A 60,948-nucleotide genomic window follows, 5' to 3' on the forward strand; every position below is an offset into this window, starting at 1 on the left:
GTCTGTTGTAAATAAATTTTAATTTGACCGCGCCCTTATTATCTGCGTTAAACGAAATGCAAGTAAATAATTGAATTCGGGATTGTTTTGGGCCGCACATTCGAGAAATAAGAGGCGTTATGCTGAAAATGTGTTTAAAATTGAATTATGAGAGTGTTGCTTCAAATGCGGCGTTTTAAGTTACTTTGCCTGTTAACGTGTTTGTCATTGCTTCTGTTATCTTTCATGTCGTTGATGAAATGTCTTGAGAAAGCAACTTAATTTCCACCCGCTTAAATTCATGCAAAATTGTACATTGTACTGGAAAAACCCTTGTTACTTAAATTTGTTCAATTTTAATCATAAAACTCGAGCACTCCATTAGAAATTTTATTTGATTGCACTTTTGCAAATAAAAGAAAAATATACTTACTTAAACGCGCGTTGCTTAATGTTATTAATGGTATGTTAAAAGTTTAATTGTTGCTGCGACAAAATGCGTCATAAAGCACTTAAGTACTTACTTATATTTTTTACACATTATTTTATCTTTAATTTTTGCAACCACAAGTAAACTTATCTTAACTCCATTATTAACATTCGCATTTTCTTTTACTGCTGCACTTACTATGAATCCTTATCCGCTGACATCCACGCTGTAATCCCAGCATACATCTCAATGCACCCTTAAACCTGCCATAATCCAACGTTATCATCTTCATCCATTACATTTTACTTCGCGAAATCTCTCGCTTTATAAAAATTGTTCTCGTAAAATCTCGACCAAGTCGTTTTTATACAGCACTAGTAGATATGCTGCGGCTGTACTTATGTTGTTTTTTTAGTTGTTGGAAATAGTAGCCTCTTTCCTAGGAGTCTAGTATCTTTTGAAGTAAAAGACGGAAAATCTATGTAGTCTATAAGCTAAGCTACTCTTAATAACATTACATATTATAATTTTATTATCTACCAGTAAAAGGTTTCTTAAAATTGTTACATTTCTTTTTAAGATTAGCTGGAACAGATATATTTTTAATTGAGTCAATTCCTATGTGAATTAAAATAACATGTGTTTATACAAACCGACAGTTCAGTTATATTTATTTGTATCTAACATTTTACCTGAGCTACAATATTATCGCGAAAGCATTTTGTTATCTGAAGGCGTAGCAGTGACAGTAATCTAATAATTAATTAAATCCAGACTCGTTGTCTTATGAATAGTAATAAGGCACGGTTAAGCCGGCTGCGGGCTTAGTGCCAGCGGTGAACGAATTATGACTAACTACTGGAATTCGCTGGAATAACTAAAGGATTTATAGACTAAAGGCTACGTGAAATAGGAATAGTTTAACTAATTAATTGTTTCAAGTTTTACTGGACTTTGCGGCGCAGGTAACTCTGGTTGTGATCGTAAGCCAGTGACATACATATACTAGGAAACTTTAGAATGGGCTAAATATAAAAGTTGGTGAAGAAACTTTATTTATATAGGAACCTACATAATTATACTCTTAACTATTTCGTACAGTGATAATTTATAAATGAGTTAATTTTGGAGAAACAGAAAAGACAAAATTTAATTTCCGTATCGTGTCCGAACGATGTCATGTCCGAATTCCGAGTCGAGCAAGCTGTTGCTTCTGCTTCCTTTGTAATCTTATAATGCTCGCTATTTATTAATCCACGCCGTCACACACGCCCCAATCTCTCACAACACAGGAACAATATTACACACAGAATACAGTACACCTAATAATAATTAAAGTTTACATCTGCTGGTAAATACGCTCTTATACTGAGCAACTTTGCTTTAACGTTCTAATGAGTATAATGGTTGTTTAAACCTACGTATTTAATGCCTAATTTTATAAATATTTCCGAAACTAAAGTCTCTTTTCAATCTATCATTCCTATCAATGTCACCACAAAACTCCCATTACTGGTAGAGGTACTGAGTGGGTCGTGGATCCGATTCCTACAGAGATCAAATGCCAGTATTTAATGACCATAACTGTCTCCTTCATGTTCAAGACAAAATGCTATTGTATTCCTGCGATAAACCTATTCAAATGAATATTTTGATGATACCGCCCATCACCCCATCGCCCATCTTGAAGCTTGTGAATAGCGAGTAGGTACTGAGTGACTGTAGGTGTTATATTTAAGACAAAATGCTATTGAACTCCTGTGATAGACCGATTCAAAATAATGTATTTATGATGCTGCCCATCACCATCATCAAGCTTGTGAAGTGAAGCGGTATCGGTTAAAAATGACATAGAACCATGCAAGGAGTAGTAAGAGGGAGTAATAAAAAGCAGTGTAGGCATACTATATTATATACCATAGAGAACTAATATAGGAGCATTGAGTCCAATATACTACATAGGTACTTCCTGCCTACCACTTTACTAAATTACACTAAACACTTAAGATCACATGACATTTCGAGTCCAAGGTATTCATCCAATCAGCCGGAGTATCGTGTACGAATAAATAAAACTTTTCACAATATCCGTCAAGTTTATGTCTATACGTAATACTGTATTATCGTAAATATTACTAACACTAATAACTAAGATTGCGTTCCTGTGTACAGAGGCTCCAATCTAAGTAATAGTATTTGTCTTATGTCCTTGAATGATAGACGGATATATCAATAAGGCTGGAAGCCTAGTTCAAAAGAATAAATAAATATTGTGAAATATTTGGTAAATATTACAATCTGTGATAGCAGAATGGGATAAGTATACGCCTCCCACGAAAGTTTCAGTGATAGCATGAGGATTTATTATGTTTGTATTTGAAATAATGATCACTGGCTGTAACGGGGAAGAAAAGCATCGTGATGGAACCTCGAAAAATCAATCTTGGAACCTGCAACCACTTGCATGGCAGGTATCAAGTTATGCCACTCCGCTATCACTTCTCCGCATGTAATTAAGCAAAATTTTAAGGCCTTAAATGCATACTTATTATTTCAGAAATCAATGCTTTAGTAGAAATATGAATGGGGTTTTTTTAAGGAAATGCTGCACGCTCCGTTAATTTTCATAAACACCAGTTTTTTTTAAGAATTGCGTACCCGTTCAAAATTACATCCCGTATATTATTGTTTCATAGTGGTAGATATCGTCGCGTCGCAAATATAAATCAATTTAAAATGAACGCCGCGCGCCGCGCTCTAATCTTTAATTATAATCCTGTTATAACTTTCATTTACACTTCATTGTTATTTATATTGTTTACTTTGTTCTAGTAGAAGTGTTATGGTAAAGGTTAATTTTGTAAACTACACTCATATTACATCATAGGTACGTCCAATTCTTTATTATGTCACATATATTTATGGAAATCCTAAGCTAAAAAGTCGTTTAACTAGTCTAGTAAAGAAAGTACCACTTCTTAGTAAGTTTTCATTTGGATCATGTTCATGGTACACGTAAGCATTTATTAGACGTAGAGCAATGACAAAATTCATTATATCAAATAAGTATTATAAATATGTTTTTGAAAGAGTTAAATACAAATTAATATTTGAAACATTTATGCTACGTCATCATTCAGACCTGTTACATTAATTATTTCAAAGAATTTTACGCTACATTCCAGTCTGAATCCACCTAAAAACTAGCCACCGTGAGGTAGGGGCGAGTGGGACAAGTGGGGCGAATGGGACAAGCGGTACGAAACTCGCCCGCTGTGAAGCATTTAATATCATTTTATTTTCTTTGTCACTTGTTCGTCCAACAGACAATGATTATTATCATTATATTTTACGTTAACTTTGTTTCTAAATGTTCAAGTGTAAATAGAAAAGATAAAAGCTGTAGAAAACATTTCGTGTAATAACATTTAAGATTATTTCTGATGTTTTTGAAGTACAAAAGTGCCCTTCAAGTTGATACAAAAGACACGAGTTCAGATAGACACAAATAAAATACCTCTACTATATATGCTCTTGTCATTTCTATGAAAAAGAAGTTAATCTCTTTTCATAGCTTATCAAGTGAACCATTTGCTAAATGTTTACTAAATCGGTACCTTTGCTTAGCCATAAAACAATTGCAAGACAAATAAAACGTTCAATTAAAAATGTTAGCAGGAATCTTTAAGATTTATAGATGCTAACAACACATAACCTTATTTTATTCATGCAATCGTGAACTAAATTCAAGTTACCCATTAATCAACATACTGGAGAAACGGAACATAATTCTGGCCTCGTATCTCGGAGAACATGTTAATCTAAGAAAGCCGTCAGCCGGGTTGGTGTGGTATAAATTGTGACAATGCAATTACTGCAGCGCCGGCAGCCAGTTCCCGCACTGGTCAGATCAAACGGAATTAATTAAAGGAATACTACAACATTTGCATGCAGTCCACAACTTGACAGTTTCGATAACTAATGCTGATCAAATGTTGTGCAATTAATTATCGTATGTAACGATAGACTGTAAATACATAATGAGTATATTCGCAATGCTCGCTCGTTGTAGGTATGTCGCCCATTCAATCAATATTGGGATATACCGTAAAAAATACGAAAATATCCGTAAAACCAGCTCTTCTCAAAGATTTTAAAGGATTATTTAGTTAGTTTATTGTCCCTCTACACCCACAATAAAGTACTCTTTGGCCTGCATTTCGTTATTTTGTCCTTTCGCAACAAAAAGGCAAAACCAGTTTGGATAATATTAGGGCATGCATTAGATTATATTCCGGGGATGGCTATTTACAGCGGGCAAAGACACTGGCATAAGCTAGTAAGAAAATAAATCATCCAAAATAAGCACGCTCCCATTAATTTGAAAATTATCTCACCACAGCCAGTGAACTCTATCTCAAAATCACATTAAATATAATCACTCGGCATAATTATTTGACTGCCCAATTCCTTTGAAGCGAGACCAACATAAATTCGCTATCAACTAGAATGGGGTCACATTTACTTGAGTGTGGACTATTTGAACCGAATTCGAGTGTTAAACGGCTGGTCTGGAACATTCATCAGGTATAATATCTGTTAGTACTAGCGATGGAATGGACGCGCTAATGTTTCATTCCGCGAGAACATTTTATTTTAAAATACTCGTAATGATGGCGATAAAAGTTGCCTGTTATAAGTTTTCCACGGAGATGGTAGTGTTTTGTTTTATGTTAATACGAGTGTTATTCCAGTCATGTAGTTTTTGCAGCTCTGCTAGAAGTAGCATAATGACAACATAAGTACTTGATTATCTGGTTAGGTCTAAGGGTCGCTAGAGTCCATTGGATGCGGGCATCCCAGTACCGGGTGTTGTGGTACTTCATTGAGGAAGATATTATGTTCAGTGGAGGTCCTATCTTGGCCAACATAACGTTGTTGAGAGAAAAAAAAATTTCTATACTTAAGTAATTTTGAAACCTGTGTAAAATTAGAGCTAAAAAGTAATAAGAAAACGTATTATATTAAAATAAAAAAATCTTCTATTTACAGTAAATAAATCCGAAACCTATACGAAAATGTGATTGTTTAATTATGAAGCGAGCGTTCCATTGCGCGCCATTCCGCACACTCGGTGTACTAATGTTATCTGTTGACTTTTTACGTGACGTCACGTCCGTATCCGTTCGACTACGGTACCTTTTTTTGGACATCGTGATAATTAATGTGGGTTGGGTATTAAGGCTTTTGAGATCAAAGCAGATTTAATTTATTAATTAGCATATTTTACATAGATATCTTAATGACTTATATAGCAAAGGATGAGAACAATCATAGCGGTTGTTTTGTTACAAAGCTTTACCGTTTAATTTTCAGAGTATTCGTGAGAAAATCTCTACATCATAGAGCTGGGAATCAAACTAATACCTGAATAAGTATTTGTGCGGGGTATTCAGACATTTTGTGGTATTACGTGAAGGACTAAGAAACATCTATCCATTCTCACAAATTCAACGTTTGTAGGTAGGTACCTAGTAGAATTGTAATTTTTTATCTTGTAGTTGTTACCCAGGTTCTAGGTAGGTATATTAAAATCGTCTGTAGAAAAGCTACTTAACTTCAACTAGATTAAATTATGCATAAGTTGTGTTCAAAGTTCTGAACGGTGTAATATTCCGCTAGTTCAATGTAACGGGACGGAAACTTATTGAATCCCTGCATAATATGATTCGCTGAGAATCTAATACGCTTGAACATCGTCGCCAAACACTGCTCCACTGAAATTGATTCTCACTAGTTAGTTCTCTAACCCGATAGAATAATATAGCTACGTTACAAAAGAAGGGATATCGAAATTCCGTTTTCTCTAAAGTAAAGCTTCTTTTGTTTATTAATTTTTTAATTACGATTACACGACCACGTTATTATTATTTGATTTGGTGAAAATAAATGCATGTACGTTTCATTTTTAATTAAAACTGCCGATTAGAAGATGTAGAAATCAAGAAAGAGCTTTGTGGCTGGGATTTACATTAACACAGGCTCAAAAAAAGTATATTGCGTTGTGATGAGCGAACATCCTTACGTGGTGAAATAAATAAATCTATTTTTTATGATCCACTGGACCTGCTTCTTGCCAGGAACGTCATCATCAAGAATCACGAAAGTAGCTAGTGAATATTTTAAAATATTATTCCGGAATAGATTACAATCACTACAGAGTACGTAGCCAACTGTAGAAAGCTACTGCATAACAAAGAAGGCTCTACAGCCTTAAAACGGCAAGGCACACACGTTAAACATTTACAGTACAACTTTCAGTTTATATTAGGTATTTCTAGTACTGTTTTGTTCCACACCTGCCAACAATACCAACCTACGTTGAGTACAGTGCATGATTTGGAACCTTTCTTTATAGCTTGGCTTTAGACAATGCTTCACCTACTTTCCCGAGATTTGTTACGCTCACGTACCAACACATGCCAAAATGTCAACGATATTATGTAGACAAAGTATAAGTCCCTCATTCCCTACCCTACTTTGTTATAAGTAGTAGTAAGTACAGTCAGCTAGCAAAGTTGTTTATGAATTTAACCCATTAATGTCCCACTGCTGGGCAAGGATCTCCTCCCGTTATGAGGGAGGGGTTAAGCCTTGAGTCCACCATGCTGGGCAAGTGTGGGTTGGGGACTTTGCATACATTCAAGAACTGTTTTAGAACTCTCAGGCATGAAAGGATGCATCATCTTCACCGTTGGAACAAGTGATGAATCAATGCGTAAGGTTATTTCGATAGAACAATATACCTGCTTCATAATATAGGGTTTTGAAAGGTTGAATATGTTTAGCGACTTATGGACCGGACTGTACCTAGAGTTATGCATACTTCAGCAAAATGAAATTAAATTATATTATTTAACAAACATAGCACGATAAACAGCTTAATTCTGAAAGTGATGTGTTTAATTTACTCGAGAATTAATTTTCATCGTGTTTTGTTATTATGTAGTTGAAAATTATGCAGTTTAAGAGCGTCTGTAGAGACTAATGAGTAGCATAACACCACTACTGGGAGCAGAGTTATCATCATAAGCGTTAATAAACTTCGGAGTAGAGATAGCTAATTTTGTTCAGTTTTATACACACTGGCTCACTTACTTATTGAAGTGAAAATACCGAAATTCTTACTTAATAATTCCAACTGTAAGTAGAACGTAAATTAGGAACTGTTTATGTTAATCGAAGTATTCGTTCAGTCGTCGTTCTTGTTCATTCGCAGCTAGATGAGTAGGTAATTAACTATCACAGAGACATTTAAACTTAGACTAGTTCTATCCGGGAATGTAGCAAAAGTAGCGAGCACCGACTTCTATCTGCTGTACTTTACAATTCAGTTGTCATCGGCTCTCGGCTCGTTCTCGGTCTGAAGTGACGGCGCACCATAGACCGATAAATTATAATTTTAGCTACAATTATTGACAACGCTGATTTATTGATTGGGCGCATTTGAGTGGAGTTACAAGTGTCACATTACAATTACTACTTCCAGCTAGTGTACTATTACAAGGTCATATTTGATTAACTACGAGTGGCTGACCCAAGAATTGGTTAGATTTTTTTTTTAGTTAGCATATTTCTGTATGCCACTGCATCTCCCTTGGATTTCTAGTCCCTTCGGTAGTGCCCAAGTCGTACTGCCATCTCATGGGCATTCCCCGCCGCCGACCATCTTGTGGCACCCACTTCTAGTTTGTTAGCTTACATACATAATAACAGATTGTAGGGTGGTTAGATCAATAAAAGACCAAAAGTTGACTTGAAAAGATATTTATATTTTTCTTTCTGCGTAAGGAAATGTGTACCGTGTTTTTGCTTAATTTTTAATGAACTGGTTTAGCCAATTACAAGTTAAAGGTCATTTACATTGGCAATAACGCATTGTTTTGCCAAGAAATTTAAATACGCATAGGAATTTGCGTTTTTGATATACTTTGTCGTTTTTCAGCCGTTTTCAATAGTCTATCTTCGATAGACTTACTACAGGTTACTAACGACAGGTAAGCTACAAAGCCTACAAAATTGACAAAACGGTAGTAATTTTTGTGGAAGAAACTCAGCAAAATTACGGTTCACATTTCCTTAAACTTTGTTTACATAAAAACGTTGAAGTCCCAAACAATTTTATTAGATATTTTGATGGTATATCGTTCTGCGTCGTCAAATGCTCTTAATCTATGCGTCTACAGTCGCGGCACTGTTCTTATTATTATCTAGTGAGGTCAAGTAATTGCATTGTTTGTTGTATTCGGTTTATCAAAAATGCCTGAAGTTGAGCGTATACGTACACATGAACGTGCACGTATAACATTCAAAGGGTTGTAAAACACAGTTATACGTGTATTATATAATATCTAATATTACTTAGATTTGATTTGATTCTCTTATTTCAAGATATGCAATAATTACTGCTTTAATTTGAATAAGTCATTGTGTTTAAGCATTTTTGACAACACCGAATAATGTACTGAAAACTGTCAAAACATTAAAAACATATTATTATGTGTAGCGGATTTTAAGTCGCTACGTTACAACGTGGACACTATTGGTCTATAGGAGTTCTACAACAGTTCATTAACTAGGTATTAGTGGAAAATAATAGTACTCATGTTGACAACAAGAGCGAAACACGGTTAGAATATAAGCTTATAAGTTGTTTTGCAACTCCGAACAAACATTCAAGGAAATGCGGGGTAAAAAGATGTAACAACGTCAGTGTCATATCATTCGGTACGCTACACTCCTTCCTTATTTCTCTTGTATATAATATCCTTTTCTACGCAAAGAATTGTTGCTAGAGCGAGAAACACTTTAGCAAGAGTTCGAAGCAGAAATACAACCGTGATGTATTCTTTTAACAATTGATGTCTGAATGTAAAGTTACAAACGATTTATAAGCTTATATTATTACTATGTCCATTATTTTCCACATCATTTAAGAAGACAACTAACAGTCATATCGTAAAATAAAAGCTATATACATAGAGCTGTTCACAGGTCACACAGTGAAGAGGTTCGTGTCCACGTCATATTTGAGCACACAACATCAAGCACCCTGTCTGTGTATTAACTATATCGGCTTACAACGATCGACTAAAAGCACGCCACTGTGACATCTTCTACACAATGAGGGTAGTTGTATATAAATAGATTAAATGCATAGAATAAATGAAGTTCGAGGCGAAACGGAGCACAACAACTTGGCAATATTTAAATTCTAAACAATTTTTATTTTCAGCTTCAATTGAACGAAATATATTATTATTGACTATTTCTATTTATTGCTCATTTAAAAATTTCATCATTTATAATAGTAATATTAGTTTGGCCTTAACTGAATTTCAGCAAAATAGTATTTATTTAACAAGAAGTTTAATACTTTTCGAACTACTCAAACTCAAGACAAAACGACTTAAAATTTTTGCCTCAAACCAACTTTACAATACAAAAGTAAAAAAAAATGCAAACATATAAGACTACTTAATATTATAATTGTTTCATAGAAGATCCCACAGCGTCACCGACTTAGCACGCAAGCTTGCCCAGCAGCGGGAAGCCGTCCCACGATCCGAAGCCTAATACATATCTAAAATAATAATCTCCTAACATTATTTATATTTATTATTCTTCCTACACTCCTGCCTGTACGTAATCCTACTATTAAGGTTTTATATTTATTTTGTTGAGACGATAGCTCGATGGTATTTTATAGAAACTCTACTACTTACATCCCTTTGATAAAGCGAGATTGTACGGCAATAGAGATTCTCTTTTGCATATAAGCTAGACAATTTGTGATCTTTCTAGGTGCAGATGATAATTAGCCTGCTCTTCACAGATTTTAACTCTTTTTAACTAAAGAAAGGATCAAAAACTGGTTATCTTTTGTCCAATAAGGCCTACTTTAACGTCTCTATATAAGGCAAACATAGAGGGAACCAAGTTGAATTCTAGCTATAAACAACCTCTCATAGAAAAGCCTTATTTCATACTTTACGGAACCTGCCGTAAAAGCAAATATGTAGCAAGTAACTAGTATTTATGAAGCCTATAAAATACCATCGTCTATCGCGTTACACGCCTACACCGCTGTTGTTTCAGCAGCCGCATGTATGGTGAATCTAAGGAACCAGATTGAGCGGTGGCAGTGTATTTTAATACAAATTAATTAAAATATACTCTACGATCTTACAATTAACTCAGTCGAGTCTCTGATTCACCATTAGACATTTGATTTTAATTTTGCTAATATATTTTTTTATTTTTTTGGTGACGATTCTATTTATGTAAATCTCTTATATAGAAAAAGGATAGACATCTGCAGCAGCTGTTAGGTTTGATATGTAAAGTAAAGTAGATCTGTCAGTCCTGTGTCGGATACCGACACACTGGACTATGTGAGTGTTGGAATAAAGAGTGTACTAGTTTAGTTCGTAATAGTAGTTGCATTCTGCCGCTACAGGCAAATTCTCTCACGTTGGCTAGTGGCCACCAGGCCACCGCAGACGACAGTCAATCAAACAAAAAGCAGTTCTTAAAATCTTCTCTCCTTTTTCTATATCGATTGTTAGAAAGAGATGAATAAATAATTCCAACAGAACAGTCACCATATACTAAAACTCTTTAATTACTTAGTACAAAAACATTGGTTGGACAAAACAACAATATATTAGTGCTTACTCCACTACAATCAAATCAATGGCATATCGCTGTCTCAACATTTGTATAGTAAATAGAAAGAGATGGGACGATTTGATTTGATGTGGTGACGTAAGCGCTCGTCAATATGTAAAACTATCGCGTAAGCATACTGTAGCCGTTCTAAGCGAACACTTTTATAAATATTTGTATAATAAACGATGTATAAACTCAGATTAGTACTGTTGTCTCTTTCACTCATAGATAGCTTCATATGTGAGTGAAAGAGACGGATATAGGTTGTCTGATCCGTGTTTATATTTCGTTTATTACTTAGTCTTTATGTTATATCTACTGATTGTATGTTCAAAATGTCGTAATGTGAAATGTTGTAGTGTATTTACAATAATAATAAGTGTGCGTGTCTGTATTACAGTATTTTCAGGAAGTTATAAAATCTGAGTTCTATTAAAACATATCTGTCACAATATAAATTTTCACATGTCACTGGTTTAACTTGGAGATTTTTATATTTATTGCAAGGTAATTTTTGTATCGCACGTCATATTATTCGGCTTATAATTGTCATGGCACATTATACGCTAATATAATATGTTTTTCGATATACGATGTTAATGGTCATATTTAAGTGACAAGTAAAACGCATTATCGTTGTCATGCCATGACTTTAAGCGGATACGTATGTTACGGTATGTATGTTTAGTCTGTAACAAACTATTATATTAATAAAATGTTCAGTAGATATAACAGAAAGGCTTGCTCCGATATAGTCGGCAGTGGTCTCAGAACGGGCGGTAGGCGCTGGGGTACTTGATGGGCACGGCGCCGTGCGCCGCGGCGGCGAAGAACTGCCAGCCCAGCGCCGTGTAGGCCTCGATGAGGCGCTCCTCCACCTCCTTGGACGGACGCTCCTCCTGGATCTTGTTGAGCAGCTTGATGCCGCGGCCCCACTGCTTGAACGTGAAGCAGTGCCATACTGCGTAGTGCACCGCCTGGGGATACCATAGTAAGACATTAATGCTAGTGACTGGTGTTTTTTAGTGTTCACTGACTGCTTCCACTTTTAGTACAGTGCCTTAGTTTTACGCCAAGATCATGATTCTGATTGGTAACTGGCGATGAAGAATATAATTTAGTAAGTTATAATGGTTAATGGTGAATTTGGTACAGACAATGGCGATGATACGGAAGTCAGTATATGACGGTCATAAAGTCATAATACACAGTCATAATAAAAGTAATTATTCTTAGTTGATATGACACAGATTCAATAAATGATGACATTAATGAGCAGGAAGATGTTGATAACATTGATAATCTACTTTGATCACAACGTGGCATTAGGTGCCTTTACACACACGCTCTTTCGTGCGTGAAACAACAAAGAAAAGAGCGCGCGCCGCGCTCATCTGTCACATGGCGAGCTCTTCATTCACGTTTTCTTCGCGGGCGCGGAAAGCTCTTTTCTTTGTTTTTTCACGCGCGAAAGAGCGTGTGTGTAAAGGCACCTAATGGCGTAGTGCTCCCAACTCGGGGGTATTGTTATTCAATTTCGGGGATTTATTGATGACTGACTATGGTAGTAGTAGTGGTGTATGTGGTGGTGTACCTTGGCGTCGGTGAGGTCGGTGAACTTGAGCAGGTCGTGTATGTTGTTGGTGAGCGCCTCGGTGATCTTCTCCCGCGCCGAGCTGCTCTGTGCCAGCGCGCGCAGGCGACACAGCGCCGTGCCCTTGCGGCACAGCGCGTCGATCAGGTAGCCGCGCTGCTTCTCCTGCTCCCTGGGACAAATTAATATTATTGAACAACTGCTCACACATGGTCATTTGATTCCAAACTAAGCAAAGCTTAGTTAGTAGTTAGTAGTTAGTTATTTGGTTATTATAGTCTACTATGGTAACCAAATAACTGATAAACATACTTATCTACACAAATAAAATAAAATTGTAAAAATTGTTTGTTTGTTTGAACGCTCTACTCTCAGGAACTGCTGGTGCGAATTGAACAATACTTTTACTGTTGGATAGCCTGTTTATTGAGGAAGGTTATAGGCTATATAACATTACGCTACAAACATAACGAGCGGAGTAGCAACGAAAAATAACGACTTAGGCTTGCTACCAGTGGCGAAGGCTCCATACAACTCGATTCCTACCGGCTTCCCTTTCTGGACAGACTTAATATTAGTGTTAAATTAATTGTTTACTATTGCCAAATAATACACAATTAATAAATAATCACCAATATTTAAATAGAAATCTTTAACTAAAATCATTAATCTAATCGAAACAGTACGAAAACGCCTACCCTTCAAAAATTCCGCTCCGCTAAAAACGCAACGTGAAGTAATAATAATGAAATAAGCCATAGTGGCGAGCAAGCCGGAGGAAGAGCGGGTTGCCTCGCGCTACAGCGCTCGCGCCGCGGCGGACACATGATCTTACGCATGTTTCTGTCGCGGTGCGAGCCGCGTGCAAGAGCGAGATGGCGATAAATAAGCTAAGAATCCTGCATAAGTATTAGTGGAACGTTCTTCTCCAGTTTGACATTAGGATTAGGTCATGTTTGTTTACTGTTTACATCTTTCGCGCGCTCTATAACAAATTAGAATATATTTTGTATTTATCACAACATTATTCCTTTATAAATGTGTTTGTGCATAATTGTGAATGTATCAGTATATTAAACAGTAATTGTTTTGCATGTTTCTATTAGAGTAAATTTGCATTTTGTCAGATTTATAGGTTAAACTCATTACTATAAAAGTGTTGTGCGTTTATCCTATATATAATGTGTTTGATATTTTATTGTTGATGAATACATTCTAAATTGCTTGTATAATATGTTATTAAACAACCAGTGCGAGACAATCATCAATCGATCGATATACGTTATCTTAAATATGTGCTGTTGTGTTACCTACGTGTTACTACTGAAGACAGAGTAACTTAATACAAAACAAGCATGGTTAGGTAGCATGGTAAGTACCTATGTATTATTAGTCTGTAGAGAGAGAAATAAGAGACTGTAGTCTAATGTAGATAATACTCTCATATTGTTATTATGCAGTAATACGCTACTTTTACGTCGGCATTCTTACGATGCACATAATATGAAGGTCTGTACTATACCTAGACAATGACTTATAGCTCCGGCTTACCTTTTATAAAAAATGACCCTTCGCCACTGCTTGCTACACATATCCGGCACAAGCCGAACTAGAGTTGAGTTGATTTTGTTTTTCAATCAATATTGTCTTAATACGCTGGCGACACGTGGGGCGCCTGTACCGCGTGTGACCGCTGCTAGTGTTGTATGACGTGTGCTCTATCCTAGCTCACATTAAACTAAGTTTAAGTTCTGTACTTACTGCTTGATCTTATTAGCGTCGCTTCTCGTATCATTCTTCATGCCGAGGTACGCGAGCAACTTGTCTTGATCGATCGCCTTTATCACCTACGAAATGAAATCAAAATAATTTAATATACATACATGATAAATAGAGTATGTCTCTTTTCTAATATTCAGTTATATACCTTTTCAGAGATAGTGATCAGCTGTTCACACCACGCCATCGTCACGTCTGGCTCTTCGTTAGCATGAGGTAGTCTGTAAATAACAAATCTTTAGTCTTAAAAGCAGAAAAGGGTTCAAATAACATATAAACAAGATGCAACATGTCCAAATTTTCTGAAATACAAGAACATTGAAAAGAATTGAAAAAAATATTTTCAGGTTTTTGCTGTATCTAATTTCAATAAAACGCCGTAAAGATTGGATGATATTCATTTCATGATAACAAAGTCTCTCACCCCAGTAGAAATAAAGTAAAATTTTAATATGTAACGTACTTCTTGGCATCAGTAGGTGAATCTAGCGCGTGTAAGTACGCGATGTGTGCGCCGAGGTATCCGGGAAACTTCTCTTGTAGCTCCTCGTACACTTGCTCCAACTTGTCACCCTCTATCAAACACATACACACTCATTTATACACATTAGTAGTGAGACTAATATTTATACAAAGATATAATGTGTACGTGAGTTTAAGGCGACTATTGGTACAATTAAATTTAACTATCGACGATCATTAATCAGTTACTTGTACACGATAGTCTAAATACGACATAATATACTCTGTCTACGTAACTAGGCCTGTAACTATATACTAACTACGTGAACCAGATTTTTCGAATTTCATAACTATTTTATATAAGGTTTTACAGTTTCTATATAACATAAGAATACACTCTTGTTACAACTACGTAATCTGTTAAATAATGGAGTAAATACGATGATGCCTACCCTATACGTAATTTACAATTTGATAACTTTAAGTTAGGTGTATAAAATTTACTCATTCCACATTCAATGGCTCTTTCGATATCGCTTCGGTTTGAGTCTGACGATTGTCGACTTTGACAGTCCGCATTTAAGGTACCTGAATAATAATTGTCTCTTAAGTTTTAATTAAGGCTGACACTACGCGGTTTGCGCGAGTGGAGAGTGTAAGCTTCAGGGGCCGAAACAAATTCCAAGGTCGAAAATACTGATTTTACTGACCAAAAATTCAAAAATACTGACCATTTCAAAACCGTTTTTCGGGTGAATAACAAAAAATACAGTCAAACTGAGAGGTCAAAATCCTTTCTTGAAGTCGGTCAAAAAGCTTATTTTCGGTTATTGGCCTCCCCCATCCCAATAGTCAACCAGCACCGCCTTTTTATTGTGTTAATAAGCTTTTTCTATTGTTATTTCTTTAGTAATTGTTATTGTATTACGATGCGCTCATAGCCAGTTGTGCTCACCGGTCGGTAAACGATCTCCGGGTTAAGCAACCGTTAGCACAGTCATTCTATAGATGGGTGACCGCATAGTGGTATTGGAACTGAGCGTCTTCGTGCTCGGAGGGCACGTAAAAAGTCGGTCCCGGATGTTGTCGATTAGGATAAGAGTCATTAAGCCATGTCAAAGGACTTTCAGTCGGCTTGAACAACTTTGACACTAGGTTGACCACTAACCATACAAAAGATGCATAGATAGATTGTATTACAAGTGAGTCATGCGCATTCATGCAAAATTGACATACTCCAATAAACTCCAGAAACGCTAATAAACTTCACTAAACTTCAATAAACTCCAATCAACACCAAAAACTCTAATAAACTTCCCGTGTTACGAATTTTCAATCAGGTCTTACGAATTTTCGATCTAGACACGTGTCCTGACGCGAGTTTAGAAGTTTTTACCCATCCAAAAGAAAAGTGCGCAACGCCGCTAAAGAATTTTCACTTCAAAAATCCTGATTTCAATAATATAGAAAACTAGCTTTTACCCGCGACTTCGTCCGCCACCTGAATTTTCCCATGGGAATGCGTCATTTTCCCGGGGAACAAAAGTAGCCTATGTCCTTTCTCAGGTATCAAAATATCTCTATACCAAATTTCATGCATATTTGCTATTGGTTCAGTAGTTTAGGCGTGATTGAGTAGCAGACAGACAGACAGAGTTACTTTCGCATTTAATAATAAATGCGAAAGTAACTCTGTCTGTAGTATGGATTTAAATTTGCTATTCTATTGAAGTCATGTGATGCTTCAATATATACGTAGATCATCTACATAATATAGAGCATCCAAAGCAGCCCTCTGATATCATCACTGGGCAAATCAAGAATGTAAGATTGGCCAACAGCAGAGGAAAACCAAAAAAAAAATTGAATTCGGAAAAATACCGACAATACTGACCGATTTTCGAAAATACTGACTTTTACTGACCATGTCCGAAAATACTGACTTTTACTGACTTTACTGACCAGTTTCGGCCCCTGAAGCTTGTCGCGTGCACTTTTCACACACGAGCGTTCTTGTAACGTGCATGCGGCGTACACGCTTGAAGAACACACATACGTAATGTGGGGGAGGCCTAAATCGTACGACGCGCTAGGTTACATCTAATAGCGTGCTAGGTTTCAGACCTAAGTGTGCTGTGGTTCAGAAAGAAATGTTTAGTGTGGGCCTATCTTATATCTTGTTTAGTTTATTATAAATACAATAGTCCGTTTATTCGAGCATTTTATTTGAAATCGTTAAAGACGACACTGGGAAATGCATCAGTCTATTTAATTCTATCAAAAATCGGCGAAAATGCGAAAAGGAAAATAGCGAATAGAAACGCAAACATAATTAAGCACGTAGTTTTCTAGTTTGCAGCTTATTTAGTCGTGTATACGTACCAATTTTAGCGAGCCAGTTGGTAGTGAAATCCTTGAGCGCGTCCATGTAGTCATCATGCGGCGCGCGCTTCTCCTTGTCCCTGGGAGCAGCGCGGCGCGGCGCCTCCACGCACACGTGGTGCAGCGCGTAGCTGTCCACCTTGCGGCCCAGCTCGTCCTTGGCGAACGTCACCGTGCCCGACAGCGTCTGACCCACCGTCAGGCTCGACCGGGATATCCTGCACACACACATACGTAACTCAAACCAAAGTCTTCTAGAATTTACACCCTTATCGTCATTATGTCAGTCAGCTCGCGACCACTACCGGTGTAACACGGACGAAACGTCGCGTCGAGCAAAAAAAAAATTGGTGTCGTACATTTTCAATTTTCTACGGGCTTAAAACCCGCTATGCTTGAACTATACAAGCCACTAAACTTAAAAGCATAAAGTCAAGTTCTTTTCATAAACACTCGTTGAAGCATATAGATTTCGTAAACCCAATGAGATAGAAATTAAGGATAACAAACAAAGCAAGAAAATGGCAGCTGTGTAATTGATTCGAGCAGGAACCTGATTCCTTATGTAGAAGTCGCATTTACAAAAACTTAACTACTTACTACAACAAGTAAAGTAATATTATGAATCAAAATGCTCACATTCCTATGAACGAAAATCGTAATAGATCTTTATAAATGTACTTACTTTTCAGATGGCACCGATGTAAAGTATAGTGGTAGCAGTGTCCCGCTAGCTAATGACGTGGATGTGAATTTTTTACCTCCCGTTAACGCCTGAAAGTAAATTTTATTGTTAATGAATACTCAAATTTCTATATCATTTTGTATGTTTGCTACCTCATAACTTTTCACTAGATGGACCTTCTTTTATGATGTTTTCTTTGTTTGAAAGCGGGTACTTCCTATGTGGTCCCATTTAATTGAAATCTGACGAGTAGTTTTGATTTTTTCTTTTAAAACGCGATGATTTGTATACATCGACGATATCATGATTTCATCGTTTTGCGTTAAAGTCAGTTTTTATCAGCATTTTTGTTGGTGTGCTTACAATTTTTTCGTAATCTATCTTGTATCATCTAATAAAAAGTATCTAAAATGATATTTCATTGTTCTCACCTGTGGTTGTGAACAGTATACGTCTAGAGTGATAGGTTGTTGTAATCTCTGTTGTATAACGGCTGGTAACTCTTGTAACTTCTCTAACAAAGACTTGTTCTCGTGACGAATGTTCAACCGCAGTGTGTAGTCGCCTTTCTCTAGCTTCACTGAATACTGGGAACAAAATATACATTTTATTATAAAATTTTACGACGTTCTCTGGTCTCAGCCTACCTTTATGGGATGAAAGCGTGTATTTATGTGTGTATTCTACAACGACTTTTAAATTCAGATATACATTTTAAAATTAGTGTACATAAATTTCACACCCGCTAAATCAATAAATGGTAATCCAACATCAAGTATCTTCCAGAAAATATCACTGTCTAAACGATATAATAATTATTAAAAAATTATTTGAGCATCTTAACTGAACTGAATATGAAATTTAAAGACTATTAATATTAAAAAAAACTTACGCCAATATATCGTACAAATTTAACATAATATATTGTTATTTACTCAATAATTTAATAAGTCATATTTACCTTGGACGGATAAGCATCACCGACGGCCATGAGTTGTTTACAGCTGTTGTACAACATCCACATCTGAGACTCGAACTCCGACTCGTACAGCATGTCGCACAGCAACGAGATTATTGGCGACACCTGCAAACAAGAATAAAATCATTTGTCAATACATTTCTCACCAGTGCAGTGTGTAATTTAAGATAGTCAATTGGCGACATGTTAGTTAAGCTAATATCCATGTAGTACAGTTGCTAAAATACCCCTTTACAAATTTCTAATCACGTCTAAATTTTTAAACAAAATGAAATGTAATTTATAGTTCACTAGCTTCTGCCTGCGACTTCGTATGCGTCAAAAGATTGCGTACAAATATCCATCCATAATTACAAACTATCGTATTTATAATATTTTTTGGATTAGCGATTGCTAAATTTCAAACATCCAATGGATATTCAAAACAACTAGTTATGGAAAAATACATACTTTTTTAGAATGAACAATTTGAAAAGTAGAAAGTGGGAGAGTAATGATTTATTTGATTGTACTATACCTCTGTAGCTTTAGCGATGTGGAAGTTGTATGTGTTGATGAGCTGATAGATCTGTCTGCTCGGCGGGATCACGTCCCGGGATGTGAGCGGCGTTAACTTCGACTCTGCTGGCCTGCAAATAAGTATAAGTTGTCATTAGTAAATTATTTATAATGCTCTTAGAATAGTAACACAGCAACGCCACGTACATTTTGAATTTGATGTGGAATTATACGTTCAGTCAGCTTGCCCCAGCAAAAAATGCAACCTGTGCCGGAATGTCAAACTAACCAAGGTGATTCTTGTGAAAGTATTTAAAAAGCAGCCATTCATAGCAAAAAGTTTAAGTACAACAAATAAAATACACTGAAAAGTGATAACGCATTTTACTTCGTTTCATTATAACGCAAGATTTATCCTACAGTCGACTTGAAAAGGGTGTAATTACCTGAACACAGGCTCGGTATACTTGAGCTGCGCGGACGGCTGTACATCCTGCAGCCTCAGCGCCGACAGCAGCACGGCGCGCACCCCCTCCCCGGCGCCCAGCACCATGCGGGACCCGAAGTCCGGCTTGAGCCCGTGGAACTCCACGCTGTAGTCCACCGACAACTCGCCGATGTTCGCCCAGTATTTCGCTATTACTACTTCTAGTGTTACACCACCCTGGGGGAGAAAATTAAGGCGTGTTATTTACTATGCATAATATTTTAATGACAGTAAAAGCAAAATAATTACAACTACATAATGGGACAGAGATTCGAATTATTACGACTCAGTCCTATACACGTACGTATATTATATGAACGTATTAAAGTTGTATAATGAATAATGATGCACGTTATGCGCGCATTGAAAGATCGCCTTTGATGACCGAACGTCTTGTCACATTAAGGAAGATAGAAGGTAAGTGCCATATCGACTATCACTTTTAAATTAGCGTAGAGGGTGATGGCTTTACCTAAGAATCACATCGTGGAAACTACAAAGCCTATGTATAACTATAGAACAACAAGCGAACAAATATGTAGTTACTAGAGGTACTCACAACAACATGGAAGGGCAGCACGGTGGGCGCCTCGGCACACACGTTGAGCATCTTCTGCGTCTCGTGACAGCGACAGCTCTGGCGCGGCAGGAGCTGCATGGTGTGCACCAGGAACCGCCCTGTCTTCTCCGCGTCCGCCGTGGAGATGCGCAGCACGCCCCACGTGGCCTCCGGGGGCACTGGGACAAACATTACATGTTAGTGCTAATGCTTAATAATATCTCTACGTTATGTGCTCTTAGGCACATTCTACTAACGTCCACACTTCGAAAGTGTGTAAAAACCATCGCATTAATAAAAAAAAGAGGCGTCCATAGCCAGTTGCGTTCACCGGTCGGGAATTCCTTAGATGGGTAACCGTTAAGACCGTTAGGCCTTCGAATGGCTTGAACAGCTTTGACACTAGGTTGCCCACAAACCATATGATAAGAAGAAAAGTACAAAAACGCATATTTCGGTGAAAAATCAACCTTATGTTACCGAAACAATACATTACTGTGTGACGCGAGTGTTAATGTAAAAATAAGTAAAGGTTACCTATAACGAAGTGTCTGACGATGGTGGCGGGCTTGAAGGTAACCTGCGCGGCGCTGATGGCGGGCGCGGCGGGCGCCAGCGCCTGCGGCTGCAGCACGGTGACGGGCACGCGGAACACCGGGCCCTTCTATACATTACTGTGTGAAGCGAGTGTTTAGAGATAGTTACCTATAACGAAGTGTCTGACGATGGTGGCGGGCTTGAAGGTAACCTGCGCGGCGCTGATGGCGGGCGCGGCGGGCGCCAGCGCCTGCGGCTGCAGCACGGTGACGGGCACGCGGAACACCGGGCCCTTCTATACATTACTGTGTGAAGCGAGTGTTCAGAGATAAGTAAAGGTTACCTATAACGAAGTGTCTGACGATGGTGGCGGGCTTGAAGGTAACCTGCGCGGCGCTGATGGCGGGCGCGGCGGGCGCCAGCGCCTGCGGCTGCAGCACGGTGACGGGCACGCGGAACACCGGGCCCTTCTATACATTACTGTGTGAAGCGAGTGTTCAGAGATAAGTAAAGGTTACCTATAACGAAGTGTCTGACGATGGTGGCGGGCTTGAAGGTAACCTGCGCGGCGCTGATGGCGGGCGCGGCGGGCGCCAGCGCCTGCGGCTGCAGCACGGTGACGGGCACGCGGAACACCGGGCCCTTCTATACATTACTGTGTGAAGCGAGTGTTCAGAGATAAGTAAAGGTTACCTATAACGAAGTGTCTGACGATGGTGGCGGGCTTGAAGGTAACCTGCGCGGCGCTGATGGCGGGCGCGGCGGGCGCCAGCGCCTGCGGCTGCAGCACGGTGACGGGCACGCGGAACACCGGGCCCTTCTATACATTACTGTGTGAAGCGAGTGTTCAGAGATAAGTAAAGGTTACCTATAACGAAGTGTCTGACGATGGTGGCGGGCTTGAAGGTAACCTGCGCGGCGCTGATGGCGGGCGCGGCGGGCGCCAGCGCCTGCGGCTGCAGCACGGTGACGGGCACGCGGAACACCGGGCCCTTCTCCACGCATGATACGTCGTATGCGTTTATACTGCACACACATACATCATATTAAAATATAGAAAACTTTTGAACATTCAGTGAAACTCGTAACTTAATTAATAAGGCATTTCTGTATAGAAAGATAGCGATATAAGCCCTATATCGAAAGTTTGACATTTAAAATGTTCTACCAAAATAGTTCCTACGACGCCCGTAAGAGGCGCCAATCAGATTTAAAATGTCTAGATAGCTAGCCGGTTTTCATTAGTCGATAGTGTTAGAGAATCGAGCTACAGAAATACAATTGAATATTTTAAGTATAACCTCAATATTACGTTAATAAGATAACATTTTGTGTCTCAAACGTACCGGCAAAGAATGCCTTAAATTCTTGTTTCTTTTTTCTTTCTCAATACAAAATTATTTTACGACTAAAAGGTCACCATAAACACACTGCGGCACACTTACAGAAATGAGCACTTTCAATGTAGAAACAAATAAGTATATACCTAGTGAAGTGCGGTCCGGGCGGCAGGCCGTCGGTCCGTATCCGCACAGTGAGCGGTCGGGCCGCGTTCATCATGTCGAGGTGCTGCGGCGCCGACACCCAGTCCGCCGCGCCCGCCAGCGCCAGCCGCAGGCCGAACGCGATCTGACGCGGGATCACCGACTTGTCTGCAACAGGCACAACACTACATACATATATCTTATTTCACTATAACATTTAAAAATTGATTAATAAAATATTAAATTTTGCAAGAGATCAAACGTAATATTACACATTTCCATCTGATTTTGCTCGACGTTTCGGCACATTTCGTAAATGAATCATGATTTAGAAGTAAACCAAAGTTCGAATAAATAAACGTGTTGATTCCTTTCATATTATGTTATAGAATATTCTAGAAACTACTTTAAAATGAGTGACAACGTACCGCTATTGGCGTTAGAAACGGAATGATTTTCTTTTACTAACAAATTCTTGAGCATAGGGACTTTCGGGCCTACGGATTGAAAATAATACTTAATGTATTGAAATAATACCATCAGCGTAAGTATCGCCACCTATTCATTATGAAAGCATATTAAATATTTAGGGATAATACATAGGTAACCTAATAACATAAAGAGAGATAAATAATTTCTAATATGGGCACGCAGACGGCGACATAACTTCTTACATTCAAAACAAGTAAACATGTAATAATTAGCCATATTAATAAAATGAGGATTATTATGGTAGACTCACTCTCCATGTCGTGGTGGTCCTGCAGGAAGTGCGGCTCGATGGTGATGCCGATGTCCTTGGGCGGGTCCCCGTGGCGCGGCCGCAGCAGCACGCCCTTGGCGCCGCCCGACCCGCACTGTATGCTGAACGTCACGTCGCGCTCCGGCACGTCGTGGTATGTCGTCAGCAGCTCGAAGGCCTGACGCAAGAGAGAATTTATTAAACTTTCATGAATTTGATTTTTACTAACAAATATAAGTTTCTGGAATCTTAAGTACTACATGTCTGCGCACGAACTAAACGCAACAGGCAAGCAAGGGGCGCGTGCCACGTGCGGGGCGACTAAACCGATATATTGGCACTCTACACACCTTGGCACTACAGACACCCTTCTCTCCCCTATACTATTTCATGGCGCGCGGTCATTGTCCAAATAGATATATCGCGATAATTTTTATACAGTCTATTTCTCGCCTTTATTTGCCGCTGATCTTTTGCGGCTACACTACACTAACAGAAAACATAGTACATATTTTCTATGGTGTTAGTATGTTGTAGTCTGTGATACAAAAAGACTGCTACTACGACTTTAGACCTGAGCATACAAATTCAACAATAAAATCGTTGTGTTGAAGTTTACCTTTTCAATGTTGAGTAGCCCGCAGCCCTGCGCCCACGGCTCGACGTGTGATAAATACGTGGCGGAGTTTTCTAGCGCTCGCTTCACTGAGTACGGTGAATAAGGCAAGCTTTTCGCTTTTAGACCTGATATTAATGCAGCTGAAACATAAAACAAGTACGTCAGTACCACGTTGGGATGAATACCAATTATAAACATGATAGCAAGGTATTATATTAAGGTTTCTTGGGGAGATCAAATACACACAACAGCTTTTTTTGAAGAAATTTTGAAATGGGGACTAATTATGTCAGAATTTGGTACGAAGTATTTTTTGCAGTTATTCGCATTTCATTTTTATAAATGACGAAAAATTTCAGAGGGCAGCGATAATATCACTCACCTACGGCGCCAGCTACGTGCGGTGCTGCCATAGATGTGCCGTTCATAAGTTGACAATTTCTTAAAGTAAACCTGGAACAAAATAATTTGTGGTAAAATAAAATTCTTATTATGCTACATACGGATTGGACAGGATGTTCTTAACAAACAGTATAAGCATGTGTAGTACCTGGCCACAGCGGCCACGGCCCCGCCAGGCGCACACACAGACAGGCCGGCGGCGCCGTCGGCGGCGGGTCCGCGCGAGCTCCAGCTGAAGGCGCCGCCACACAGGCGCGCGCGCATGGAGTACGCCGCCGACATCATCTCCGGGGACACGTACGCGCCCACTCCTGCACACACACTATATTGTAAGCACTGCACTAATACAATGTGTCACTAGTTATGATTTCTTACAGTACAAACTGAGCAACGAAGTGCCACAATACCGTCAAATTAAATAATATTTATGGAATCTTCCAGCTCTGCGAGACGTATAGTGATTCAAACTTTTTGGCAATATCTTTTAACTGGTAGCTAAATGGCCAATTATTGCACTGAAACGTGACGTATGCAATATTATCGAGCAGTTGCGTCTACGGGAACGGCCACAACCAACAGGTTACAAAATAACAATAAATGTATATGACATAACACAATGCCTCAAATTGTATATCTCTTTAAAATTATACTGTTCAAATATCTACTTTATCTTGTGCCATGTAACTAGTCCCTAGACACACGATCATATTAATATGAAATAACAGTAAACTTACCAATAAGTATAGGTTGTGCGATATCGGGCGGTGCGCCGACAGTGCAGAGCGCAGGCCCGTGGTTACCGGCTGAGACCACCCACGACACGTTGTAGCGGTTCACCACCTCGCAGATTATATCTCCTATACGTCTACGGACAAAATATATTTTACAGGTAAGTAAACTAAGCTAAGACAAAGGTAGAGTAACCCCCGGTTTCTGAGTACATTTAGCGGTAGTTTATCTATTCAATAGCGTTTTTCTTGTATGAGTTTTAACGCTATATATAGAATAGATAAACTACCGCTAAATGTTCCTCAGAAACCGGGAGTAAGGCATATGGCTGTTCCAATACAATTCATGTAAATCAAATTCTTGTTACACAAGAATAGAATTCGATAAGCATTTGGTTAACCTTTTACCCCATAAAAGGAGTTTATTTATCCATAAGTACGAAATAAAAAAAAATGGCTCCATAAGCCATCTCTGGGCGTCAACGTCAATTAGATGAAGAGTCATATTGATCGCCAAGGCCGAAATTAGTCAGAAAGTATCATCATCGTCATCATGGAATTAGTTTATATATTTTTTAACGACTTTAATATGTATCAGTATCATGCCAGCCAAATTACTTTCACAGCTAGTCATAGACCTCACTCAAAACATTCCATGACATTTAGTCCTGACAAGCTATTTGTATCCTATTCCTATCTTGATGAAAGTCAGATAAATAGATAAAATAATCATATGACGCATCATGGAGGCTCGAAAACATACTCGAGTTACTAATCTAATTAGGTGCTTTTAAGGATGGATTGAAAAGTACTTCAAATGATAAAATTATGATACAAGTACTTTATTCGCAAAACGCATTTCACGGTTTTTATGATTTACTAGCTGACCCGCGCAACTTCGCTTGCGTCACATAAGAGAATCATAATTTTCCCCGTTTTTGTAACATTTTTCACTGGTACTCTGCTCCTATTGGTCGTAGCGTGATGATATATAGCCTATAACCTTCCTCGATAAATGGGCTATCTAACATTGAAAGAATTTTTCAAATCGGACCAGTAGTTCCCGAGATTAGCGCGTTCAAACAAACAAACAAACAAACAAACAAACTCTTCAGCTTTATAATATTAGTATAGATTTATTATTCAGGAGATCATTTTTGTAATTCAGTAAGCAAAGGGTAATATTTAAATCATTAGATAACTTTATTATTAGTCGAAATTTGGCATCTTTACTCTGGTAAATGTTAATGTTATTCGGGAAAAACGGTACATCAAAATGGCAATAACAAGTGTAAGATTACTCACCCAGCGTTAGACCAATGCGCATGTTCTCCATAACTCATATTAATCACATCAATCTTCATCTTCTTAGACAGTTCCATGATCTTGATGCAGGCTCTGACTAGCGCCGTGCCTGTCTCCATCGAGCCTAGTCGCGAGTCTCCTATCGTGAGGGAGACTATCTTAGCGCCGGGGGCTACGCCATTACGTTCAGGCTCATTGGGGAAGTAGCCCGCTGCGATTGCTGCTACGTGAGTCCCGTGGGTTGCTGGGGGAAAGGTGATTTTAGATAGTTGGTTTCTTCATTTGACGTGGGTGAAGAATTTAAAAAATACTCTTAATAAATACATACACTGTTACAATATTTTCATGTTTTGTCTTAATATTACATGTACACATTATGTGACCTAGACAAACACCGAAAAAATTGCATCAATTTTTTTTTTATCAAAATGAAAATGGCAATAAAATATATTATTTCTATCTTGTAACTAAGCAATTGGTGTTCTAATTTATAGTGCCGATCGAAACGAATCATATTGTGGTTTTTACTATGCCAAGCTCCACTGTACTTCATGTGTACCTGTTTAATGCTGCTAGCATTAAATAGGTAAACATGGAGTAGCATTCTAGTAATTTACCAAAATATTAGTAGCGGCTACTTACAGCACATGCCAACAACTTCGAGCGTGTTGCCATCGTTGTGCACGTTGACGCTGACGGTCATCTCGTCGAGCGGCGTGAGGTGCGCGTGCTCCTGCGTGGCGCCGAACTCGCCCAGCAGCGGCGACGACGACAGCTCGCCTGATTCTGACGTGTCGATGCATGCTCTACAACAATACATAGAGGTTTTAACACAATATATCATTTATGGGGCAGTTTGCAGGCCCAAATATATATAATTACGGTATCTGTGTATGTAGGTACAGCCTACAGTATCTATCAGTTTAAAATTATACATAGAGCTTAGTAATGCTTAATATTGTGGTAAAAATAATATATTACTGATGCAGTTATTTGTGGATAATACTTATTGCATAGAAATTAACCCCAACATTTAATTTTAATTAGTAGCACAAGTTTAGTAAAATCTTAAACCACTAAGAATATTCTTAAACAGTTTCTTTGTCATATAAAATGCATAATGTTGTTTTAAAAAAGCTTAGTCAATGCACAGTAAACTATGCCTATATTTTTGTACAAGCTTAAAAAAATAATTCTGAGATCTTGAATACTATTTTTTTTATACTAATCTTACAAACTGTATCTTATGTAAACTTATGTACTTTTTATACAAACATTATACAAAAACTCAATAAAACATGATACTATATTTAATTCATTGCATAATCCATCAAAACATTAAGTAACATCTAAAAATAGTTACCAAAGAACTGAAACATAAAACATTGAGTGTGAAACAAAGTTAATTTATATTCAATACAAACTGGATATAGTGGCCTCTAAATAACAAGTTTCATATCAGTAATTATCTAACTCTCTACCTTGTTACTAGCCAGCAACAACTTAGCCCACTATACATATACTGTTTCAATTTTGTTCTTACATAATAGAACATTACAACTTTGATTAAGTAGGTAGATGATTTATCTATCTTTGTCTACTACTCAATTAAATGATTGCCAATGTATGATTAGGTATTTGATTTTTTCAAATCTGATTCTATTTTAATTAAAGATATTTTAACAAATCTAGCATGTATGTATATATTTTTTATCCCAGCAAATCCCAAATACACAGAAAGCTTGAAATTAGAAAGTTGAAGGAGATTTATGTATAAAATAAACTAAGGCATATTGAAGCCCTTTTTTAACAGCTTGCCAGGTCCTACACACACACACACTATTCAATGCAGAATCACATTCTAAAAATTCACTTATCTATGTAACAATAGAATATGGTATTAAATGCATTATTATTATTTCTCTGGTCTCTACCCCTATGAGAATGAGTGGTTTTGTGTATGAATGTATATATGTATACTGACCTCCAAACAGTGCCATCATGGAACAACACACAGTCATATGTGGGTCCAAGATCATGGTATTTCTTCTCAGCTGCCTGCAACACTTCCACTCTGGCTTCCAGTTCCTCCTTCTGGAATTTATCTGCTGGACTCAGATTTGGATTCTTTGACACTGAAACAATGATTAACAATGAGTTAAAAGAATATGATAATTAAATGATTGATTAGTTAAAAAAAAAAGTGGTTTAGTGCCAATAATAAAAATACTGGACTCAAGACATGAATGGGAAGGCATAAAATTATTTAGTAACATAAAAAAATCTAGGCAAATAGAAATCTTGCAGTCATTTTTAAATTAGTCTTGACTTTATTCTACTATCAATTCACCTGTTGAACTTTTTTAAACATATCTATAACTTTGAAAGCAGAAGAATAGTCATAGAGACATTACACTACAAAGGAAATATAAAACTTCCACTAACCAACTTCATTCTCAAATTCTTGTAGAGTTTTGTTAGCCTCTGCGAATGCTGGCTTGTAGCCCACATCCCAACCATGTTCCTTGCGGTGCTCCTGCACACGTTCCTTTAACTTTGTAGGGTACAAGCTGAATGGATGCAACACACCCACTCTCCATACACCGGTTGGATTCTTCCATAATTCTGGTATCTGAAAGAAAGAATGAGAATCATAGTGAAAATGTATTGTGCTGAGTTAGTATTTTTGTATATGAGTGAATAATGCTTTGTTCTACATGACATACTTTTATCTTGATTACTCAGCAATCTGCATGTTTATTTTTAGAATTTGTTATAATAAATGCTTTGTCAAAGAACATGTTTCACACAGTATTAGGAAATGTTCTTGGTGATCTAAGCTAGTAGACTAAAGGTCAGTTTTGCACTGTATGTGTAACAGGTTTCTGGGGACATAACCTTTTCTGGTTTGCAGTTGTATGTTATTCTTAAATATGGTATACAAAGGTCTAGGTCTCCTTTACCCCTACGATAAGAAGAGAGTCTATAAAAAAAATTCTAAGGTTTATTCCATACAATGAAAAACGCAAGTTGTATGCCAAAAACAGCTGTGCTTATGTTGACAGACCGATAGATCAATGACCTTTGTAATATAATCAAATAATGCGGTTATTCTGAATGACGTGCATTTAATTAGAACAAGAGCAGCTGAAACAATGTATAATAAAGTTATTTTTGTAACAAATTTACCTTTAGTTTGCGGCCCGTAAGACCGGTAATGCACCCATCGGTTACTTTTTTTATAATGGTGCTGGTGTCCACATCACCACAACCACTGCAGTCGAATCTCTCAATAACTTTAGTCTCACCGGTACTCGTCACCTGCAAACTCATCAACACTTAATAATCGCTACTAAATGCAGTAAAACTGCAACTAAACAAATCGTGACATGACAGTTTTTTACCTTGAGACCCTCAGCTGCTGGGTCGACGCCCGAATCGAAAATAGCAATAACGGTATCCCTGCCATCATAATTTGCATTTTTATTTAGAAAAGAGACCACCCCCGTCTCTTTTTTCGGCAATAATCCCCAAACGGGGAAGTCACAGTCGATCGGAGCGTCTGCCATTTTTGATGACCCGATAACTAGTGTTGCCACATGAAAAAAGAATGACAACAAACATTTATAAAGTATAAAAAAAATACCGAAGAACAAGAAGGTTTTAATGATGATTCATGGTAAATTATTTTATTCTGAATAAGAAATTTTATTAGCTATATTATAACTATTCTAAGCTACCTCCTGATATAAACTATATTCGATAGGTTCGATTCTTGAGTTGAGCATGACGGGTTGATACCTACTTCAAAATATAATTTCTTCTAAAGTACACACGGAGAGAACATGATTTTCATACATATAATTATTTTTTTAAATATTTTTCGGTACCTGCCTACTTAACTTCTGACTTTTAGTTAGCGGTAACTGTTAGGTTAGTACAAATGGAAACTTATCGGCTGTAAAACTCTTTTGTAAAAATTAAAATTAAAAAGATTATTGACTATGAATATTGGTCATTATAACAATGTCATCGCGTCCATGAAAGATTTGTTTTCTCAATTATATTTTGGATTATACATAAAAATAATGTGGTTTAATATTCTTCCTGCGTATATTATAGTAACAGCTGGTGTCGCTGTTGGTGGATATAGCCTTTATTGGATACATTATTTAGTTTTAGGAAACGTAAGTTTTATGTAATACTTCTCTCAAGTTATATCAATCAGTATTGTAATGGTGTTATGGATGAACTATAATTTGAAAAGTTATCTAAGGGTACGAAACAATAGTCAGATGTATGCACTAGCAGCACTAGACTTACCGTTTATGTCTTCATATTTATTCACGTCTTCTTTTTTATTTTGACCACACTGTTCAACTTGACTAAATTTTGAATTAAGTTCTGGCAATACACAAGTTATTGTCATTCTCACAGTGAAGTTATTTCTACTGTAATTTGTTCTATATTTTGTGAAAATGTGGTACGAAATTCTTCCTAGTGCCGTCATTATTTGTGCTGGGGTTGGTTTACCAGGATGGGGTCTATATCACATTCACAATCTAGTCTTAGGAAATGTAAGTACACTTATAAAAAACATATTAGATAACACTCTTCTGAACAGTATCTTTTCCATAGATCTATGAAATTTCAGAGCACAGATTATAACACAAACATTATCTAACTAAAATATTTACCGCTCTCAGCTTCTTGACCGAATATTGTCCCATATAGTGGCGAACAATAATGTGTTAAGGTTATCATTCAGTTCAAACTAATACTTTGCTGTCTTTGCTTATACTAATAGTGAAGGTTGGAGTATAGCAAAGGGTGTGCAAGAAACTAGGAGTTATAAAAAACTATCGTCGGATATCTAAATAAACTTTCATCTTAACTCTCATTAGCTACTTCTGACATAATCCTTGTAGCTTAGCTGGAGGGGTATAGAGTGCTTGACAATAAAAAGAAATTTCAAGTTGCAATTTTCAAATCAAACTTTCAGAAATTTCAGAATTTTTATCAGTGAACATTGTCTGACAACAAGTTCTTTTTAGGTTCCTGTTATCTATGTGCGTTTCAAACAGTTTTTATTACATGTTCAGACAAAACCTCATTTAACCAGTGCATATAACTCAAGGTTACTGTGTTGGCCATCAAAGGCACCTATCACAACAATAATTTCTACTATCTTATGATAAAACTTTTATGTTTTCAGCACTACAGGCGCACACTTCTTGAGAGGTGGGACAGACAGCTCTACCAGCGAGACATGAGGCTCACTGGAAATCCGTACAAAGTTATTGTAAGTTGAATGTTTTGTTGACTTGTTTATCCACTCAAACGTCCGTGGAGACTAAAGTATCCATAATTATATTACAATACCCTCCACGGACGTTTGAGGGGTTATCTTGAGAAAAATAAGCTCTCATGAGATGAAACAAGCAGTACACCATCAAAACTTTGAGCATGAGAGCAACTCTTGATACTGTCTGTCTAATATTTATGAAATTAACAGTTTTGTAGTTACTGTTACATACAGTTCGCATTGAGATACTATTCTTGTATGTATAATTATTTTATGTATAGATAACAGATTTTTATAGTAAAATGTTACTACTTGAATATTGAATCTGAGACTATTGTAATTCTGTACTTGTTAAACACTAGGCCACTATGACTAGGAATAAGTAAAAGTCTATTCAAAGCAGAGATTGAGTTAAATAACATATTATTATTAAAAAAAGTATTACTGGTATCTAATTTTTTTTTTGTATTTATTTCAGGGATTGGAAGCTATTCCAGATGACCCTAAGAAGAAGTAATTTGGCTGTTATGTAGTGCTGAACAATATTGTGTTAGATAATTTCTCTGTATAAATAAATTGTTTTAATTTATAGTCTCTGTTTTATTGGTATCTTCTAGTCTAGACTGTAATTGACTCTGGGTCTTCAACTAAATCTAAGCTAAATTTTATCAACATTGGTTCAGTGATAATGAAATTATTCGACTACGACTTGTTTCTCTAGTTTTATTTGACTGTGCCTGAGTTCCTCGAGGCCTTTTAGTTAAAATAACTATGTAATTGCAAAGCCTTCAGTTTAAGAATTATATATCAAGGTACTTTATTAACAGTTTTTGATCAGAATAACCGGCTTTAAATGACAATATCAAGTTTTGTGATATAACGAATCGTTAACACTAATCGACTTGAAAAAAGTTGCATAAATAGTACGTTTATAATGACGTCACAAACTGTCAAATTCCTAACCTTCACTACTGTCAACTGTCACAGACACATGTTATTGTTTACATTGTAAATTTCAGAAAATAACCATGGATAGCTGTTTTGTAGACATAACAACAGAGTTTCTTTGCGTTGCCTTTCATAGTATTTTGTATTACGCTTCGGTTTACCCCAAAAGTATATTCGAAAGCAGAAAAAAATACAACATTGTTGTGTACCGTTCCATACATCCTGAAGTTAACCAGTACATAGATTTATGCTTGAAAAGTATTGCTGAATGTCTCAAAAGTAACCAACTTGGTTGTGTGGAATTTGCGGTAACAGATAGCGACTACAAACCCATATTGAAGTTCGTATTTCAATTTGATAGAAACAACTATTTTAACGAAACTACGGACGCATATTTGATACAAGCGGAACAGAATCTGCGTGCATTTTGTTTGAAATTATCGTCAGTGAGTAATAACTTCAAGGATTTGCCAGAAGATGTCAGTTTTACTATCTACGTTCATACAAATGAGTCAACAGCGGTTAGTATGGCAGCTAATCCGGAATTTGAAGACTTTCCGTTGGTTGAAGTAGAAGAGAAACAGGAAGAAACTGATAAAATTATACCACTGAGAAGGTTTCCTGTAAGAAACCACTTTATAGATACTTACATTGAATTAAAATAATAACTTGCTGAATATTAAGCCAAGTGATGGTGAAGTAATTGTGACAGCAACATACATGTCCCAGAATAAATGCTGTTATAATCATGAAAGTTTGTATCATACCTGAAAATGATGTCCTAGGTTTATATAATATTACATTCTGCTTGAATATTTATGTATGCCTCTTGCTGTATTATAGGAATAATTTTGATTAAGTGTATCTTCAAGTAATAATAATATGAACAATTATTTTCTTTATTTTTAAATCATGTATAAATAATATTTGTATGCCTATTTCTGCTCATTATTATGTAACTGTGATATTAGCATAAACTCAATCATTGTAATAAAAATTACAAGCAATATTATCAGTTATTATTTATTAACAAAATGCTTATCAAAAATATGTAAAACACAATACATGTTGCATTTCAGAAGACATTTCAGCAAATACCATCTTCATTCTTCAACTTCACTTTCAAGCATCTCAATCTTGAGTAAATCTCATCCCAATCAATGTATGCACCAATAATTTTTCTCACATTGTTGGAGCTGTCTTCATATGCACTTCGACCATGCAGCAATCTTATATTATTAAATGCTAATATATCGCCACTCTCAGCCTTAAACTTTGCTGCAAACTGATGGTTCAAATCCCAAAACAGACTATGTGCCTCATACCAAGGTTTCACCAGTTCGATAGGTCCAGGAAAATGACTGCCTCTCTGAGGTATTGAGAAGTTAATTCTCTCTATTTCTCCATGACAATCTAAACATATGACAGGAGCACGATGTAGTTTGAAGAAATCGTTCCCAAATTCTGTTCCAATATCACTCCATTCGACTTCTACATCAGTCAGTAGCTTGTATTGTTCAGGGTGGTGTTGTTTCATATAATTGGCAGTGTAATGACAGTCTGATAACAAATTCTCACCTCCCTCGCTCACAGTTTGTACGAGATAATGTAACAAGTTAGTACCAGGACAGTATTCATAGTAGGGCAAGTCAGTATGCAACTGCAAAGTGCTTGATAGATAAGCAACGTTGCTTGTATTTTGAACGTGTTGTACTACAAATTTGATGCCGTAGTGCGTTCGTTTAGTAAAGCCGATTCTATCAACAACGCCGTCTACCGCGGTCTCCGAAGAAGGAGTATTCTTAATTAACGCTACACCGTAAACGGACAGCTTGTGTAGCCATTCGTATAGCGCCTCCTCTGATCCCACGATATCACTGTAATCCCGTTTATACAAAATATTACTAAAGTCCTTCCCATGCCATGTTTCTTTCTTAGGTTTGTAAATAGTTTCCGTATATTTCTTCTGGTTTTCCGGGGTGAAACTTCTGAATTTTAGCCAGTTGAAGTTGTACTGTGATGTGTGCCCATCGCTCCATTGAATGCGCACAGAATTTTCACTTTCAGAAACTTCATTCGCTTTAACATTTAAGTCGAACTTGCTCCAATCCAATATCCTGCTTTGTGCTGATGTGTGGTAGCAATGTTCACACTGGCAGTTTTCTCTCAACCACACATACGGGAACTGCAATGATTCGCCACGTATGACTAAATTGAGTAAATCCTCAGGTTTGTTATTGTATAAAACATTGTGCTTGTGTATTTTCCTCGCAGTTTTTGGCAGCGAGTTTACGAAGTTATTTGTGCTTTTAATTATTCTCAAGGCGAACATGTTGTTGACCCGCGAGCCGGCGACCGACTACTGAGATAAATATGCGATACAATCTACGCTTTGTACAGTTACATTTATTGAATGACAAATATTTGTATGTGTTTGAATTGAGTACTTTGGCTGCGTTTACGTTTGTTTGTGAGTACACAAGATACAGGTGCTTGGTGACAGCAGTAAACTACTAAATATATGAAAATATCATTTAATAGAGAGTAAAATTCGTAATATAATAAGTGGGAGGAGAGATCGACGGACTTTGTCCCGCACACGACCTTGACGAGAAGAGTTTTATCTCGCTAAATAGTTAAATATTTTAGTACTGAATGATAAAGTGAAGTCCGGTATTAAAGATCATAACGTAATTATTTAATTGTTATCATATAAACGTAAGAATGTTACCTAACTGATAAGAGCCCAGACTCATTGAACTTTCCAGTCCACTTCAGAACAAGTTAAAATAAAACACTAGTCACTATGTATATCAAAACTTTATTATAGTTAACTTAGAGTTAGCAGTTTGACTACAATTTTAGGTACAACATCTGATTGCATCTTATATAATTCAGCACTTGTATGGTAGACAATGGACACCAACTAACTAATACAAAAGTCATGATTTAAAATAAATGAACATGTTTCTTCTGAAGAAAGTATCTTTTAATGTTATTCAATGCAAAATCTCTAGACCTATATATAAATAATACCTACATTACCTATATACAATCCTATTCTATATAAAAATAGATTCGATATTATTTAGGAAGATTTGGGATTAAAAATAAGATGACGATAGACGTCATAAGAACAGTTTCGGTCCAGTCTTACTTTAACCTTTTCACCGCCAGAGTAATATTGAAAATCGGTGTTCCCCACGCCAAGCAATAAATTCCTTCGTTTATACCTACAAAATAATAGTCACGGGAAAAGTGTATATCGATAAAACTTCGATTAATTTTACGTGTTCTTATATTATGAGTAAAAATTGCATAAAAGTACCACAAAATTTTATTGAATTTCTCCCATGTGTCAACTTTACACTACTCAGTACTCATTACCCAAAAATAACAATGATATACACGAACAATTTGCATAAAAAAAGTACTTAATTCAAATATTTTATTCAAAAAGTCACAGCACTAATCCCAGTTGTGACGACACCTTTTGACGTTAAGAAACGCCACTGGCGTGGTCAGCGCTGCGATTTCAAATTTTGCCGCCTTATATTAGAGATGTATCAGTGTGACCCGCTCCTGCTTAGCACGGTTATTTAATAACAATATTTCTCCACTATTTCTTGAATGTAATATTATACATAAAACATTCCTTTTTAATCATTCTATCTATTAAAAAAACGCATCAATATCTGTTGCGTAGTTTTAAAGATTTAAGCATACAAATATACTATGTAGTGATAACATATTTCTAATATTGAATAACGACAAAAGTAGTAACTATACCTAAAAGGTACAATAAACATAGATAGTACGTATTGGCATGATAACTGTGTTTTTTTGTTAGTCCTACAACATTAATAATACCTTTATTGTTTGTTTAATGTATTCAAACAATAACTTACCTCTAAATCGTCACTCCTTAAAGATTCTGCTTCAGAATATGTAACATCATCTTCTACACCTTCTAACACTCTCAACAGCTCTTCTGTCGTCATTTGACTTGAAGACATTTTTGTGGCGCAGATGGTTTACGAAAAATTTATTATACACAAGAATTTATGTACCTATTATTAATAACGTATTGCAACAACACTACGAGTGTCCAGCAGCGCGGGTGACGTCAGAGCGCGCCGTCTGATTCCGTCAGTGGCGTACGAAGCACTGTAAGGGATTCCGCTAATAGAGATGCGCGAGAGTTGCCACAAAATGATCGATTTGCACTTATTTAGTCATGAGTTTATCACTAGATATGGTAGTTTTATTACATATTTAGGTTTGTATTGAATCTAATTTAAAACATATCAGACAAAAAATTTTTTTTTCAGAAAGGAGTGAAGTATTTCAATTTGTTTTCGAAATATTGCATAAAGTGTTTAGATTGTAGTCCTTTTCCTTGCACATCACTAGTTGACGCGTCTTCACGTCTGTGGCGTGGATTTGCGGGCTAAATTTATACATTTTGCATGATGATTTACTTTGTTTTTTTTTCAGGTACAACTGTCTAATTATTATATGTCTTTGTGTAATAATGTAATAAATATGTTTAGGTAATAATAACAGGAGAAAGAAAACACTTGAAACGTATTGTTGTATGTTTATTTTGAACTATAAAAAAGTGATATTTTTGACGTGCTATCACGTCGATGGCGTCGTGAGCGATTTTCAATTTTACGTCTCTTAACGTCCGTGGCGGTGAAAAGGTTAAAACTAATGTAGCGATTTATTTATTGGAAGTTGATTATCATAAGCTGATTGCTTTTTTTATTAAGAATTAGAAACCAGTTATCTGGATACAAAATGTATCTATGCATAATTAACTAGAACAACAAAAGTAACAGTAGACTGCTAGTTCAGACTATAATGTAGTTTTAGTAATTTTCCAATTGATTACCTAGATGAAAAAAATAAGTACCTAGTATACACTCATTTTACACTAGATGACGATGGACTGGACTACTACCCGCAAAGATGTCGGGGCTTGTTGGCGACCCCTGATTTTATATTGATTCATAGTCGATTTTTATCGTTCAATGCATACCTAATTATTTGGAAAAATAAAACAGTCAAATCATCGAGATTATATCTGGATGAGGTTTTCATAATGTAACATTCGTTCTTAAAGGATTGTCCTAAACTTTGCTATTCTGAATTGCCACAACCTATTTCACAGTAGCTATTGCAAGATTCATGTACTAAATGTTACTAACTAATGTTCAATGTTTGATCTGCACTTTGATCCGATGGTATGCGTTGCTGAGTACGCCTCGAATGTTCCAAATGTCTTCGAATCTTTCCGGTTGAGTATTGAAGTTGCTATCTGTTGCTTTTGCCCATAATTCCACCTAGACAACGAGAAAACATTTAAGAAATTAAGAAGTAAATAAATAAATCGACCGTCATGTTTTAAATGCGATTATATCATTGTAAAGCAAAAGTAGTCCGTTAGTACAAGGCTACGCAAGTCCGCGATTCTCAACGATTTTAGTTTTCAAACGAATATCGTCACACAGATTCAGTCGCGGGACGAATGTATAAATCTCATTAGATTTTAAAATCGCTGATTATAGGACATATGCGTAGCCTTGTACGAATACGATTGGGCTAATTTTCGTGTGTCTGGTATGCCTTTTTAACCTTCCCTAAAACGGTTGGACAAGAACAATCTGATAGATCCCTTTGAGACTTGTACAAAAGTGAGAATAGGTATAAAATGCATTAACTTTTAAAGCTACCATCGATTTAGTTAAGAAAAAGATATTATGAAAATCACCTCAGTCTGTCCATTAGAGACCGGTATCCGCGCCGTCCACAATGTCCAGGCGTAGTGCATGTTGGGCGGCGCGTCGTCCCACTGCATCTCGTCAGCCTGCACCCAGCTGCGCCCGCCGTCCGGGGATATGTCCACTCGCAGCACTTTAGCTCCACCGCCTGAGTATGCGTACCCTAGGAGAAAAAAACATTTTGAAAATATGTTCTCTCTGAATTTTACTGTTGTGGCATAGTCACAGATCCTATGTAGTCTTGGGTTCGAGCAAAAGGTTTAGGTATCAAAAATCATTTTACATATTTTGTAGAAGTAACCCAGTTTGAAAACATGCACCTTGCAGGTATAAATTAGAAAAAAAAGGACAATGACGTAAAATTATGATAACCTCCAATTATTGTAAATGCGAAGTTAAGGTATGTGGATGTTTGATTGTTACTCAATCACGCCAAAACTACAGAACGGATTTCGATCAAACTTTTTACACAGATAGTTTATAACCTGGATACCACACAGGACACTTTTCACTTCGAGAAATCTTGTCAGATAGGAGAGGTCTTTATAACTTTTACTTTACTTCTACTCACCTCTGACTTCAATACAGCCATCCTTAACAGTGCACACATCTCCGTCAGCAGGGTCACAGATGGCTGACGTGACCGGCAGGCTGTATATCGGCGGCGCGGAGGCGAAGTCCGCCGTCTCCCACGTCTTGGACGCGTTGAACGAGCGGTAGTCCTTCTGGTGCCAATGCGACGGACTCTCGTCGAATGATATCGTTATTGATTCTGTTGACAAATTGATATAATATAGTTAAAATGTGGGCTAAAAACAAGTTAGTTTTAAAGTTACAACGACTATAATATGAACATGGTCATTCTCAATTTTTTTTATTGGAGAATCCTGTGCCTTAAAAAGCTTGGGTAATTTTTGACATGGACCATATTTTTTTATACGTAATCTAGCCAAAGACCTTAGTCCTTTTTATTTTCATAGGTATTTACCTATGGCAATTTCATTGGTTCATTGCCGTTCTGAGAAAGGCGTAATTTTGTTTAAGGTTTTTCTGCCACGCAAGGCTCTCTAGAATGAGCGTCATATTATGCCCGAGTTTACCACACTAACTAAATATCGCTTCTCTACAATTTCTTAGAGAGTTTAAATCCATTTATACAACTCTAGTTATTAAAAGTCGGCGTTACTAAATATATCTACTTACCAAGCCATTTGACACTCCTGACAGCGGGCGCGCCGGGCACGATGACCCGCAGCGGGTAGCCGTGGTCCTTGGGCAGCAGCTCGCCGTTCATGTGCGTGGCCAGCAGGATCTTGCCGTTAGGATTCAGTGCTTGGTCTAACGGGATCGATGTACTGAAGTTCACGCCTGTCGCGTCTATGTCTGAGCCTTGGAACTGTTGGGAGGAGAGAATATGTTGGTTAGATGTGATTCTCGTATAGTAGATTTAATTATAAGCAAAACTAAACAGTCTAGAAGGCAGTCGAGGTTAAGTTTTAAGTATTAAAAAAAAAAAATTGGTCAGCAGTTTATAACAAGGGCTTTAGTTTTATTGTACAGTTTAGTATCGGTCGGTAAAGTGATTATAGAGTTTCCTATGAAATAAATAATGTAATAAATTGTCTTATGGTGACCATACACAAATCTGCACGTCAAAAAACAGTTTTTAGAACTCTACATATAGCATACAGGAACAAAAAAAAAACAATAATTATAAGTACTACTCACAATAACATGTTTCCCCACAGTGTTGACAGTATCGACCCCGCAGTACACGAGCACGTCCCGCAGGAACACGCCGGACCACACGGCGTTGCTGATGGCGCCCTGCTGCCAGTCGATGCCCTTCACCGGCTTCACCTGCTTTGTGCGAGCCTCACGTGAACACTCCTATACCGACCGATAGCGTTAAGCGAACACGTGCACACAAGCGTATATGGATAACGAGACGAGGTACTTTCAAGCGAATTACAAAAGCTTATTTTAATGAGTCAGTTTTCTGTTTAGCCTTTCTCAATCATACTGATTAAGGGCCTACGCCTTACACCAGTATGATTAAGAAGAAGCGCTTTCTTTAATAACCCGTTTTAGGTACTTCAAACTACTTTTTACTTCAGCTAAATTCAAATTAGCGTGCAATAGACGAATATTTGATTATTTTGATTTGCTGAAAATAAAATATCTCGTCTTGCTAACCTTTAGCACATTGGCAAAAAACAGAAACAAAATATAAAATAGTATGTAGCAGACGAATAAGAAAAGAAAACATTAATAAAGATCTAGCCTAGCCGAAGCCTAGTTTCACAGCTCAAATAAAGCCATAGGGCAATCATGCGTGTTATAAATTTCATTGTTACTGTACAATATTACACGGGTATTAGCGAGACTATGCAAAAATTACCTTGGTTTGCTTGACATTTCAGTCCAATATATTTACCAAGGTATTTAATGTAGAATTTCTCGTAATATATCAGAAAGCAAATAGTATTACATAAAAATTACAATATTTTTATGTAATACTATTTGCTTTCTGATATTATGATATTAAAGAATTTATAAGCAAAACATTGAAGATCCTTTTGATATGTTTGACATTTGATAAAACCTTTACAAGTTCTGAGTCATTCACAAATAAAAGATTTCATCGTCATTTGTTACTTAAATATTTGTTGCATGTCATGCTGACATAGAAAGTTATTAAGATTCTAGAATAAAAATAACTCAACATGCCTGAGAATTAGACACACATAAAAAACAAGAAAAAAAGGGAAAAATTAAGAAAAATAAAAGCTTAAGAAATAAGAACTATTATTATTAAAATCAATCAACGAATGTAGTAAAGCATAATAATTAATGCGACTGTTACTTTACAAAAGACTAGTCAAAATACCAATGCAATGAACGAAATCTCTCTCATACAAATATCAAATAACTCTTAATCAATTTAAATCAGTGAAACTTTTCAGCAGTTTTACACTTTAAATTCAACTTCTTTATTGTCCATTGGTGTGCAAATAGTGACATAACTAGCCTGATTAGTAGTTATTAATGAAAACTGAACAAAAAGTATACGGGCGCATATTCACTCGTATGCAGGTAATACATAATATACGGTACACGTAAAATCACGGAATAACAAACACAAGAGGAAGGGCCATGTCATACTTTTTCAATGAAGATGGCTGTCGGCAAACTCAGCCGATGACATTTAACGCACACTGAAATACGAAAAGGAATAAGCGACTATTACAAATTAAAATAACCAGCCATATTTCAATGACATTAGAGTCGTATTTTGCACTAATATGTTGTGATTTATGTTGGAATTCTATCTACGTGCTTTTAGTGTCATCTATTAGGTTAGTACTAGGGTATGTAATTCTGCGCATACTTTTATGGCAGGCTCGACAGGCCCACATGCCCATTCCTCTTGTGTAAGTTATTCCGTGCGTAAAATCTACCTACAAAGTTTACACATTCGTCAACTGCTATTTCTAAAAGCTGCAAATGTTAAACTAAATACAATTTCTACAAGATTTACAATATGTACAAGCAGAGGTCTAGAGGTACATTAGAAGATTTGCAATAGTAAAATCTTTATGAAGTATACTTGCGAGATGACTCGATGTTTTAGAGCACCTAGTCGTTGAACCACCACACACCGAAGAAAAATATTAGAATTAGTACTTTAGAAGAAATTACCGTGAGAATATAATAGTAAAGAATCTATAAATGTATTTATCAAAGAGACCTCAAGGTATGGTAAGGTTTACGCATCGATTACTTTTGCTCTGCATAATTCTAATAATCAATCAGAATCGGTATATTATGCAGAAGTAAATAAAATAAACTAAAAAAAATATTGTAAGCCAATTTTAATAAATGTTTAAGATGGCCAATAGTGGTGAAATAATTTGTCAATTCTGTATCTCGTAGTTCTTGGTATTTTCTTCCAACCATATGATCTTCTATACAGCCTATCCTCGTATAAAGAAAATAAACGAACAGTTAAAAGCTAAGGCAAGTAATATTAAACCAAACTACCTTGTTCATTTCACTGCGTCTGTTCCCGGCGCACATGAGCGCAGCCCGCACTTCCCCCTGAGGAAACATCTTCAACAATTCTTGCAGTTCAAACTGTTTGCTCCTAGTGCCGCCATCTATGATCGTGATACGAAGACTGTGCTCCTTCGCTTCTAACTCTGGAACAGGCATGTGTTGTCGCACGTAAAATAATTCGCTGGAAACAGAAAGAATACAGAAACTAAGATTGAGTGCACTAGTCAGAGAACGGAAGATTACGCGCTCGATTGTCAAGACAGGATGTTCCAAACTAGTGTAAAAAATACAATAATCTCCATTGGTAACTGTTTAAATAAAGAGACCAGAGTAGATATAGAACTAGAGCATTTCTATAAATGTTAAGTTTCATGTAAAAACTATCCAATTCAAGATGAGATTATGAGATGTCTTGTCAAGTCTTGACTTTTTACAAAAAATATATACTTCTTTATCAAACTGTTCTAATAATAAAAAAACGACTGATCAATATCATCATACAACTCCAACTTTACTTTATCAAACACTAGATGGCGCTACACACAGTTTAACTCCACAACCAAGAGATGTCGCTACTCAAACCAAACTCACTTGGGCGTATCGAAGTGCGCTATCTGCAACTTGGCCGGTATCTCCGCGTTGAACGGCTTGCTAGTCTTGACGATGAGCCGCTTGTCTCGCCGCGGCTCGCGGACCCACATGTCGTCGTCCGTGTGTTCCACCACGTCGTCATCGTGCAGGTTCCCTGTGGAGGGCTGTTTATGTTTTTATTGTGGACTAGATACTAGCTACTGATTGTCAAGTATTTCAAAATTCGAGAATAAAACTGGAAAAGATTTGTACATACACCGAACCGAATCGTCAGAAAAGAATGTCATTGTACGCAGAGGCGTATGAAATATAACCACGATTCGCTATTTGCAATGTTAGACCGCGGGGCACGGCAATCTACGGCCTATATATTAACTTCCTAATTTCGGGTAATCTCTGATAAATTCTTAACAGAAAAACTCAGGAGGGCTCTTTTTTCCGGCCTAGCACTCGAACTCCAGACCTTGTGGTCAGTATTAGCTTGCACTACCGCTTACACCGTAGAGGCTGTTTCACGGAAATAATGACGTTTAATAAATACATTTTGCATCAATAAGCTTTCTAAAACACTTCTTACCTATTCTATAGCTTTCCAGCAGTCTATAGATTTCTTCTGTCTTGTGCATTCCATACACATTCCAAAAGGGCTCGATGCTAAGTCCGGCCGCGTTGAGTATCTGCTCCCCGCCGGGGTGAGACTGCAGGAATGACGTCACATCGTACACACCATGTTTGTATGTCACCCAGAAACTATCCCTGTAGAAAAAAGATAGCACTGTAAAATCCAAATAAAATAATAAATCAATCCAAATTAAATCCTGTAGATTTTTATAACCCATTACTGTCCCACTGCTAGGCAAGGGTCTCCTCCTAAACGAGGGAGGGGTTAGGCCTTGCTTTCGCCACGCTGACAAGTTTGATGCATGCAAGATTCAGCACGATGTTTTCCTCCAATTTTCTGCAAGTCATCGGCACATGTGTTTTGTGTATGTATTTTATATCAAAACAAGTCAGTAACATGACGTAGTATGTTTCAGTGAATGTTACAGCTATTAATTTTACTCGTGCACATAAGAAACAACACAATACGTAACGTATTTGCTTTGATCGTTGTTTTATTACGTTGCATTGAGAGTTGATAAGAGAAACTCCTGCACTACGAATTAATCTCAACGATTTTTACGTCCCGGGGACATTTGCAAACATAAAAAGCAAGTAAAAGTAAAGTCTTTAGTAGAAGAGCTTTTGTTTTGTTATCCCGGGGTCTTTGAAATGTACTTGATATTCTAGAGGTTCCACGGACTGGAAAAGATTAAGAGATGCAGTTCCAGGCTATATCTTACTATTGACAAATTATTCAGAAGCAAGCAGTAAGTAATTGATGACCTACTTGGGTGTTCAATACCGGGTGGACCTGCGGCATATTTAATTCGAGAAATTATTGCTGTGCCTGTTACGTGTTATTGGTGTATAAAATTTAACAGTTCTGTTCTGTTTCTCATAACATATCAAGTAGAAGATCCGCAAAATCTCATTATAGTCTTGTAGTTATGCGGACACAAAAATATTATTTCCGGGCTAGTATTTGATGATCTGCGACCTCTTACGTGTTACATACGCGTTTTCGACGCAATCCTTCGATAACGTATCTAAACCCTGCTTCGTAAATAAACAGTTATGACGAAATCAATATCGATTGACCTCTAGTTCACATGTTTCAACAGATTGTTTTCGATAATGTTGTGAAATTCTTTGATCTAGAACAATACTTGTTTAACTGCATGTTTGGCGCAGTGGTTAACGTGGTCACCTCGCGGCAATAACTGTTGAGCCGCGCGTGGTGAGTTTGAATCCCATCCGGGACAAATATTTGTGTAAATGTATCTTACACTTACTTACTTATATAAGTATGTATTTACAAGCATATAAGTATGTTTGTCAGTTATTTGGTTACCATAGTACAAGCTCTGCTTATATAGTTTTGAATTGTCCAATGATATTTATTATTATAACCTACTTGTAAAGCGAGTTTTTTTAATTCATTGATAACAACCTGGCTAAGTACACGAATCATGTTTGCTCCTTGTTTTGCCTAAAAATATAAAATGTACTTGCTCAAGTACAGTAGGAAATAAATAGGTCATCATTACGAATCGAAAAATGTGATTGATTGCAAGGCGTTATCAATCTATATGCAAGTAGGTAAGTATGATGCTATTTTTGATTAAAGATATGGACCTACCTCACATATTATTTGACATTGTTATAACGCAGTTCACAATTCGCTTCGTTACTTTTAGGGTAAACATAGCCTTATAAGTAAATGTTGAAGAATAACCCAATATTATGTAGGTACATGTCGTTAAATCTATCTGTGCCCTCTTAAGATGATGAATATCGGTGACATGATTCTTTTGAAATAAAGGCCGACAGTTGTCGGCGGGTCAGCAACTTAGGTGTCTTGACTGTGACTCTATTACACATTACGACTAAAAATATGAAATTTTGAAAACAAATAAATGAGAGTCATTAAACACATAAATGGGAGTCATTTGTGGGTGTTTTTCTAATTGTTGTGTATAGGCGCGTGTGTATTGTAACGTGAATGCAATCGCGAATGTTTTCTCCGAACATATTTAGCAGTCGATGATAAGTGATACCAGCGCGAAGTCTAAACATCAATTTCTAATGTTTACATTTACAATTTTATTAGCATACCTACAAAGTTGTATGAACTTGGTAAATGACATTAGGTACATGATTGTATTTGTACTTAATTTAGAGATACAAACACGAACGGTCTAGAACGCCTTCATCTTAGTAGGACTATCTATTAGGTTTAATTTCTCTCACGAATAACCAAGTTACCTCTGTCACCAAACGACAAATTAAATCAATCTCTAATTATAACAGCTTTGCACTGCCAATGTTTGCACGAATTTCTAAAAAAAAACAACCAATTTTGACAATCAAGATTTGTTTCAGTAGAAATCGAAAGGTAGTTCCTTTCGATTTCTAGCATAGCAAGTGACGCTCTTCGGTCCCTGTCGGGTGCCGACACATGAGACCAAGGCGCGATTTTACATAAACCTGTTTAAATTGCATCAATATTGCATTTTAAACGACACTTTTCCATATAAAAGTAACTCGATAACCATCAAAATGTCATTTGAACACAGGAGCAGTAAGTCTATCTTATTTACCTATTACATACATAACACAATATAATATCGGATAACAGTATCTTGACAGCGACATCTAAGTTGTTTCGTTTTATTGTAATACCAACACTTATCAGATATCGACAACTGTTAATATTGATAACGTTAATGCTTTGGATTATCCGACTCGCCTTTAAACTTATAAAACTATTTTTGTACTTTCTTTTGTTTCTTTGGTCAGTTACTCACACTAGGCATTCCCATAGAATGAAGTAAGTTCGGGGCACACTTCCACGTAATGAAATGGCTGACACATAAAATCTTTCACGGTATGAACTTGACGTATGTTTCAGAGCTACAGATGTTTTCTCTAGTTGAAATGTGTGGAAATTTTAAAGATTGGGATTGGATTTCCTGCTTTAATATGTAAATACATAAAAAAATATATATTGCTTTATTTATAACAGCCACGCACATAACAATAACTGTCAAAATAGATATTTCACTTGCTAATAAAATATCTTTCGAGATTTTCGGTAGTTCAACCTTGCTAAAGCCTCCTAAATAAGTAGGTACCTATGCAAAATTCACCAAAACTATCGAAAAAATATATGTAGAACATCTTATCATCCCGGAAACTCGATGAGTATTACGATAACAATGAATAATCGATGTAAGATTATACTATCTTGTGATAGCAGAAAAATAAGATAGTGTTACTATCTGAACAGATAATATTGATGCGCCCGCGCCGGTAGCACGACTGCCTTTTATTCGACATTCACCTTATTTGATAGTTGATAACAGTTTTCTGTAGGTGACATTGAAAGATTCGGTTGCCATTTGAATGAGATTGCGCCGTGTTAATCCTATCTTAATGTTGAAATGGAAAAGTTTTTAGGAGTAGCATTGTTGCTTAAGCTGAGTTTAAACAATCGTTTTAATACGCAGGAATCAGAGATCGTGTTCGAAAGACCATGCGTTCTGCGCTCGTTACTCTCAACAGTCGTCTGCGCAGTCTTAAGCGAAAGAGTGATTTTTTGTCAATCTCTCTTATTTACCCCATAAGTGTAAGAGTACAAGCAGGGGGCAAGTGTACAGAATGAGACATAGATTTAATATGATGATGAGAGTAAGAGTCACAGACTTTGCACCCCGTTAAGGACTGTTTTAAAAAACACATAAGCATGCAAGTGTCATCGCGATGTCCTTCTTTGATATTTATTTGAAACTGGTAGTCAATACTTCATAACTTACGTGGTATCATGTTTGCTAACTTCTTCAGCTCGGAAGACTGGAAGGTCGGGCTTCTTCTGTCCCGCCTCGAATGTGACTTTAGTGCCCGCATCTTTCTTACTTTCACTCTCTTCTACAGGCTTGTCTGATTTATCTGAAATATTTGAAGTACTGTTTAGTAAATACTTTTACTAGGTGTATCATGAGTTAAAGGAATGCAGAAAGATGCTTTCGATTTTATAAATATCGTTTCTTCAAATAGGATTGGATTCTCTAAACTGTGTGGGGGTGTAGTCTTGCTTTGTTACTCTGTAGAATATGTAACAAAAATATATTGTAGGAGTACGATATAAAAAAAAAATTGCCCGTGAACCCCAGAAATTATGTTGAAATTGGCCTACTATCATATACCTACTTTGTGACCGAGTTAAGACCTTTCCGCACCTAAAAAAATATCTCTACTATCAATAATGTATGACATGCGTAATCCGCTATTGACAGATTAAAAAGAACAGATGATGTAATCCACCGATACGTTTCTTATCAATATAATGATAACACATTACATATCTGATAATGTGGTCATGAAAATATAGTTGAAATATATTAAGTTGTTGAGGTTTGGGGGTGTGTCAATAGGAATTCTATTAACTCTTTGACCGCCACAGTCGGCTGTACTCGACAAATCAAAAAGTGCTCACGACATTTTCGTCGGCAAATGTAGACAAAAGTAAAGCATCGTGAGCACAGGGGTTAAAAGACAACTCCCGCACTAAGAATTGTTCTTGTATCGCGGGCACTTTTACAAACATACGAACAACGGATACAAAGTACAACCAGACCCGAAACAACAAATTGTGGATCACACAAATAATTATTTCGTGTGGGAATCGAACCCACTACCCCCCAACGCAATGGTAGCGGCGTGGTGACCTAAACCATTGCGCCATGGAGGAAGTAAAAAATAATTGAAAGAAATATTCTTATTGCAGTGTACCTGAGTGTTTTGAACAGTTTTTTGCAGTGTGTTTAGTGTCTAATGTAAAAGTTAATGCTATAGAATGGAAGGCAAAGGAATTTCCATTGATATTAAAACAAGTACCAGTAATAATATAATAATTAGCTTATAGTATGTTAAAAGTAATAAAAACTGGCCATGATGCCACTCAACAATTTATTTATTGTCAATAAGTGCAATGAACTGGGCTGACTTTTAGCATGACCTCCAAAGGGCGGAAAAGACAAGCTAAATATAAAATACAATCTGTAAAAATGTGTTTAAGTTGTGTTTTTTAAGTATTTGGGCATTGAAATCAAGAATGCTAAAGATTTGAATTGAGATTTATTTAGATTGGACAGAATTCCCTTTCAGCTAGTGATTGAGTATTTTGTAGGAAAAAGAGGTTAAAAAGGTAAAAGGAAGGCCGAATATAGGTTCCCAACTATGTGAACAGTTTCAGTAGTTTTGGTAAGACAAGATAAGAAACATCCATCTGAACTTTAATATTAATAATATTAGTATTTAAGATTAATAGATACTTCTCTTAGAAACCAAGTAGCTGGCACTTACAACACACTTGACACTTCTTATGTACTCTTATACATAAAGAGGTATATTGTGTAAATTGTTTATTATTGAGATAAGCAGTACAGCACACAACAACAAGATAACAGCACTAACTCTGACTTTCACCATTGAAATCAATACCATGTGTATTGCACCTTAGTGTTTGTTATCAATTGTACTTTTTTGTTACATAAGTCTTTTTGCTTTTGGATGAAATGAAGGAGTAATGAACCTTTTTACCTGTTAAGTTTATGTATCAATATTGTTGAATACAAGTAATTAGTGCAGGAAAGTTATTATAAGGAAAATGTAGTAGATGCTCTAGTTATTGTTTGTGGGAAATTCTTGTTGAGAATGATTTTATTGTATTTACTATTAGCAGTTGGACTTATAAAAGTAAAGAATGAAATAAGTTAATTAAATACAGACTTTTTTAAAAGATTTTAATAGCCAAGTGGCTACTTTGGTCTTTGCCTACCCCTATGGGAGAAAAAGGGGCGATTTTATGTATGTATTTCAACATTCATTACAGCATAGTAAATGAATACTGACTTTAGATATAAGCTTAATGGCTGACTATGCCCAGTAATGGATGAGCAGTGTAAAGTTGACCATGACTTAAGAGCCATGCTCAGTAAAGTAATACTAATTTATATTTTTTACCTTTTATAGCTTTAGCAAAGACAACAAAACTGAAAAGTGCAGCGGCTACTGTTGTTCTATTATGCCTGTATTGTTGTTCTTGTTCTCGATGGCTTTGTTGTTCATGGTTTATCCTCACAGCTGCAGCCAAGTTCACAAATTTGTTCCTTTGGTTCAGGGTTCTGAAATGAATTAAAAATATACAGATAAGTATTAAGTATGTGGACAATTAAACTATGAGCAATAACAAGTTATGTAATGAATAGACCTTAGTTTAGTTACAGAACTAATATTTGTACCTATGTGTTTTTAGGATAAGTTAGTAATTGATTTATTTTTAAATCAAGATTTGTATGAAGTTTTTTTGAAATCAATGCAAAGTATAAAGATATTCTTGTCATAATAATGTTTTGTGGTTTGAATTATCAGAACAAAATGTTTTTGCATTGATAACTTTAGTTGTGGATGCATGTGGCTTATAAAGTATGATTTAATGTTAGTGGAATATGTTGAACACAATAGAAGGTAATAAAATTACATTGTCATTAATTTTATGTCAATATTAGCATCTAAGAGGGAAAGTTAAACGACTATTGTGTTTGTAAAGCAGTAAGTTCACGCATCACTGAATATAGCCAATTAATATTCACTAACATCTTAAATATTGGATTCGTTTTATTATTTAGTAACCATGACCCTTGAGATAATTACATAGTCATGAGATAACAAAATAACACTGGGATAGATAAATCGTTAAATCGGAAACGTCTTTTATTTTATATGGCTGTTTTATGACCACAAGACCAGCACATTTTTTCAAATGCGAATGACATCTATTTTGCACATCTTACCTGAATAAAATACTTCTTAGAGACATTTTAACAGTTTTTTTACACAATATTCACAAATTTAACACAGCACTAGCAAACACATGATAAATATGTATGTTTAAAATTATGTTTTATCCAGTAGGTATATCAAAACACCATCCCGGCCTTGAATACTGAACGGGTGACGTATTTAATTTATCATTGCCCGAATATGTACACACAAATTTATATAAACACACCCGTTACGTTGTTACCAAAGCCGACGTGATAATAGCTGATCGCGAAATTGAAATTGTACACTTTCAGTGTGCGACAGCGATAACTACCAAGTGACAATAATGACGGACTTGACATCTGTGCGGCGACCGCTGTCATATTTAATTTGGCAGCGACTGTCAAGTGCCATCCAATTTCGTATTCTGGGGGTCTTGGTTATTTTGGCCCAGAATAAACTTGTTTTGCCTGATCTGTACAATCATTTGTCTTCAAAATTAAGGAATGCAGTTCATGCAGTAGCTCACAATGAAAGAGTTAGGTTGCGTAAAGAATTAAATAAAATGAGTCGTCTTAATTGTTTGCTATAAATCTTTGTCTTCAAAATTAAGGGATGCAGTAGCTCACAATAAAAAAAAATTAGGTTGCGCAAAGAATTAAATAAAATGGTCTGTCTCAATGTGGTCTCAATTGTTTGCTAGAAATCGTTGGCATACCTACATCTGCGATATTTAGTGGTAATTCTGATTGCTTCAAATACTTAGAGGCTCGTATTCTAACTATTTAAACAGAAACGGAAATAATAATAAATTCGACAAAACAAAATCTTTTGCCCATCTACCTCATATACTAGGTAGGTATTTACTTGCTCGGAGTGATGGGATTACATCGTCTATTTGAGTAATTATGTATATGCGGTCTTATTTACATATTAAACCACAATAATTCATTCCAAGCAAAGGAATATGAAAAATAAAAAAGGAGGTAATGTTTGCACGTCGTTAACCTCTTTTCCATGTTCTAATGAGTTTTTAAAGACTTTGTGCATTAGTTTTACTAGTTGCGCTAATAAAATATTATTTAACAAGGCATCTGTTGTCTAATTCATTGTTACTTTGGTTTATACAATTATAAAAATATTTATTTCTATATTGTTTCTTGTAGGTAGGTACTTATTCTAACATAGGTATTTATTAAACAGTATCTAGAAGCTAGTCTATCAATCCTTTCATTATAACATTCCGTCGCAAGCACCAGTGTTTTATTGCACTAGTTACGAGTTATGGCCTCTTGAACTAGAACTAAGGAATAAAGTTTCTCCCCTATCCTTCACGTTAGGTATGTACCTACTTCAAGCAGGTATGTGAAAGCAGATGGAATAAGTTCTGGAGATCGAACTGCTAGTTTTATTATAGTTAGGTTTAGGTACGTATTAAAAACAGAAGACGTTTTATAAGAATAATCTATACATTTTACTTCACTAACAATATAGATGTTTATGTTCCTTTGTAGGTACTCTATGGATTATGAAATTATTTGAGAAGAGTGAAATCCCGCGTTTAAATAAAACACTACACACTGGTCGGAGTTATGCTTAGCTTCTTTAACATAGTTACTGGTAAGTAAAAAAGTTAGACTTGAAAAAAAATACAATGTGAAATTCGAAATTCAAACAGTTCAATGCAAAACCATATTTCTTTTGTTTCTTTTCGAAGTGTGTTGTTTGTTGTAAAGAAATTGTTGATTGGTTAAAATGTAATTACAAAATGATAAATTAAATTTACAGTAAGTAGGTGAGTGCTTGAAATGTTCGGAGATTTGACTAGGACATCCCAAAGCCACAATAAAGGTATTTATCTTTTCTAAGTACTTACTTGCAACATTTTATTTTAGTTCTATCTATTTAAAGTTACTTTACTATAATAATATATTGTTTACTAAAAGTTTTCCATATAAAAAAACATTTAATACAACAAATTTTTATATTTACGGCTCTTAATTCTTATTTTATGGCTGACATTGCGGCTTTAATGGTTCTACCTCTCATTTTTTCGGACGAAATAATCGTTCACTTTTATGTCACCTTCCCTTCGTGTTGAATAGAAAACTATAATTTTATGTTTAATAACATCCTTTTATGGGATTTGGAGCTGCAAAACTTATAAAGAAGTGCGTAGGTAAGGGTGTAGGTACCCAACTAGACTTTTGAGCGCGACACTGCTAAACATTCAGTTGAAAGCGCCTACATAAATAGTGATAGCAAGTTGAGTATGGACTTCATGTCATGTATAAACATTTTAGGCGTAGTGTGTTAGATTCAAAATCAGTTCTAGTTAGTTTGTACCTCAGTAAATATTCTTATAAGTACTCCAAATATTAACGCTTTGAAAATAAGTGACAAAACTGTTTATTCGCGAATATTAAAGGCAATATTAACATAATTCAAAGTTACAATAAATTGTCATTCTTCTACTAAGTGCACACAAAAACATACAATAGTAGGTACAATACTTAACTGTTGAAGAATTCGCAGCAGTAAGAAGTTTATATATCTGTATACGCTGAAGACAGTGTAACGAGCTCCTATTTATTAAGCCTCGCGTTTGTGTGGCCGCAGTTACGGCGAATTTTTGGCCACGAGCTCTGAAAGTTATTTTATGCGTGCAGTTTTCTGTTATGATCAGTTACAAGTATTTCCTGCTCGCCAAAAAATGGGGCAATTCAATGTGTGACTAAACATTAATTAGTTAATCATGTGACCGCAAATATCATTCCCAAATCTGACAAAGTGTAAGTGAATTTTTCCAATTTCTGTTCTATGTTCCTAATATTAGCCCGCATTTGGCATAGGCACATTGTTTATGAAAATGTGCATTTAAATAAACCTCTGTCTTAGGTATCAACAGGCGTGAATAAATAAATTCTACATAAAGTGTAATATTATCTCGCCAGAAAGTAAAATATTAAAGAGTCGGATTAAACACTCGCTGTATTGTACACCTTAACTAAATTGCCTACGTGTTTCTACATAATTATGTAACTGAAAAACGAATAATCTTATCAATATTGGTATGTAACACATATGCGCAAAACCAACGACCACATTTTTATTCCGTTCTCCCGCTGTAAGTGCGACCCCGCTGCGTTCCCGAGGTCCGATTTGCCCGGGACTCAGAATCCCGGGGGACGGTTATTGAAAAAGTTACCGTCGCGCGGCCGAGGGCTGGCCGTGAATTAATGCTGCGCAAATACGGGAACCGGGTGCTTTACCTCGCAGGACCCGCCGAAAGAAATGTAAAAGATTTACTAACGAGAGCTTTTCGTACTCAAATATTGTATCTGTCACCATTTAACGTTATGTATGTACTATGTGCCTATGTAGAATGCGAGCATGTACAGTGGACACGTTGCTTATTCAACATTATAATGAGTTACTTGTTAACTTTCTATAAAGAAGCAATTTTAGCGTTGTACTTGATAATCAACTCGGTGCATCATACAAGCTGCGGTTTTAAAAAAGTTTATTTATGATGATTTCTGAAACTCGCAGTGTGAGGGCGCGTTCCCACTATGTCGTGACGACAGATAATCGTGTAGTTTTAAGTGTCGCGGCTTATATGTTTAAACTAGCTGACCCGCGCAACTTCGCTTGCGTCACATAAGAGAGAATGGGTCAGAATTTTCCATGTTTTTGTAACTCTTTTTACTGTTACCTACTCTGCTCCTATTGGTCGTAGCGTGATGATATAAAATATGCTTTTTTTTTCACGAAAAATATTCTCAAAATTATTTATATCTCTTAGTGTAACGAAGTCGCGCTAAGACATATCCGCCATTAAAACAGTTGCCATGGCAACGGAATTTTGTTATTTCAATGTCATTATAATATTGATTTTTCGCGACTTCGTTGAATTTTCTGAATTTTCCCGGGAAATGCGTCATTTTCCCGGGGTAAAAAGTAGCGTATGTCCTTTCTCGCGTATCAAAATACCTCCATACCAAATTTCATGCAAATTGGTTCAGTAGTTTAGACGTGATTGAGTAGCAGACAGACAGACAGACAGACAGAGTTACTTTCGCATTTATAATATTAGTATAGATGGAGGTGTTCACATTATAGAACGACACGATTTACTGTCGTTTACGACATTTTTTGCAGTGACGACAGATTATCGTGACAGTGGGGACGGCTAGATACGAAAGTCACTAAACAATAAAATTTTGGACGACAAACAATCGTTATAATGGTAACAGCTAGATACGACAGTCGTCCAACGATAAATCAATCGTTACGACATAGTGGGAACGCGCCCTTAGCGAAGAAGTAGTATTTTGTAGGTACCTGTTATTATAATATCTTAGTAAGTACGTCGGTAGGTATTGATACAAAGTACTGAATGCGAAATGATAATAGGCTTTGTTGTTGTATCAAACAAGTTTTTTCAAAACTGGTTTTGATATAATTCGGAATTTAACCTTAAAAAATTGGCTTAATCTAAAAAACCTTTACGTTCTCTACCAGTATTTTTATTACGTTTATTTAGTACTTTCCTTTCATCTTAAATAAAGCCATCAGGTAAAATAATAAGCCTCATTGACGGATGACGTTGAGTTCTCGGTACTGTTTGTTTAAATGATGGATCAGGTGAACCGTCAGACCCAATATTGATTACGTAAACTTTGCCTAATAATGAGCTTGATATTTTCAGAACATCCTTTGTTTGAACAACTGCTATTATTAAGCATAATTTTATATTAGAATACTTAACACCAGTTTTATGTAATATGCCGCAATGTTTTTGTTATGATAATTAATTTAAATGACTTATGTCATAACATACATTCAGTTCATTGTGTATCGGTATAATTTGTAATTTATATGATGAGGAAGAAAATGTTATTCTTAATTATTATACAAAAAAACAGGATGTCACAAAATTTATGTTAGTATTACTATAATAATATGTAGGTATGTAAAGTTTGATAAGAACACAACAAAGACAATGAATGAGACTAGTTGAAACACACATGAAAATAAAACGCCATATTTTCTTTTGATAAAATGTTTTTTTATTAAAAATGGTAAAAAAACAAATATAACAAACATGAATTACCTACATACGACAAAGACATTTTCAATATCATCGAATTTAACAGTTTAAAGGATTTGTCACCATTAACATGTAAAATGACTATAAAATATTTTTTGGTACTTTTGCTTGCGCAGCTTATCAACGATTAGGGCGTTAGTCAAAATAATGTATTACTCAGGTACACTCGTAAGTTCCAGTCTCTATGCTAGACATAACAATGGGTGTAATGTAATTAGGCACATCTTTGCCAAACACAAAATCTAAATGTACAAACGTTTTATCGGACAGAGTACAAAGCGAAGCATTCGGTAAATTTGATACAAGTACCTTAACATCCCTGATATCACCCACATAATCATTTAAACTTCCGATTATCACCCATTTCATAGTAACTTTACTAAGATCGTATAAAGGAGGTGAAAACTGACCGTAAACAAACAAGTTTTGGAAAATACCGTGGTCGTATTCCGAGAAACCATTGTTCTTCATCTGACCCCATCTATTGAAATTCTTTAAGGACGTGCCTGAAGGGATGTGACCTACTACAACCGGGAGCACTTCGGTAGTAAACTGATACTTATTGTACCCTAATACGGCAAAAATAAAATTGGAACAGAGTGGATATGATAAATCCGTGGTCCCACATAGCAATTCGGCAGACACCGTCACCAGTCCATTGCGAGGTAGTATTTCGGTATTCAGTAAACCACCGGTCAAAGTTAGCAATGGATCTAAGAGACTTTGGGCCTGTACAACAATAAATCTGGCATGAGTTAACCACGCGGTAGCTGATAAACCGATGCCGACTTTAATTTTGTCATTATATTCAGGCTTTTTAGCGCACAGAACAACTAACATGGCGACACCTTGTGAATGAGCGACGTATGATAGTTGAGTGGAGTTAGTAGTATTCAGTACGTAATCAATAACAGCTGGTAAGTCGTATATAGCCAACTCATCAACGCTAAAGTCCCAGAATTCTGAATTTTTGTCGGGATTATATTTGGTGTGGTTGCGGCTGTAGACGTTCCCTCGAACATTGGGCACCCAGACGTCGTAGCATCCATCAGCATAGATGTAACAGTGAGCCTGGCCGGGACCCGGCACGATGCAGTCATCACTACTTAAATATAATCCATGCATAAACATTATTGGCCCTTTGTTCTCTGTACAGTTTTTGTTCAAAGGTATTCGAAATACGCCTAATATGTATCCATCCTCAGTCGTCACATAATGTTGTTCAGCGGTATATCCGTCATATTTTGCTAGATCTAGGAAAGCCAAATCTTGTCTGGGATATTTCTCACCAGCTACTATTTGAATCGTCCATATTACAGGCAATAGATAAAAAATGTAATTCATGTTTTTGTTTGGATTATGCTGCAAAGACAAAAAAATGTTTTAAACTAAAGATAAACATTAGCGGTATCATAATCAGTCTGAAAAAGCTGTATTTTTCCTTATTTGCTGTTCATGAAATTTGCTCGCTGCCTTGAAAACGAATTGAAGATTTTTATATGTTATTAGTAAGCAAGAATAGGTTTATTTTCATTGAAAAGTACTCAGAGCTTTATTATGTGCTTTCTGCTTTTCAAATTATCTTTGACTGCACAAAAGTCGTATTTTACACGAGATTATGCAACTCAAGAAAAGTATTTTAAGATTGACACTAGAAGCTTTTTTACACCGTGAATTTTTGAATCTATTTGAACAGATCTTCAAAATAAAACAAATATATCTTACCTGTAAATAATTTTCTTTGGCTTATGGAAACCCTTAACTTTCTTTAACATCCGGGTTGGTACTAAACGTTTCAAAATTGATGTGTCTCTTATATTACCTTACAATTATTTGTACAATTGTTGAGTTGACAGAGTAAACAGTTATACAGGCTGAGTTTTTGGGGTGATACTTTGAATTAATTGTTCAATAGAACTAATTAACACACCATATTGCGTAATGTAGAAGTGCAAAACACCATAACTTTGTTACATAATACCACATTTGTAAGCATCGTTGAAGTTATTATAATGGTTTCAGAAAATTTACTTATGTTTTTCGTTATTCTTTAGTTCCAATCAAGAGACGTTCATAGCTAGTTGCCCTTACCGGTCGGTAAACTTGACTAGTTTATTCTATAGATAAGTGATTTCATAGTGTTATATGAATGAGCGTTTCCATGCTTCGGGGGGCATGTAAAACGTCCGTCCCGGTTGTTGTCTACGAAGATTACAGTCGTTAAGTTTGCTTCTTAAGAACTGGGTCTACAAACGCCAACCCACAAGTGGTTAGAGAGAGCATGTGGGCTAACAAACGACCAGTACCCGCAGATTTTCCTAAACCTGCGGAGACCCTGCCACCGGGACATCAACTGCCCTGGCCAACCTGGAGATCCTTAAATCGCCTGAGGTCCCAAGTTGGTCGGTGCAGAGAAAATATGGCAAAGTGGGGCTTCATTGATCCATCCCTATCGGGCTGCGACTGTGGGGCTCCATTGCAGACAATGGCCCACCTGCTCTCCTGCCCCAAGTGCCCTTACACCTGCACGAGAAAGGAGTTATCGGATGCAAGCCGTGACGCCGTGGCCGTAGCCGAGTTTTGGGCAAAACATATATAGTTATTTTAATATATATACATATATCCGTATTTACTTATTACTATTAGAAACTGGAGGTAATTAAGTACTACAAAAAAAAAAAAAAACCATTGACACGAAGAAGAAGAAGAAGTTGTGACAAATGGCTTGTGGGGTGGCTTGAACAACTTTAATATAAGGTTGACCACTGACCAAACGGTGAATGATTGAACGTTTCAATCATATACTCAGATTCTTAAACAAATGTACAATACGAGTAAACGGCGGCAGCGGCGCCGGCGGAGTCTTTACTTGGTAGACGTACAATTGATATGGTGCAGGAATCTAGGAATACCTACCTCGATCTAAAGTACTTTTACTTTTTAGCATTTTTTGGTGATCCTCCTTTACAACGTTATCAATTAGTGTGAAAGTATTCATATTATGACGTCCTAATGTTTATTTATTATCTAACAAACTGTCAACATGAGATTACCTTACTGTCTAATGTTATGTTCTCTTATCAGGACTACAGGTAATTCAGATAATAGTCATCGTACTGGCTGCTGTAACTAAGCGTCTGTCGAAAATTCTAGAACTTTAAATTTAGTTATACAATATTTGTTTCCGACCAGACATTAAATGTTAGCAGTTGGACTATTCTACAATTACACCTATAATGAAGTAGTAAATACTAGAGACACTTGTTTAAATTCATTACTGCCATTTATTCGCAATTAATCATCTCAGTCATACAAAAACGTAATTTAAAAATAGAATAATTTATTTCAGAAATAAGTACCCGTATATTTTACAAACATTTATAATTACCAGTTTCTAGGGTAGACAAAACAATAGGTGTTATATATTTCGGTATATCTTTCCCGTAAATAAAATCTAAATGTCCGAACCTTTTATCGGACAGTACACATAAAGAAACATTGGATAACTTTGATACAAGTAATTTTACATCACTAATCTCACCTACATAGTCGTTTAGACTTCCAATCATTACCCATTTCATAGTTACTTGACTCAGGTCGTATAACGGCGGCTTTGGTTTACCATACAAGATCAAGTTTTTGACCTCTCCGTAGTCATATTCAGCAAACCCATTGTTCTTGATCTGTCCCCATCTATTAAAGTTCTTTAATGACGTCCCTGAAGGCACATGCCCCACTACAACTGGTAAAACTTCACTAGTGATCTGATATTCATTATAACCTAACAATGTAAAGATTAAATACGAACAAAGTGGGTATTGAAGATTTGAAGCACCACACATTGACTCAATAGTGTTCTGTACAAATCCGTCGCGAGTTAGCACTTCCATACTCAATGTATCTGATCTGGTCAGTAAAGGAACAAGTAGACTCTGAAGCTGTATCACAATAAATCTAGCATGATTTAACCATGCTGTCACTGATAGTCCAAAACCTACTTTAATTTTAGCATTGTATTCAGGTCTTTTGGCACAGAGTATCAATAGCACAGTCACTCCTTGCGAATGTCCAATATACGTTAGTTGTGCGTTATTTGTAGTGGTTAAAACATAATCGATGACGGCTGGAACGTCGTACAAGCCAATTTCATCGACGCTGAAATCCCAAAATTGTGAACCGATGTCGGGATTGTATTTGGTGTGGTTGCGGCTGTAGACGTTCCCTCGAACATTGGGCACCCAGACGTCGTAGCAGCTGTCAGCGTAGATGTAGCAATGAGCCTGGCCGGGACCCGGCACGATGCAATCATCACCACTCAGGTATAACCCATGCATAAACATTATAGGCCCTTTGTTCTCTCTACAATTATCTTTGGGAGGTATTCGAAACATTCTCAAAATATATCCGTCTTCAGTAGTCACATAATGTTCTTCAGCTGTATAGCCATCGTACTTAGCAAGATCAAGGAAAGTCAGATCTTTTCTTATCATTGAGTCTGCACCAAAAACTGTCCTTATCGTCCATATTAGAGGCAATAACGTAATGTACTTCATGTTTTGTTGATCTAGCTCTGAAATGATAAAAAACGTCTGTATTTGTATAATAACATCGACCGCGCTTTGTAAGCGTAACAATAGAACTATTTTTGTTCATAATATTAGTATATTCATTTCTTTACAATCTCCTGAGATTACTATCTTAAGGTTAGATAGTAATTCAGGAGAACGTAATATCCTCAGGCAAATTATGTCATGAAGCGTATTCTTAAACCAAAAGCCCAGGCAAAACTCTATAAAATTTAAGTCAGCCTTGAAAAGGATTGTCGGAGCTGTATCGTTTAATTAAAACTCGATATGATATTTGACCAGTTCAACAAACAAAGGAATCAATAATTTTATAGCCAATGTCCTAATATTTTTCTTGAAACAGTTTATCACAAGCAGAATGAGTGAGTTCCTGACGTTTTACTGTTTACTTACTTGCTTGACTTATATCAAGTATCGTGATAGCAATAGAGATTGACATGCAGTTGTTATATCGAAAGAAATTAAAGGTACTTACATTTTCTTTACCCAGGAACAGTTAGTATTTTAATTTTGATTAAACAGGATTATTGTTTTATAAATATGTCTACCATCATAAACTGTAATATTTTACACCCGCAGAAATAAACTTTTTTATATTTCCAAAAAACAATTTTCACACATAAAATATCACGACTAATTTGCTATTCCTATGAGGCGAGTGGCTTGCCTTAAAACTGCCTATAGACAGAATAATTTATATGAAGTTACCGTAAGCCTATTTTAATCCCAACAAAGAACGCAAAAAACCTG

The 60,948-nt window shown here is 36.4% G+C and overlaps 7 protein-coding genes across 9 annotated transcripts; 2 read left to right on the forward strand and 5 right to left on the reverse strand.

Moving 5' to 3' along the window:
- Positions 1–8,220: 8,220 nt before the first annotated feature.
- TppII (Tripeptidyl-peptidase II) lies at positions 8,221–30,892 on the reverse strand. Its single transcript, XM_076121450.1, has 26 exons — positions 30,706–30,892; positions 29,787–29,968; positions 29,572–29,703; positions 28,828–29,014; positions 28,367–28,517; positions 27,025–27,188; positions 26,383–26,626; positions 25,084–25,214; positions 24,498–24,660; positions 24,330–24,400; positions 23,948–24,087; positions 23,329–23,506; positions 22,589–22,754; positions 21,971–22,128; positions 20,566–20,744; positions 19,966–20,183; positions 19,539–19,650; positions 19,004–19,126; positions 18,474–18,629; positions 18,043–18,131; positions 17,358–17,575; positions 14,977–15,088; positions 14,662–14,734; positions 14,496–14,581; positions 12,735–12,906; positions 8,221–12,117 (listed from the first exon to the last, which is right to left on the reverse strand). The coding sequence occupies exons 1-26, from the start codon at positions 30,890–30,892 to the stop codon at positions 11,908–11,910; spliced, it is 4,002 nt and encodes a 1,333-aa protein (XP_075977565.1). The 3' UTR covers positions 8,221–11,907.
- On the forward strand, positions 30,818–32,278 carry ND-MWFE (NADH dehydrogenase (ubiquinone) MWFE subunit). Its single transcript, XM_076121438.1, has 3 exons — positions 30,818–30,959; positions 31,598–31,684; positions 32,166–32,278. The coding sequence occupies exons 1-3, from the start codon at positions 30,861–30,863 to the stop codon at positions 32,202–32,204; spliced, it is 225 nt and encodes a 74-aa protein (XP_075977553.1). The 5' UTR covers positions 30,818–30,860; the 3' UTR covers positions 32,205–32,278.
- Positions 32,279–32,651: 373 nt separating this feature from the next.
- Positions 32,652–33,619, forward strand: PolZ2 (DNA polymerase zeta subunit 2). Its single transcript, XM_076121505.1, has one exon. The coding sequence runs from the start codon at positions 32,716–32,718 to the stop codon at positions 33,298–33,300; it is 585 nt and encodes a 194-aa protein (XP_075977620.1). The 5' UTR covers positions 32,652–32,715; the 3' UTR covers positions 33,301–33,619.
- A 25-nt stretch (positions 33,620–33,644) lies between these two features.
- Positions 33,645–35,123, reverse strand: LOC142977548 (gamma-butyrobetaine dioxygenase-like). Its single transcript, XM_076121492.1, has one exon. It carries the CDS (start codon positions 34,965–34,967, stop codon positions 33,723–33,725), a length of 1,245 nt encoding a protein of 414 aa, XP_075977607.1. The 5' UTR covers positions 34,968–35,123; the 3' UTR covers positions 33,645–33,722.
- A 2,103-nt stretch (positions 35,124–37,226) lies between these two features.
- On the reverse strand, positions 37,227–50,844 carry shop (sulfite oxidase). 3 transcript variants are annotated; one of them, XM_076121481.1, is made up of 11 exons: positions 50,529–50,844; positions 49,699–49,859; positions 47,490–47,622; positions 43,649–43,827; positions 43,072–43,225; positions 42,466–42,661; positions 40,150–40,281; positions 39,625–39,817; positions 38,993–39,193; positions 38,412–38,584; positions 37,227–37,983 (listed from the first exon to the last, which is right to left on the reverse strand). In XM_076121481.1, the coding sequence occupies exons 1-11, from the start codon at positions 50,552–50,554 to the stop codon at positions 37,855–37,857; spliced, it is 1,677 nt and encodes a 558-aa protein (XP_075977596.1). In that variant the 5' UTR covers positions 50,555–50,844; the 3' UTR covers positions 37,227–37,854. The 3 variants fall into 3 exon arrangements, with proteins under 3 accessions (XP_075977596.1, XP_075977587.1, XP_075977579.1); XM_076121472.1 differs by having other exon boundaries at positions 40,150–40,284; XM_076121464.1 differs by having other exon boundaries at positions 40,150–40,311.
- Positions 50,845–55,586: 4,742 nt separating this feature from the next.
- On the reverse strand, positions 55,587–57,391 carry LOC142981657 (lipase 3-like). Its single transcript, XM_076127744.1, has 2 exons — positions 57,338–57,391; positions 55,587–56,974 (listed from the first exon to the last, which is right to left on the reverse strand). Exon 2 carries the CDS (start codon positions 56,954–56,956, stop codon positions 55,769–55,771), a length of 1,188 nt encoding a protein of 395 aa, XP_075983859.1. The 5' UTR covers positions 56,957–56,974; positions 57,338–57,391; the 3' UTR covers positions 55,587–55,768.
- A 1,446-nt stretch (positions 57,392–58,837) lies between these two features.
- Positions 58,838–60,164, reverse strand: LOC142982812 (lipase 1-like). Its single transcript, XM_076129531.1, has 3 exons — positions 59,505–60,164; positions 59,200–59,393; positions 58,838–58,843 (listed from the first exon to the last, which is right to left on the reverse strand). The coding sequence occupies exons 1-3, from the start codon at positions 60,100–60,102 to the stop codon at positions 58,838–58,840; spliced, it is 798 nt and encodes a 265-aa protein (XP_075985646.1). The 5' UTR covers positions 60,103–60,164.
- Between the last annotated feature and the right edge of the window lie 784 nt (positions 60,165–60,948).

This window comes from Anticarsia gemmatalis, chromosome 1 (genome assembly GCF_050436995.1).
Source record: "Anticarsia gemmatalis isolate Benzon Research Colony breed Stoneville strain chromosome 1, ilAntGemm2 primary, whole genome shotgun sequence".
Taxonomy (NCBI): domain Eukaryota; kingdom Metazoa; phylum Arthropoda; class Insecta; order Lepidoptera; family Erebidae; genus Anticarsia; species Anticarsia gemmatalis.

Coding starts and splice junctions, on each gene's coding strand:
- TppII (XM_076121450.1), bottom strand. CDS start 30,892: ATGACGGCACTAGGAAGAATTTCGTACCACATTTTCACAAAATATAGA. Junction 25,215..26,382: donor GCGCATTGGTCTAACGCTGG/GTGAGTAATCTT, acceptor TTTTGTCCGTAG/ACGTATAGGAGATATAATCT. Junction 20,745..21,970: donor CGTCAGACACTTCGTTATAG/GTAACCTTTACT, acceptor TGTTTGTCCCAG/TGCCCCCGGAGGCCACGTGG.
- PolZ2 (XM_076121505.1), top strand. CDS start 32,716: ATGGATAGCTGTTTTGTAGACATAACAACAGAGTTTCTTTGCGTTGCC.
- ND-MWFE (XM_076121438.1), top strand. CDS start 30,861: ATGTGGTACGAAATTCTTCCTAGTGCCGTCATTATTTGTGCTGGGGTT. Junction 30,960..31,597: donor ACAATCTAGTCTTAGGAAAT/GTAAGTACACTT, acceptor TTATGTTTTCAG/CACTACAGGCGCACACTTCT. Junction 31,685..32,165: donor GAAATCCGTACAAAGTTATT/GTAAGTTGAATG, acceptor TATTTATTTCAG/GGATTGGAAGCTATTCCAGA.
- LOC142977548 (XM_076121492.1), bottom strand. CDS start 34,967: ATGTTCGCCTTGAGAATAATTAAAAGCACAAATAACTTCGTAAACTCG.
- LOC142981657 (XM_076127744.1), bottom strand. CDS start 56,956: ATGAATTACATTTTTTATCTATTGCCTGTAATATGGACGATTCAAATA.
- shop (XM_076121464.1), bottom strand. CDS start 50,554: ATGTCTCTAAGAAGTATTTTATTCAG. Junction 47,623..49,698: donor CTTTGCTAAAGCTATAAAAG/GTAAAAAATATA, acceptor CAAATATTTCAG/ATAAATCAGACAAGCCTGTA. Junction 40,312..42,465: donor GACGCAGTGAAATGAACAAG/GTAGTTTGGTTT, acceptor CGGTCGGTATAG/GAGTGTTCACGTGAGGCTCG.
- LOC142982812 (XM_076129531.1), bottom strand. CDS start 60,102: ATGATAAGAAAAGATCTGACTTTCCTTGATCTTGCTAAGTACGATGGC. Junction 59,394..59,504: donor GACCAGATCAGATACATTGA/GTATGGAAGTGC, acceptor TTACATTGTTAG/GTTATAATGAATATCAGATC.